The 72,089-nt window shown below is 35.8% G+C and overlaps 1 pseudogene; it reads right to left on the reverse strand.

Annotated features, from left to right (window-relative positions):
- Window positions 1–9,438: 9,438 nt before the first annotated feature.
- LOC122732189 lies at window positions 9,439–57,111 on the reverse strand (annotated as a pseudogene).
- Between the last annotated feature and the right edge of the window lie 14,978 nt (window positions 57,112–72,089).

The raw sequence follows: 72,089 nt of genomic DNA on the forward strand, positions 1-72,089 counted from the left end.
ATGGTCTGGGCCACAGCTGATATCTGGTTACTGTTACCTGGAAAAAATATTTAGCAAATTTATAAAGAATAGGAAACGGGGCATACATATTAATGCAATGTTTAACTCTGTTTCCTGCCACAGTAGGGTTTCTCCAACATTGTAATGTTTAATTCAAACATTTTGCATAATGTTAGGCCTATGATGCAAACTAGGTACAATAAGGAAAATATCTTTCCTTAATTGGGGTTACAAAATGAAAACCAAGAAAATGTCTAAATCCAACACAATGGACACATTGGCAAAAGTGTCAATCTCTTCTGTAATAAAGTACCTTAGCCCAAATGTTAAAAATCCAAATGGACATCAGATAATTCTGAAAAAGAAAGATCCTGAAACTTTATTTTACAATATAATTACAACCAAGGGGAAAACAATCATTATTATGTTGCATTTAAGTAATAATTACATATGTATATATACATATGTTAATCAAGTCTCTCTCCCACATATCTGTGATTTATAAATTTGTAGTTGATACATATATTTATTATTTTCTTATAAACTAGGATAATTTACTTAATTATTTTTACCAAGGGCCTTTTAGCACATCAAAAAAAATTGTTTTAAAAAAACTTCAGGATAATTAACCTTGGTAACTCTAAAGTACTGAAAAAAATGTATCATGCTTTTCAGGAATAAAAAAAGATTATTTTTATGTGCTTAATAAGAGGTAGTAAGCACTGGATCTTGAATGAAAATACCTGGATTCAAATTCCAGCCCTGCCATTTACTACCTATGTGATCTTGAACAAGTTAGTCTATTCCTGAAGCTCAGATGTTTTATATATTTTGAACACTTTGGACTGGATGACCTATACAATCTCTAAATATTAAAAGCTACAAACTTATAAATCTTTCAGCACAAACCCAAGTGAACATGCTGGCTGCTTATTATTGAGCTTTGGGCTTTAGTTATCCAGGGCATACTGGATACATATTGGACATCACCATACATATTGGACATTTTTTTAAACTTAGGGACTTTGGAAATATTTTTTTCTTCCACATGAGAGCACTTCATATACTTGAAAATAGTTATCATGTATCTCCTAAATCCCAGTCTTCTCTCATCCCTAGTTTCTACAACCCATCTTTGTAAAACATGGTCCCAGCTTCCTTCGCCATTTTCATACTTTTACTCTGGACATTCCCTAATCTGTAAATTCCCTACTGAAAGTATGGTTCTCACAAATTAACCAACCACAATATTCTTGATGTGTTCTGACTAGAGCAGAATATATACACAGACTATTTGCTTTTGTTCTTGCAGGTTTCCCATCTCTTCTGGGCTAACTTCCACTGTAAAATTTTATTCACTGGGATCCTTTCTATCCTTTCTTTGAAATCTTTATTGCTAAAAGCCGAGGTGTCTGTGAGACTTGCTCAGCTTTGAATTCAGTTCCTTCAACTGAGAATCAGATCCAGAACAGAATTATCCTGTTAGTTCCTCCACCTATTTTAGGATGACATTGTTATTAAGGCAGATCAAGAATGCATTAGTTTCCCTATTTACCAGAGGGAGAAGTCTTTAATTACTACTATATCTTGCCTCTGAGTCATACTGGTGATATTTTTTCCCTAACTCCTTATTTAATTTCTTTGTTCTGTTCAAAAGTGTTTTAGCCTAACATAAATAACAAAATCACTTCTATTTTGTCTCTCCAAAGATCTTCACCCATATACTTCCCACGCTCATTTTCCCCTCTTGTTGCTATATTCCCTTTTATGAGTTAGGAATGTATGGTTTTTACCCAACTTCCACTTGCCAAATATTTCTTTTGACTAAAAGCTACCCATTTAGGGCCATATTCTAATAATAATTTTCACCCCATAAAGTCCCAGCGACACTGATGAAGTCATCAAATGTATCTGTTTATGTTAGGCCCTTTAATTACAATTTCTTACTGCATAAAATTTGAGAATTTGCATGGATACCTTTGAGGCCAGGATTTTTATTCATGGCTCCTTTCTTGAATTTTGTTTTCTGTTCATTCATGAGAATGTCAACAGTTATTCTTTCTTCATTGTACTTACTTGACCTTGGTAGATATCTATAAACTGTTTTCTCCCTTATTTTTCCTCAGTTTAAAGTCATTTTGATTATACTTGTAGAACAGTGGTCAAATTTATCTTTTATTAGACATTGTTAGTTGTTCTCTACTCCTGGAGCCTGCAATCCTTACATTTTAAATCCTGGTCCAAAAGTACAATTCCAATTCTCATGTGTCACCTTGTTGGCCAGCTTTCCATTTCCATTTAAATTTCAGCCTTCTGCATACATTGCCTTCAAAGGGGCAATAGTAAGGAAACCCGTGAATCTAGTGGACCATTTTTTTATCAAGACCTCATATTTTTTGACAAGACTTTTACAATTATTTTTTGCAATGCAAATTATAACTATGTGAAGCACCCCAAAATGTGTATTTGTTATTTGTTTTGATAAACTTTGGGCATAATCTTTGTTATATCTTGAGTATGTGCCTTGGCAAGACAGCAGATATTTGTACTGTTGTCAGGTCAACAAATAGCTGCCTTAGGACCTCTAAGCAGGGAAATACCAACCCCTACTTCTCTCTGCTTCTGCTGGTCCTTAATGATTGATTGATTCTATGGCTCTTCTGGAAGATTTCTTGGAGCACTTCCTTCTTCCTCAGGCCACTGCTCCTCTCCACAAAGAGCTTCAAATGTCTCTGTTTTGTGCTGTGTCCTGTTTATTTTCTGCCTACTCTTTGAAGCATTCTTTTGCTTTGCAAAGTTCCATTTCTTTTCCTGTCCTAACTCTGCTAGAGTGTTATGGCAATCTTTGGAGGTAAAAAATAAAATATAATAAAATAAAATAAGCATTCCCAAGAGAGTCACACTATTTTTCAAGGAGAGAAATAATAAGAGATCATAATATATGGACTTGGATGTTTCATAGGATATTAATTTTGTACTGAAATGTGTCTAAATTTTAAGCCAAAATATGTCTAAATGCATTACTGTTGTCATGCTAAGTGGATCTCTTTGAAATGCCAAGAAAAAAAATTAAAAGTTTTTTCTTACATTTAGAAGATTTGGGTAATATAATTCTTTTTTTTCTCCTTTAAAAGAGATATCCAATAGAATTCAAGACTATGTAAAGAAAAATATGATCATAACTGAGACTATAACTCCTAGAGAGAATTAGGTATTACTAAATAGCCTCCAGGTATGCCTTTCTTTTATCAAATTCTTAACATGTCTTTTGGCTCTTCTGGTTCCTTTGAATCTAAAACATATCTTCCCTGGAGAATTTGTCTGATGTTTGATGTTATAAGCTAGAGAAATTTTTTTTAAGTTCTCCCTAAAATATGTCTTATTTTAGTCACTATTAGAATTTTTCTTATTAAATGTGTTTGTAAAGCATGTCCCAAAAGTCTTATTAAAGTTTTTAAACTTTGATAGATTAAAACTTCAGTCAGACTTTTATAACAACTTACAATTTTTACATGCACACTGTCTAAGCCTATGCCTTAAAAAATGCAGAATCATGAAAACCTTGGGGAAAAATAAAGTTTGAAGATAAGTTCATACCCACCAATCTAAAGCCATCAGGAAGACTGTAGGAAATTTTGCCAAGTGGCAGCATCATGTAATGTTACCTACTTTCCATTTCTTGCATATTGACTACTGGATTGAAGAGTAAGGGAGATGTGAGTTCAAATCCTGCATTGGGTAACTAACTGGCTGTGTGAATATAGGCAAGCCACTTAAACCTCCTTGGGCTTCAGGTTCATAATTTGTGAAGTGATGGGGTCAGACTTAATGGCCTCTGACACTTCATCTAGCTCTATTATCTATCTATCTATCTATCTATCTATCTATATCTATATCTATATCTATTTTTTTTTTGGTGAGGCAATTGGGGTTAAGTGACTTGCCCAGGGTCACACAGCTAGTAAGTGTTAAGTGTCTGAGGCTGGATGTGAACTCAGGTACTCCTGACTCCAGGGCCGGTGCTCTATCCAACTACGCCATCTAGCTGTCCCTCTATTATCTATATTAAAATTCCACTGACCAGGGAGGCAGCTAGGTGGCCCAGTGGATAAAGCACCAGCCTCGGATTCAGGATGACCTGAGTTCAAATTTGGCCTCAGACCCTTGACACTTACTAGCTGTGTTACCCTGGACAAGTGACTTAACCCTCAGTGCCCCACCCCACCCCACCCCAAAAAAGAAAAAGAAATATATATTTTTTAAAAATTCCACTGACCAGAACTAAAGATTCCTAATAGATTTTTCATTGTTGTCAGGGCAAAGCCGTACTCCCTGACATTGTAAGGGGCTTCAGTTCTTTCAAAATCCATTCTATACCCAGTCTTCAGGGTCTGTCTACACTGATTCCAGAAGCAATCTCTCTGAGCTTTACAAAATCCTAAAATGAAGAGTTGATTTTCTTGACATTTCATAAAGAAGTAGAAAACAAAGTAATAGTTGGCATGACTAACTGGAGGAAATCAGGGACCTTCCTTCTATATTTCTAGGATTTGAGGATCAGATCCCCACATGACTATGCCTACCATAGTTGGGTGATTTGAGCTCATTACTAAAAGCACATTATCAACAATTTATATGATTTTTGAAGTTGAGCAGTTAGGGAATACTTGATGACTCACAATAGAAAATCCAGTGTGTTACAAAAGGGCCTTAATATATATTAACTTAGTAAAAATTCAATGAAGACAAATAAGTGAAATGACATCATTGTGAAAGTTCTCAATTTTAAGTAATCTGTAATATTTTAAAATAAACATGCTATAGCAAAGTAGTCTTTTGTAATGAATGAAAGCAAAAAGAAAAAAAAATATGTAGAAATATGCATTTCCTTGGCTTCTCTAATAGTAAATTCCCCATCAACAACCCAAAGGTTTCTAGTTTTACATTAATCACCATGTGGGACCAAGTCCAACACTTCTTGCCTTGGCCTTGATGCTTGATGAGCATTGTGGAAATGGTTTCCCCTTCCCCTTTAAGGCATAAAAACAAAAAATTAAGGTAATGGGTCCTATTGTTATGGTAATACCCTGACATTCAAATTGAAAGGAGTCTAAGAACATGACTTTATGGCTGTTCTTAGAAACTACTCATTATTTATCCTGAACTTCTCAGAGCTCACTAACCATACAAAAACAGATGCCCCAGTAGTGGTGTCCTGGCAGCAACAAGCTCCTAAGGCAGCCCTCAGACTCAATGGTCCATTGTAAGATTTGAAATAATGTTAATTATCATAATATTAATAATGCCTCACATTCATATGTTGATTTAAGGTGTATAAAGTACTTCACATGTTATCTAGTTTTAGGCTGACATCAAATCTGGGAGAAGGTTGAATGACTATTATTTATATTTTCCTGATTAGGGACCTTAGGTACAGAGAGACTTGCCTATGGTCTCATAGCTTAGTAAATGTCAGAAGCCAATTTATACACAAATCTTTCTGACTTCAAGTCCATCATCATTTCTACTATAGTAGATTATGACTTTTGAAACTTTGCTCTGGTGCTGAACTGTCCTTATTGGTATGTGAGTGATTACAAACACACCTAACTCTACTATATGTAACCATCCCTACACCATACTTTATATGCCATAAATTAGCCAACTTCCAGGAAACTAAGGCCTAATCAGGCATCTCACCCTTAGCCCTACCATGTACAAACCCTTACTCTCTTTTTGTTCTAGGAGCAGTAATAAAACAGATTCCAACCCTGGTATTGGAAAGGGTTGACAACTGACTGCCCCATACTCCATTCACAATCCCTATGACTTCCCAGACCAAAACTCTTTTCTGTGGCCAAAACTATCACATGTGTGTGTATGTGTATATGTATATATGTATATGCATGTATGTATGTGTGTGTGTATATATGTATGTGTGTGTATATATATATATATATATATGTCTCCCCATTTAAGTTATAAACTCCTTGAGGAAAGAGACTTTCTCACTTTTATATGGCATCATTGACACCGACTACAGCCCTTATCACATAGTAGTCTCTTGATAAATGCTTTTTTCCATTTTATTTTCATTCACTCATTTCTCTCTGTGTTTCACTTTCCTCATATGTAAAATGAGGTGGTTGGATAAAATTAATTCTAAGGTTTCTTTCAGTTATAAGATAAAACAATTCCTATGATAGTTTTATCAGAGAGTTATGGAAACTTGAATATCTCAGGATGAATTTCTCTGTGTTTATACACACACCTACACACACACACACACACACACACACGCATCTCCAAATGATTCCCCAAGTGGATCACAGGCAATGAAAAAAGACCAGCAGGCTTATTCCCTGAGAAGTGAACTACCTTAGGATAAAAGAGGAAATCATGTATTTACAAGTTTGCCAGGAACCTGCTTTGAGCGGCTGGCATCGCCCGCAGGGAAGCATTGCTCCTGGCCCAATTACTATCTACCAGGTTTGAGCTTTAGAGAGCCAGTCTTCCTACCAACAGATTGCATGGCCCCCAGCTAACACCCAGTGTAATGACCTGTTGCATACTTATGGGAGCAAAGAAGGAAAGTGATTAGTGATAATCATCCAAAGTCATCAGTGTCATCTCTGCCCATGAACCAAGGTACTGCAGCTCTTCATTCAGGCCTTGCTTCTGCCCTCTCCTCTGAAAAGGGAAGCCAGCTAGCATCAGGAAAAGGCACATATATGACAAAAGGAGAGCACATGGGAAGGGCTTGCAGGAGGGAGACAAGAAGATTTTATATATCCTCACTTTACAGATGAAGAAATTGAGTCTAGGTTATGTAAGAGAAGGGAGAAGGGAAAGTAATAAGCATTTACATAAAAATCTACTTTATGTCAGGCATAGTACTAAGAACTTTACAATTATCTCATCATTTGATCCTCACAACACCCCTTTGAGCTAGGTGCTATTATAATTTCCATTGAAAGATTCTGTTAACGGGCTTTGGGTCAGAAAAACCCTGGGTTAATTGTTTTTTTTTTTTTTAATTCTTAATTCATGGGACAAAAGAAGCACTTCCATTACATAGCACAACAAAAAAGATGATTGCACATGAAACTACAAATCCATCATGTACAACTTGCTTCCCTTTTTAAAGGTTATATTATTTTATTAAACTAGGACAACAATGTATATATGCCTAAATATATGTATACAAGTATATTGGTATGTATGACTTCATCAGTGGCATAAGGATGATTTCTGGTAGTTGGGTAACATGTCATTAATATAAAGAGGAATAAACTATCTTTCCCTCTTCCTCCCAACCATTCAAAATTATATCCACATCCATAGATTTGGATCATGTCTCTCCCTTGCTATTTTCTTGTGGTGTGCTATTCTGTTCAAATATATAATAAAGGTCTCATGCAAATTTCTTTTTTTTCTTCCCTTTCTCTCCCTCCTTAGAAATGGCTACCATTAGATACAAATAGGTGTGTGTATGTAGAAATAAATAAATAATATATATGTGTATATATACATATGTATATACATACATAGATACATATATACATATTTGTGAACCTGCATACAATTATATATGTATATACAAATAGGTATACATACATATAGAAATATAATTATATATATTAGAATTTTTATATACACATACATACATATATGTATTGTGTGTATATATTTTTATAAGTATGTAAAGGTGACTTCACTTTTCCCCTACTTCAGGGGCTTGAGCTTTCCAGTTGTTCCTGGGTTTCATCCATTCTACCTGCATGGAAGAGGATACACATGGCATTGCTTGAAACTAGCCCACTGCAACAAGGGCAGCTAGACAAACCTCTCTTATTTAGGAGGAATAGTGCCAAGCTGATTATTTCATAGTTGTCAGGGGATTGCATATATGAAATCCTTTAAACTCTGGCTGGAGGCAGGTGCTGGGATAGCTAGTGAGGAGATAAGAGCTTAATAAGCATATTCAGCTTTCAAAGCCAGAGACCATAAATGACCCTAAATGGAGGGTTTTATAGGTACCCCCTACAGCCTGGCTGAGTGGCCCAGGGTGATATCCCATCAACCTATTTTGAAGTCTCAGCTGCTACCTAGCCATTCACCCATTTTTATTCCATTAAATAAGCTGATTCTCTCAGGTGTCAAAAATTTTCACATTAAGAAATGTTCATAGAGCTACTTTTTCTTGTCTGACCCCATAATTTGCCACTGGGGTCCTAGGCATCTTTTATAAGATAATAATCTTGTCCAGGGAAGACTTTATATAAGAGAATCATGATTTTCACAAATTCATCCATGGCTTCTGATTTTCCTCACCCCATAGCCCAGAAAGAAAGCTATTTTCATCCTATTTGTTATAATGGAGTTAAATCAAATTTCCACCTGCATACTTAGCAAGCCCCAAAACTTAATGTACTTGGAACCAGCAGAGACTGTGGGAAAGCATTGGATTCAAACTGGGATATCCTGACTTTGTCACTCGGCAGCTATAAAACTATGAGGATAAAAATAGCACCTACCTCATAGGGTTATAATGAGAAAATATTGGGGGCAGCTAGGTGGCGCAGTGGATAAATCACTGGCCCTGGATTCAGGAGAACCTGAGTTCAAATTCAGCCTCAGACACTTGACACTAGCTGTGTAACCCTAGGCAAGTCACTTAACCCTCATTGCCCACAAAAGAGGGAAAAAAAGTAATATTAAGCTTTAATAACTACTAAAGTATAGAAACTTCAAATGAGATAATATTTGTACAGCACTTAGCTCAGTGCCTGGCAAATAGTAGGCACTATATAAATATTAACTATAATATCTATTATCATATATCTAGAGCTTGAAAAAAAAACAACCTTTGAAACTATGTATTATAATACCCTTTCTTTACAGGTGAAGATACTAAGGCCTAAGGAGGGAAAAGAAGGGAATAAACATCTCTATATCATGTACCATGCGCTAGGAACTGTACTAAGTAATTTACAATTATTACCTCATTCGATCCTCACAACAACAACCCTTTGAGATGGTGTTATTATTATTATTCCCATTTTAACACTGAGGAAACTGAGGTAGACAGAGGTTAAGTTACTTCCTGGGGTCACATAGCTAGTAAGCATCTGGGGCTGGATTTGAACTCGGGTCTTCTGAACTCTGGTTTCAGTTCTTTATTCATTGAGCTACTTAAGCATGCTAATCACTATCTAAACAGAGGTCCTTTGTGTGGTAAAAAAATGGAAGTTTTAACTGAAATTTAAGAGTTGAACGCATACTACTGAAACGGTTTTTGAAGGACCGCCATTTTGGGGAGAAGACCATGAAGAACAGCCATGGACCTGCTGCTGCCCAGGAGAGCATGGCCAAGCACAAGATACTTCCGGGACGCCAGCTTAAAACTCAGTAGCAGAGGGGAAGTTCTGGGTCAGCTCACACACTCTGGCTTCTGAGTTTAGTGGTGATGGTGTGTTCTGGTGATCGGCTCTGGTTCTTGATGGCGGCACCCATTTGACTCTGGTTCTCAGCCTGAGAGGCAGTTTTGGGATTCTGTGAGTTTTATAAAAGAATATAGACTAAGCTTAGATCTAAGAGTATTCATTTATATTTCTACTTTCCTATTTCCCTAATTGGTATCACCTGTTTGTTGTCTAAACAATAAAGGCTAATCCCTCTCTAATTAAAGCTCAGAGGCTTCTTTCTCTTACTGGTCTGGGAGGTATATAAGGGAAAAGTTAAAGGGGGAGTTTAATGCTCTTATATCCAATTTAAAATTTTACATATGATTCCAAAGGCAGTGATATTTCCATGCTGCCCCATACATAAGTTGCTTTCAAAACTCAAATGCATTGAATAAAAACATGTATTCATTATTATTATCTTCTTGACTTTCCTGGGAGATATTGGCAATGCAGCCTGTGAATTACATGGACAAAGTCATTTCCCCAGATGCCCCAAATCTTCAAGCACAGCTATAGTCAGCAAATTCTTTAGTTCACTGTATCATGAACTCTAGAGAAGCCTTACACAACTTGAGTAATATTTAAAGCAGTAACAAGTCTGGAATCAAGCCTTAAATTCCAAGGCATAGATGGTCAGGGTTAAAATAATGATTTTTATGAAGCTGTAACAAAAGAACAAATGATTCTACTATCCTCTTCTTTCTCCCAAAGTCTATGTTAAAACAACAACAATAACAACAAAACAAGAGCAACAACTTCAGAATTAACAAAGTAATTGAACAATTATCAGGGTAGGTTGTAACAGTATTTTGTTAAACTTGATGTGAAGAGAATTACAGAAATGTTGTCTTTCATCTCTTATTCCTGGTGAGTGAATGGATGTGACCTCACCTAACTCACTATATTAAGCTAGCTTCACTTCCCATGTAGCCATATATCAGGAAACCAGTACCTACCTCAGCATCTCTACAGAATCCTGCTCCCACACACCAACAACCTCCACTTTCCACAATTCTTCCAGGGATAGTAATTGGAGTAGTACCTCCAAAAGAGCTGTACAGGACAAGACCATCAACTGCCCTAAGCCTGCATTCTCCATCTTGATGATTTTGCAAAACAAATCTCCTTTCCCTTTTATTACTAATCCTTTTAATATGCCAGCTCCCTGTTTAGATGTTTAACTCCTTGAGGTCAGGGACTATCTAGATTGTGTATTTTTATGCCTAGCACCTGGTACATGGTAGATATAGTGAGAAAATAATTATTAATGGATTTTGGGGGGTGACCCAGCGATCCAGTAATAGTAGGGTTTCTCTTCTCTCCCACTACCCCCTTCAGAGAGGCTTCAATTCCTAGGAGGGAGTGTTAATCCTGTGCAGGGCATACAATAGAAATGGAGATAGACTCTTTGTCACTAGCTCAGGGAACTGATAGGATTAAGCCTCACTACACCTAACTCGTCTTTGACTTTGCCCCTCAGGGGGTCTCTCCCATTAGGCCAAGAGGCCTCAGTACAGTTCATTTTCATATGGACCATCCTCAAGTCAGGTCAACCAATGGAATTGAAAGATACTAGCCAGTTAGCTTTCAGTGGTGTCTAGTGACAAGCCTCTATTAAAAGAGGATGAGTCAAGAACACAGGAGGCTCCTGGCCAGTGCCAACTTGGAACACCCTTGGTCTGGACCCAATGTTGGTTGGTGAGTGCTCCCCTGCTAGGATATGTGTTCTCTCTCTCTCTCTCTGTTAGAAATATGGCACTGGAGGTTTTTTGGCTTGTGTTAACTGCCACTGGGTCAATAGTACTCTAAGAGTTCATATACCTTAATAATAAATGATTACTGCCAAAATGGGTACAAGAGACATCATTATATAAATAGCAATTAATAAATAAGTAGCAATAACTTAGCAAACATAATTTAGAAGCAACAAAAAAACAGTTGGCAACCATGTACTTTAAATAACACAACATTTAATAAATGCTTTTTTTTTAAATTCCTTTCACTCCTTATAATACAAGGATATGTAGGTTTGAGAACAGTTAGTCATTCATTATTCTCATATGAGTACTAAAAGTAGGGAAAGGTGAGAGGAAAGTTAATAAGTCTACAGGGTTTCAGGGTTGCTAATATTGTTATCTTTCTGCCTCCCAGAGTTTGACTGTTCAGGTATGCAAGTCAGTGGTCATAATGATCACTTTATGCAGAGTTGATCAAGTCTTGGGAAAAAAGATAGAAAGGAAGAAAGGAAGAAAGAAAGGAAGGAAGGAAAGAAAAGAAAAGAAGGAAAGAAAAGAAAGAAAGAAAGGGCCCACACTTGTCACATGATGTGGAAGTGCATGAGAAAGAAAATTGAGTAATTTATGATTTGTATATCCATTGTCACATGATATGTTTTGCTGTGTCTCTAAATCAGACTGGACTTCACATTGCCATACTAAGTGAAAAAGAATTGCCTTTTTCTCACACATGCTAGTTCATAAATATCTTCAGAGTTTGGGTTAGTAAAACTGTGTATTTTCTTAATTCCTAAAGTTACACCCAATTACAAACTACATTGGTTTATAAAAATTGTCTCAACTGAAGTATCAACTAGGGCTCATTCATTCTTGAAAAATTCATTAGAGCTGGGAGTTACATGAGAATCCTTATTGATTTCTGGCAAAGCAACATTTTAGAGTCACGGACTAAAAATATTACTTTTCATTTAGTGTTCCTGACAATACACTTCTCCTTGGACCTATGGCAAGAATACCAAAACACAGGATGACTCCTTTTGAGTCAGTTGCTGGTCAGGAAGGATTCTAATGTGATCAAGACTCGTGTTCTGAGAACACTTTCCCAGAATGAAAGTTAGATAGTCCTGCTCCTGTCACAGCTCACATTCCCAAATGTGTCACATTTCATTTTAAGTGGCCCTGAAACTCTTTGAACAGCAAGCACAGGAAAGTTTTCAAAGAATTCTTTGATATTTAGCTACTCTGAAAGAAGCTTCAAGAAGTATTTATTGTGGAAAAACAAAAACTGATGATCTCAGAATTCAGTGAGGTCAGCCTAGATTTACTCTAGGGCCTGGACAATAGGCAGGATAAAAGTGAAGGGAAGTAATTATGATGATGATGTAGGGCCACTCAAGGATGCCACTGAGGAGAGGAGAAGAAAGTATTTTGTGTTCCCCTAAGAGAAACACAAAGAAAGCTGTAGTCAGGCAGATCCTGAGATCAGCCAATATAGCTGTTTCAAGTCAGATTATTATATTATCATTAAACTATGTTATAGAAATTCTTTTTTTATTTCATAAATTAAAAATTAAATAAATTGAAAGAAAAAAAAACAAGTCAAAGATGGAAGGCTTTCAGTGAACTTGTCACACTTTAGGTAGTGGCCTCGAATATTGCTGTTTAGTCATTTCAGTCATGTTTGACTATTGGTAACCCTATTTGGAATTTTCTTGGAAAAGATATTGGAGTAGTTTACCATTTCCTTTCACAGATCATCTTGCAGAAGAAGAAACTGAGGCAAACAGGGTTAAATGATTTGCCCTAGGTCACACAGATAGTAAGTGTCTGAAGCCAGATGTAAACTCAGGTCTCCTTTAGTCCAGGCCTTGTGTTCTATCCACTGTCCCATCTAAGTGTCCATGAGCTGGAATATTGTTAAGGAATAGTTGATCTACTTTTTAACTACAATATTTTTTACATAGACTTTCCATTAGAATGGAATTCTCATACTATAGAGAAGTGATTTCAGACTAGGTTTAGTTTCTACTTCTCCATGTTTTCTTTTGTGATTGTATGAAAACTCCAAATGTTAAGGTTTTCCAAGTACAGAACAGTGTATGGAATATAATACTATTAAAGCAAAGCAGGAAATCTTTTACAGATGGAAAGTTATTATTGAACAGATTAAGTGACTGTGGAAGTTCAGATTGTAAATTCTTCAGTTGTCTTTCTGGCAGAAAGACATGAGACTTCTGTCTCATGTGTTTGGGTAACAGAAGACAAGGATGAGAATCTATCTGGTATGTCTTTAAATAGAATGAAGGGGGGAAATATATATATATATATATATATATATATATATATATTTTAAAGTGAGCTGCTTTAAGTAGTGGTAGTGGTGGTATCAGGTCCAGAAATAATGATATGATCAGATGAAATCTTTAGAATAAATTGGAATTACCAGATTAGACTTTAGACTCTTAGCAATGCCATTGATACATTCAAAAAGCAGAAATATAGAGAGACAAATGGCTATTTAATTCAAGGCTGTGAATTATGTTGACCTGGTTAACTAGTTTTACCCTTCCTTGGCCTACCTGGCATACTCATTTGCTCTTTATTTTACTAAATATGTTGTGATGCAAAATAGAGAAAGGGTGTAGGTATCTTATTATAGTGAATGAATGAATGTGTATATCTCTAAGAGACAGAGAGATAGGGAGACAGAGGAACAAAGAGAGAGAAGCAATGAATCCGTAGTCATTTATTAATTCTAAACCATGTGCCAGCAACTCTGCCAAGCATGGATTTACAAATACAAAAATGTGACAGTCATTTCCCTTAAGGAGCTTATATTTTCTCTACAAGAGTATAAGCATCATGGGGGCAGCTAGGTGGCACAGTGGATAGAGCACCAGCCCTGGATTCAGGACGACCTGAGTTCAAATCCAGCCTAAAACCCTTGACACTTACTAGCTGTGTGACCCTGGGGGCAAGTCACAACCCTCATTGCCTCACCAAAAATAAAAAAAGAAAGAAAGAAAGAAAGAAAGAAAGAAAGAAAGAAAGAAAGAAAGAAAGAAAGAAAGAAAGAAAGAAAGAAAGAAAGAAAGAAAGAAAGAAAGAAAGAAAGAAAGAAAGAAAAGGAGTATTTGCATCAGGAGACTTTAAACTTGGATAAATATGTGGATATTTTGTATAGTTAATAGAATAAGAATATTCATAGAATGCTGGATGTGGAGTCAGGAATACCTGAGTTCAAATCCAGCATTAGGACTCCTAGGTGGCACAGTAGATAAAGTACCAGCCCTGGATTCAGGAGGACCTGAGTTCAAATCCAGTCTCAGACACTTGACACTTATTAGCTGTGTGACCCTGCACAAGTCACTTAACCCTTATTGCCCCATTCCCCCAAAAAAAATCCAGCATGAGATACTTTCTAGCTATATGACCCTGAGCAAGTCATTTAACACTTTCTAATCTCAATTTCCTCATCTATAAAATGGGGATAATAAAAGGCATTTAACTTCAAGAGCTATTGTGATGATAAATTGAAATAATATTAGTAAAGAGATTTGCAATCATTAAAGCTCTGTATAAATGCTGGCTATTATAATAATTATTATTGCTACTACTACCATATACTCTAATGGATGTATTGCATTTCTTCTTCTCCTATGTGTTTCTTATCCATAACTTTCTCATAAATCCTCAAAAGAAGATCTGCCTAATGTATTAAAGACCTTAATTGAGCTTGGAAAAAAGTATCATGGATGCCAACTCCACACAAATGTTTTCTACCTATTATAAACCTTGATCTTTCTACATTATGGGCTCCCCTTCTTTCCTGAGCATATATTTATATCCCGGGTGATTTTAAAAAAAAAATATGTCTTTTTATGAAAATCATCCTTTATAATATGCTTGAGCCTACTTACACTCAGCACGATTATCTCTCTTGCTTTTGGGTCACCTGCAAATTTGATTTTTCAGAATTGGCAGTCATATAATAATACCAAGAGAATAGTGGCATTAATTTTTTTTAAAAGATGGATTTTGCTTCAGGGAGCAGCTAGGGATCATTAAAACTGCCATTCAATTTCTCAAATGCCATCCAGGACATCCCCATAGGAGCATAATGGGAGTCTTTGGTAATAATAATAATAATAATAAGTTTGGGTACTAGCATAATAGAAAATAAAGGGTTCCCTTTACGTAAACTCTTTTTATTTATATATGGGGTGTTATGAAAATATAGTGCCATTGAACAGAGGGAATGGCAGCAGGAGATGCAGTACTTTAGCTATAGATAGTGGCTACCTATGGTAACTTTGGGCCTTTGGGCAGAAAAAGGTTGTTGTTGTTGTTGTTGTCCTTTTGTTTTGGGGTTTTTTGGTTGGGCGAGGCGGGGTTGGTAATAGATTTCCATCTTTTTGTCTCACAACTTATCTGCCCTTGTTTTCTTCCTTTTTATCTGTTCCTACAACCATTGAAAATGAAATCAGAACATGTGTACTATTTATAAAATACTTTGTGTCTCTGAAACACTTTAACATGAACTGTAAATATGAGTTGTTGTTCTTGCTATTATTATTATATCTAATGATTTTTCCTTTAGGAACCTAGACTGAGTATGCTTAATATTTTAGAATAAATACTAGCCCTAGGGAGAACCCTACTGTTCTCCCCACCAAAAATGTGAAAAAAAAAGAGATTTTTATTTGTTTGTTTGGTTTTTTAATGTCAATATTCTTCCCATAAAGTTATGTGGAGATGAATCATGGAATGCTTAGATCTTCAAAGAATCTAAATTGCAGATGATTCAGAGCACAATGGAAAGATGCATGGTGGGTATAATTTAACTATAAAACTGATACACGTTTTTGGCTATATACATATTGTCCACTGTTAAGGACTGTTGAGGGGTCCCTTGAAGTTGTCTTTTGGAATGGCCATATTTTCTAGAAACACTGGAACCAGAGCATACAGGAGACCCTGAATATGTCAAAGACAAACCCTTTCCCTGTCCCTTGAAGTGACCTAATATTTTATTTGCATCCCAAGCTGGACTCCCTGTGTATCTTTGAGAGTCAAGTACAATTTTTTCTTCTGTATCTGCTTATTTCATTCTGTTATGAAATCATACAAGTCTTTTCACATCTTTTTGAAAGCATCTATTTCCTCACTTCTTATAGCCAATAGTATTCCATCATATTCATATACTACAACTAATCCAGCCATTCCTCAATTGAGGAGTATCCCCTTGGTTTACAGTTTTTTGCCACCACAAAAAGAGCTGTTATCATATTTTTAATATGCATAGGATCTTTTCTTCTCTCTTGAATCTCTTTTGGATAAACACTTAGCCATGGTATATCTGGGTCAAAGGATATACATGCATTGTTTAGTAACTTTTTGTATATAATTTCAAATTGATTTCCAGAAGGTTTGTACCATTTGTAGGTCCACCAAAAATACAGCAATGGGTCTGTTCTCCTTGCCTCTCCCACATTTAATATTTCCTTTTTTCCCCTCTTTTTCATCTTCTTAGCTGAAGATGTCAAAACTAATCTCTGTGATTTCACAGACCATAACACTACAAAATGTTGTCCAAACCAGATTAAAATATAATTAGAAAATATTTAACAAAAATAAATAAAAATACAATAAAACATAGATACCATCACATTTTAAAATTTGGATATGAGGTTTGCAAGGATGTTTTTGTATGGATTAGTGGCCTCTGTTTCTTTTTGAGTCACACCACTGTTCTAACCTGACATTTATGATGATTACAAAGACCATTCATGATTCCAGAGGACAGATCACCAAATATGCTGTCCATGACAGAGAAATGATAGATTAAAGTACAGAAAGAAGCATATCTACTTTTTTATGCTGCCATTGAGGGGATTTATTCTTCTTGATTCTATATTTGTTCAGAAATTTATCTTTTCTGTCTCTCCCCACCCCAAAAGGTGCAATGGGTATGAAGGAAAAAATAAATTTTAGATTTTTTTAAACAGAGATTTGGGGAGAGGCTAGAGATATGGGATGCTGAATGCCCTTTTAGATAAGGTTACCATATTATTAATTTTACTCAATTATTTTATTTTGTTCCAAAGGACCTGTCTGCAAAGTATAACATCAGTTAAAAAAAAAGGGGGAGAGGAAGACAGTCCAAACTGTCAAGGAGCTTGTGTTCTACTTAGCATAGGCAATACATAAAGAAAAAAATGGGGACTAGGTTATTTTGGTTTGGGAAGCAACAGGAATAGTCAGTAGTAGAGCTATAACAGAGTAAATTTCCACACACTTTCCAGTAGCAATAGCAGTATTTGTTTGATTATGGATCCAGAGCTAGAAAATAGAGAGGGGACTAGAACGAGAAAGTGAAAATGAGAGAAGAATGTTAGGAGAGACACGTGTCGAGATAAGAAAAAAAGTTAAGCAGGGCACATTTCTGGAACTGGAGTTTGTAAATACTCTACCTCCTGCTCTGTGGTTCAGGTGGAAGGCAGCTAGTAAGAAGATGGCTATGGATTAAACGGTAATCTATATGTCATACTAGAACCTCAGAATGTTAATCAATCTAAAACATGAGTTCTACTGGGAGTTCCAGTCAAAATATTAAGTGATGAAAGCATAGATCCTTAAACCATGAGTTCAGTGCAGGAATCATATCAAAAATAGATTTCCATGGTGTCTTTCACAGAGTAGGCAGACCAATTACCACCTACTCAGTATTTCTTACTTCCACATTTTCATTAGTTACAATAGAAAGTGATCCTCCTTGGCATAGGAGAAAGGACATTTATATTTAATATTCTCCCAGATTATCCTAGTTTGGTCTCTGACTAAAGTAGCAAAAACAATTCCAGATACCAGTTGCCTGTCAGAGAAGTTACTGTACACCCTTCAGTGATACCTTAGTTAGATTCCTATGTGTGTAGAAGCTAATGTCAATATGAAACAGGAAAACATATGCCAGTCTATCTCTAAATCTTTTGAGAATGTATTCATTAAACTTATCACCACCACTACTGCTGGAGCAACTAGGTGTTACAATGGATGGACCTGAATTCAAATCTCACTTCAGACACTTACTAGTCGCTTAACCCCAATTGCCTTAAACATCTGGGGCCATCTCCAGTTGTCCTGATTTATATCTTGCCTTTGGACCCAGATGCCTCTAGAGAAGAGAGTAGGATTGGTGACTCTGCACAGCCCTCCCTCACTGAAATCCAATTCAGTGCAAGGCATGACATTATTCCAATGATATATAGTCCTCTTTAGAATTAAACAACCACTACCACCACCGTTATCATCATCTTTGTCAATGGTCATCATAGCAGTACTAGGAGCAGCAAACTTTAATATAGGGTTTTAAGATTTGCAGAGTACAGGAAAGATTTTTACAAATTATAGCTAGGTAGGTACATGGGGCTAGACACAAACTAATCAGCCCTTTTTCTCTAAAATTCAGAGAAAATACTATTAACGCATGATCCTAACTTTAATTCCTTCCTAGGTTCAACACTCTCATATAAAACTAAACAGAAAAAAAATAATTGCCAAGTAGTCAGTATATGAAAAAAAGAGTAAAACATTGTCCCTGCCTTCATGAAGTGAAGGGCAATCACATAGATAAAAAAAGGTCCTGGTCCCAGAATCAGAGAGCTTATATTTGCGTTCCATATTCAAAACCTATGATGTTCATGATGGTGGGAAAATCATGTAATCTCTCCAAGTCTCAGTTTCATCAGCAGTAAAGTGAGGGAAAACATCTCATAAGTCACTGGTTGCTGCATAAATGTGATTGTTTTGATGACCACAAATCAACAGAAGAGAATCATTTGTTGTGTGGCCATAAAAGAGGACTCAAGAGCACAGAAAATGAGTGTTTGCTCCATCTTAGGCTTCTTTGCTTTGCTACTGAGGGTAGCCAGAAGTCATGTTTTCTTCATATGTATATATATACTGGCATAAAAGAACCAAGAGGGAGTACATAGTTGGAGAGAGCCAGCAGCTGCTAAAAACTGAGACTAATCCATTGTACACAATGGCCAACACTTCATACTCTAACTGCAATTTCCTTTACATTTGGAAGCTTCTTTTCCAGCAGCTGAGTAGCATGATGGCAGTGGTGCAATTACGTATTTCTTTTTCTAGACAGAACTGTGGCTGAAGTTGTGAATTTGGAAGGAGATGGTAAATTTAATTTAATCCAACAAATATTTACTTTACACCATTTGACTGATATTCTCCGAGGTGCTGAGAAGAGACAAAGGGAAGGTTTCCTGACCTTTATCCCCAGGAGAAAATGTGGTCTTATCATAAATATTGATCATGCTGATCACCATAGGAGGGAGAGGAATTGGTTCTTCCCTTCCAAAGGCTCTTTTAGGGGCACAGGTGGTTGTGTTGATAAATATGGATTACTCTCCTATTGCTGTGGATTACAGGGAATATTTATCAAAGGAAAACTAATGGATGATGATGGTGGTGATGATGTGAGAATTAGAGCACTACCAATATGCTGAGAAAGATATTACAGGGAAGCTCTGCCATGAAAAGAAAGCATGTGACTTTGGCATCCAGAAGTGACTTTTCTGGGGTATTGAAGGTCAGATTGGCATCTGGAAGTTATGTCTAATGCCTGTGGGGCTTGTCTATCAAAGTTACCAGCCAATTAGCTTGGATCTGTGCATGTGAACGGCCCTGTTTCCTGTTTCACAGGGGGCTTCTGGGAGAAGCAGCAGGGAAGGGAGATCTTTCAGGTCCAGACTTTGGGGTGGTGGCAGAGAACTTCCCGTGGGCTGTTAGGGAAAGGGAAGTTTTTCTCTCTGGCTATACCGAATAGATCCAAACTAGGGTTTTCTTCTCTCTCTCTCTTCACTAACTTCTAATACACTTTAATAAATACAGAAAAGCTTAAACTCTTGCTAAAGCTTCTAATTTAAGGAAAACACTCATTAGATTTTAGACATCACAGCTATAATTTTAGATCTTACAATGATGATGATGACCATTTATATGAGGTACTTGGTGACAGTAGATTAGGGCACTGGGTCTGAAGTCAGCAAAACCTGAGTTCAAATCCAGCATTAGACACTTCATGGCAGTGGGATAGTAACAACAAGAACAACAGCAAACTATGTGCTAGTCATTGCTTTGTGTGCTTTTTTGATATTCACAACAGCCCTAGGATGTTGGTGCTATTAATATACCCATTTAATAGTTGCAAAAACTGAGTCAGAGATAGGTTAAGTGACTTGTCACAGTCACACAACTAGTAAATGTCTGAGGCCAGATCTGAACTCAGGTCATCCTGCCTGCAGTCCCCGTGCTCTATCTAACATACCCCCTACATGTAAGGGTACCTAACTGTCAGGAGAAAACTCACTATAGGAATTCCATTCCATTTCATTCCATCCAATATTTATTGATCATCCTCTGTTAGCTACTGAAAGATATAGAAAGTTTAAATTAGACAATATATCTACTTTTATGAAATTTGCAATCCAACACAGGGATAAAAAATTATACAGAGATTACTATAGTATAATTTAGGTTAAGTGGACCAGAGTAATTAAAAGAATTTGTCCTGAACTGTATTTGCATTGTTGGTGTGTTCTGTTTTTAATCTGTCAACCAATCAGAACACATAAAACATTCATCATGTAACAGATACTGTAGATACAAAGGCAGAAACAAAACAGTCTCTCACCTTAAGGAGTTTGCATTCTATTTGGCAGCAAAAACAACAAATGTACTTATTATAAATGAATGTAAAATATATGCAAAGAAATATAAAGCAACTAGGGAGAGGGAGCAGTAATTGGGGCAGGAGGGGATCCAGAATGAGAACATATGTACAACCCAACTGATGATCTGTAAGACTACTAAAGATGATCTCCAAACAACTCATCTGTTTCAGATGAATTAATTCTGTGTGTGGGACAACCTTCTGTACAAAGGCCTTCATGTCTGGCTGGCAAAGGATGTCTTTGCTTCCTAGTGATTTAAGGACCAGAAGTGAAATAAGCTGGAATTGACTACAAACCACTTGTCTGCTTTGTTTTCATCACAGATTCATACCTTTGAGGGCAGAGTTCATCTGCAAACTCTCCTCTGCACCCTCAAGCTGTCCTCTCGAATTCTAGGTCGGAGACAGATTTTCCAAAGAACTTGAAGAAACCAGAGATTATGGCTGTGAATGGCCATTTGGTCTCTAGACAATATTGGGAACCAGTCTAGAATGGGGTCTTCGTGTGTGTGTGTGTGTGTGTGTGTGTGTGTGTTTTGCTTTTCCTCTCTGTGTTTATCATGTTAAAACCCTACTTTAGCTCTCTTACACCTTGGGGATCCTAGCTAGGAAAATGTTAAATTAGATTAATGCATTCAACTTTCCTCTCCTAGGATGTGGGGTCATTATGAAATTTAGAAAACTAGCTCAAGGACAAAAATGTAAATGAGATTCTCTCCTGGAATAATCAGGTATTTTATGTAATTTGTCTTACTAGTATTGCTAAAATGTGATGTTTCTCTATAATGCAATTGATAATAACATGCTTATTTGTATTTTGTATTTTCAAACTTAGAACATGAAACATAATTCTTCCATAGGACATATATGTTCTAATCTTTAGTCATTATTTCATGGGTCTGTGTACAACCTCCTCTCCTCATCTTGTATAATCCCATTCTGTTTCTTCATATAAATACTCCATAGACAATACAGAAGATGTCAGTGGGAACCTCCTTCTTTTAGTATCTTGAGGGTTTCCTGAAGTTTGTCAATTTGCTGCTGCCCATTTGTGATGCACAATTGGCCTTTCTCCTTTCTATTTGCCCATTTCCTTGATATTACCATTTAATGTAATTTTTGTATTCAAGTTATTGTTAGTAACCTGCCTAAACTCACTGAATACTTTGCATTGCTATTTGAGTTATTAACTTTTTTTAAAAGAATCCTGAGACCCTGTTTTATGTTTCCATGGTTCATAATAATATAGTATCACCAGTATAATATTATTATTGTATGGATTGACATTTGCAGTAATAGGCATCTTGAGATCATTAGAAACTGTGCAATTTTGCAAACATAATCTAGTCTATTTTTTACAATTAAAAAAAATTCATTTATTCATTTATTTCTTTTTCTTTCTTTCTTTATTCCTTTCTTTCTTCCTTTCTTTCTTTCTTTTGCATGGCAATTTGGGTTAAGTGACTTGCCACGTGTCACAGAACTAGTAAGTATCAAGTGCCTGAGGCCAGATTTGAACTAAGGTCCTCCTGAATCCAGGGCCAGTGCTTTATGCACTATGCCACCTAGCTGCCTCCTAAATATAAACTCATCTAATTAAGTACAACTACTCAAATCATTTTCCACCCACTTTAATTTCCTGTTTGGTAGATTAAACAGTTCTTTTCAAGTTGATGTAGATTTCCTTGAAGAAGCATTGTAGAGTGCAAAAAGTTGAAAGAATTCCTTATGACATCATCTGAAAACAGAAGTTTTCAGAGAAACTTGGCACCAAAAGGAAACCCTTCCTTTGGCAGGGGAAGGTTTTGAAAGAGTATTCTCATGTTTGTTTGTTTGTTTGTTTGTTTTCATTTATACAGGTCTTATCCAACTAAATTACCATCTTATAGTTGGGGTCCAAACCTTAGAGCTTTAATCACTCACCCGACTAGCCACTCTTCATGGCATTTCTGGTTCTATCACTTTCAGCTGTGTCTGATTTTTCATGAACCCATTTGGGGTTTTCATGCTAAAGAAAATAGAGTTTTTTGACATTTTCTTCTCCAGATCATTTTACAAATGAGGAAACTGAGGCAAACAGGATTGAGTGAGTTGCCCAGGTTCATACAGCTACTAAGTATCTTAGGCCAGATTTGAGCTCAGGAAAAGGAATCGGATGGCAGGCCTGGCACTCTACTGTGCCACCTACTTGTCTTTGCATGGCATAGATCTTGCAAATACTTAATAATATGTTTTCATGGATCAATTGATATAACATATATCTATCGATATCTATATCTATATATCTCTATAGATATATTAGGGTTTTTTAAAAATAAAATTATTTTGAAATGTTAGAACCTTCTTTAATAAATTTCCATAATACCATCCCTAAAAAATAAACCAAACAAAAAGACACCCAGAAACATACAGCAAAACTGCCAAATATGGTACTTCTTATGATTAGAAAATTTTTTATAGACCCAGAAACTTAGACCTGGAAAGGAAATTTAGATATTGTTGGGTCTAACCTAGACATTATACAGATGAAGAAACTGAGGCTCAGAAAGATTAATTGATTGTTCAGGTTCATGCAGTCAGTAAGTTCCCAAAACATAATTTGAACCCAAATCTTCTTTGTGAGAATTAGAATGACACTCCCTGCTGGGTGGGACATTGTGAGCTCTGACCTGAAAAGAAACCATGTGACTTTAACATCTGGAAGTGACATTTGCTGCCCAAGGGTCCTGTCAATCAGTGCTACCAAACAATAGCTTGGAGCTTTGTGAGTGTGTGGACAGCCCTGTTTCCTGTTTCACAGGAGGCTTCTGGGAGTAGCAAAACTTTTAGTTGCTGGAGCAACGACAGACAGGATAGGGAGAGCAGGCAAATCACATACTTTATCCACATGTTTCTCTTTACTAATCCCTAATATACTTTAATAAATACTTAAAAGTCTAAACTCTTGCTAAAGCTTCTAATTTAAGGTGACCACTATTAGATTTTAGACATCATAGTTAGAATTTTAGGCCCTTACATCTTGATTCTTGGTCCAGCACCATATCCTCTATGCCAAACTATCCCCTTGTCATCAATGTAAATTTATTTGTTGAAAAAAAGGAAATATGTGTTTTAACTTTAACTGATATATTTTAATGTTATTTTATCAACATTAAGTTATCAAACATCTAGCAATCTCATTACACAGCATGACTTACCTCATTCTACTTAAATTACCATTTTAAAATTACCAGATATCGTTTCACTCATTCTGAAATCCCACTTGATTCTCTTCGGCAGATTTTCTTCTTTTGTACTATTCATTTCCATTTACATGGGGGTGGAGAGGAAGGAGTATCTCAAATACACTCTATTTCACTTTTTTTTTTAATCTCCCTTTCTCAATTTTCTTTTCTTTTCTTTTCTCTTCTTCTTCTTCTTCTTCTTCTTCTTCTTCTTCTTCTTCTTCTTCTTCTTCTTCTTCTTCTTCTTCCTCTCTCTCTCTCTCTCTCTCTCTCTCTCTCTCTCTCTCTCTCTCTCTCTCTTGGCAGTGCATTAAGGTTAAGTGACCTTAGCCCAGGGTCACACAGCTAGTATGTGTCAAGTGAGAGGTCGGATTTCAACTCAGGTCCTCCTGAATCCAGGGCTGGCGCTTTATCCTAGCTGCTGCCCTTTCTTGATTTTCAGTGTAGTTTGATTCTATGCTTCTATTTCTATTTACACGGCATTAGTTCAGTTCCACAAAGATTAAGCCTAAATACTATTCTCCACTCCTTCTCAAGATTCTATCTTGTCTGTATCTTATAACTTTGTCTTGAACTTTTTAGTCCTTATTTCTCTGAAGAAACAAGTATTATTTCTACAGCCAAAGTAACATATTTGAGTAAAAGCATTCATTAGTTAATATTTTGAATTAGCTTTGGGGATAGTACAATCTCTGTTAGTACAGATTTGTACTGTGCGTCCAAATAAATGTCAAAGTTACACCGAGGAAAGGCATAGATGTGGTACCATATGATAACATTATTCTTTCAATTACAACTCAGCTGTTTCAAAACTTTCAGATGTAATTTGATTTATGGCTCTGACAGTACAGCATTCTGGCCTTTGTCTGGATTAAAGCAATCTGTTCTTGCACTCCTAAGCAATTTCAATAATATAAGGAATCTGAAAAGTACTGGGAAATGGTGTCTGAGTCCAAAGCAGTTGTGCTCAGGTGCAAGCAACCATGAAGCTAACAACAGATATCCCACTGCTTCGAAATTCAAACCCTTTGTGAATTATTATCTTAATGACATATTGTAATTCTAACCAGAAGTATCAGAAGTTTGCTCAGCTCCATTTCATATGTGCACTTAATTCTCATGAATGTTAATGAGGGTTATTGGCTCACATCAAATGCAAAATAGAGTTCTTTGTTTCTAAAAAGGGGATTTATGGGGGGAGGGGAGGGCAAGCAGGAAAAATAGACTGAATGGAGTTCAATAGAACAACCATAAATGTACAATAAAATCAGCTGGATACTGGTTTTGCTGTTTCTAGAATGTGTTACTTCCCATAAAAGTCCTTATTGATTTTTTTTCAGCCATTATTATTTATGCTCTCTAGAATGGCATTAAAAGAATGTGTTTGGGGATGAGACATGTCTGCTCATGTGAAGGGGAAGTTGGCAGTTACCTGTACGATTATCATTCAATTGTCCATTTGGGTTCTAAATAAAAGAAGAAGTATTGATAAAGATAGGATTTGAACCTTGTTAAGAAACCTTAGATATCTTCTGTTCCAAGCCCTTCATTTATATAAGAAGAAATGTAGGCTTGCTATTTGGGCAATATTGTTTACTGTATATTTTCAGATAGTAGAATAATTCACCACATTAGTTAATGAATGACTCAAATTTAGATATGTCCTCTAAATTTTCCCCAAATATAGACACATGTATACATTCATGTTTCTTTTGAAATAGAAGACAAAGATTACAAGTTAAACTTGAATTTTTTTTTCTTTTTGGTGGTGGGGCAATGGGGGTTAAGTGACTTGACCAGGGTCATACAGCTAGTAAGTGTCAAATGTCTGAGACTGGATTTGAACTCGGGTCCTCCTGAATGCAGGATCAGTGCTTTATCCACTGCCACCTGGATGCCCCCCATGATTTCTTGTAAATTTGAATTCTTCAGAAGTTCAGATTGTACTAGTAGTTAGTAAAAGCCTACTATGTGCAGAAACTGTAGTACATGTTAATAATGATACAAACAGAAATAACCCTTGATTCCTAACCTCAAGGAGTTTATAATCTAGTAGGGACGTGAAACATAGAAAGGTAGAATACAAAACTGGCTATTTTAAATGCACTAAAGGGATATGCCCAAAGTACCAAGAGAGGAACTTGCCCCTTCAGCAACACTTTTTGCTATCCATTTTTACAAGGCTTATGGAGTGTCTTATTCCAATTGTATTTTTAAATGTTCATTAGGGAGAGGGATCTGACCCCATTTAAGAAGCTGTTAATGTCAGAGTAATATAAAGAAGCCAGGTTGTAAAATGCAGGAATTAAATAAATGGATGTATTTCAAGGTGAATATAACACTGAAAAAGAAGGATCAGCAGAGAGTGAGATGTTTCCTGACAGGAATAACAGTAATGGTGGGTAGTATCCCCAAGTGGAAAAGAGGGACAATTATTTGAGACCATTTTTGAAGGGCACTTACCTTTTTCCTCCTTCTCTTTGGATTATCACTGGGAAAGTGAACACAAGAAAGGAAGAGTTTCTAATCTGAAATTAATGCAAAGTCCCAACCAACTTTATTAATGTAAGTAGCCCAGTTCTAAGCAAAATAATTAAGTAATTAGGGAAATAAACTTTAATGGAGAGGAGGGGTAAGAGGAAAGTCTTCCCTTAGCTACTCATCTAAATCTTAAAACATTCCAAACAGTAGTATAGGGCATATGCTATGGATGACTTCTGAGACTAATCAAGATTTAGAGTAAATGTTCCTTAAACTTGGAAAGCATCAGAATTAATTAGGTGGTAATTGATAGTAATTGAATATAGGGAGAAAAAAGTGCTTAAACTCCACCTATCTAGAGGATTTTATTTATAACCTAATTATAAATAACAACAAATGTCATTTCTTTAAAATGTTATTTCTATAGTTGAACTTTATACACAGTCACATCTAGCAAGTAAATAATTATTCATACTCTCATTTTTAAAATCGATTTTTCCGATGAATGCAATTTGGACTTGATTACAAGGAGGGTACAGCAAAAAGAACCCTAGACTCAGATCCAAGAGTTCTGACTTAAAATGGCATTTATAAGTTATATGATCTTGTGCAAAACACTAAAATTTTCTGTATTTTAATTTCCTTGGGGAAGTCAGCTATTTGAGCTCTATGACTTCTTCTATATCCTACAATTCCAGTCTTTATTCTGTCCTTTATCTTATGACCCTCATTTATCCACTGGTAAGAGATAACCTAACTTCTGAACCTATGCTTTCATTTATAGGAATTCAGGCCTCCTGGGACACTGCCCCTTTAAGAAATACTTGCTAACCAGATGGTATGTGGACTAACAAAGCATTATGTGCATATAAGCCCTGTCTGAGGGAAAATAGTCAGTTTTGCCCCATCTGAATTTCATGTTGTTTTGTTTCCTTTTTTGTTTGTTTTTCACTCAGCTATGCTGATTATACCAGACAATCTCATGCTATCAATATTCAACTCTTAATCTGTTTTATCTTGACCTCTGGAACCTGGTATCTCACTTCCTACTCTCAAAGTCATATATGAATGATTTTGCAGTTTTTGCCTCATCATGACTACTATTATCTAGTGGCAGGCAATACTTTGTTGGGCAGACAGTTTTCCTATGGCTCCAGTTTAGCCCAATCTTTATTGTTTGTATTATAAAATGACAAGAACCAAAGAATCCACCCATAGCCTTATTATATTGGCAAATTTCTACTGTTCTGCTTTGGAGTTCATAAGGAACCACCATTCACCTGACAATGAACAGCCTTGAACATGGGCTATTATATCTGATCTTACATAAAAGTAATGGAGAAAATGTGTTTCTTACATTTTGCTGACCTTTTGGTAAGGGCGCTCTGCCTGTGCTCTGGACAGCAATTATTTTAAAAGCAATCTCTTTAAATTTTATGATATACAGTGATGTAGTAACTAGTTTGTTCTTATATTGCATGCACTAATATAAAATGTCAGAATGCTGAACCTTGGATTGTGAACTCTAGATGCAAAATAATACTGCAAAATGTCTTCTAATACATTTTGAAAATTTCAGATTTTTCATAAGGAATCAGCAAAATGGAGCAAGTATTACAGAACATATTATAGAAATTCCCTATGCTGTAGATTTCTTTTGTGAAACTTATGGGTTGTGAGAATTGTGCTTTCATTAATCACACAAGTACAGAAAATAGTTTAGTCTTAAGTGAAGGAGAATCTATGAGACACCTTACTGTATTTGAATTTATTTATATATTTATTCATATTTGGATTTCAGAGGTTAAGAATATAGCCTACTTTTTTGTTTAGACTGTCATTGTTTTCTTTAAGATAGAAGGAAAGTAATTCACCTTATGTGTCCTGAGCGTCAGGATTTTATGTTTGAGGGTCAAATAAAATAATAGATGTGAAGCTTTATATAAACCTTAAAGTTCTATATAAATTTTATTTTTTGTTCTGGTTGCTGTCATCATCATCATCACCATTCCCCAGATTTGATGACTTTATTCCCTGAATCATCTACAGCTGAGCTTAAGTTAAGCTTAAGCAATACACAGGTGTGCTGGTATATGTTTAATGATCAGATTCTTTGCAGGAAGAAATATATGTGCACACATTTTAAATTTTAATCTGTAAAACTGGGTTTTGTATGCAAACCTTTTGTTGCCAAACCATTCTTCCCCTCTCCAGTTCCACCCTTATCACAAAGATGACATTTTGTCAGTATAAGGAAAGTACTTTTATCATGATCATTGTTGTTGCAACTTTATTAACATCATTTTATTCATTGGAATTATTGGATGGTATTTATGGGCAAAAGGTGTTTTCAACATCATCAGACTTTGTTTTTGCAAAACAACTCTGGGCAAATCCTCTTCTTAGGAAGAAAAGTGTGTGTGTGGGAAAAAAAATAGCACGCGCTCACACACACACACACACACACACACACACACACACACACACACACACACCCGAAGCAAATACCTGCCAGAAATCCAGAGCAACAAAACTAGAAAGAATCAAAAGTAAAATGAACACTACTTTTTTATTGTTTTCAACTTTAATTGACTACATGTATATATATATATATATATATATATATATATATATATATATATACACACACACACACACACACAAAGATATGGCAAACCTTGTAGGAAAAAAGTAAATTTTTCACATGGAGTTTTAATAATACTTAATATTTTGGTTGCTTTGCCCATAAGTTCAAAAACACACATGTAGTATTTCATCTGCCTATGCCAATACCGGCGTATCAGAGTGTTTTGATGATACTTTAAGAGTAGTGTAACCAATTTTTATAAAAGACTTTATAAATTTTGTGAAATCATAATCCAGTACCTTCATTCATCTAATTTCCTAAGCAGGGTATGTACACTGATACACTTTTTTTGTGGGGCAATGAGGGTTAAGTGACTTGCTCAGGGTCACACAGCTAGTAAGTGTCAAGTGCCTGAGGCTGGATTTGAACTCAGGTCCTGCTGAATCCAAGACCAGTGCTTTATCCACTGCACCACCTAGCTGCAATATTAAACTTAAAGTCCATAATTAATTTTAAACCTTCTGTTAAGCCACACTACCAAAACCCAAGTTTCTTCTTTTAAATATGCTTGTTAAGGATGCTTCTATACCTTCCTACAGATGCTCATGACCATCTAGATGATGGTGGTTAGCTGAAATTCTCTTCAGTCGACTCAACATAAACCCCCTTCAGTTGATGACAAAGTTTTCCACTTACTTTCCCTTCTTTTGCTGGTGTTCTTTCCTGCATAGACCTGAGTAGGGTGTCACCTTTTTGTGACAAGGTTACTTCGCATGTGTCTTGGTTCTTCTTCCTTAATTCTTCATATGGAACAACTTTTCTCTTAGGACTTGCTTCCACAGTTGTATCTGGTCCTTGGGCAATATAATCAGTAATACCAGTAGGAGTTGATTCAATCATGGAAGCACTGAGGGGGTTGGTTCATAAGGAGGAAAAGGACCTTCTTTTCCACTGTTTTCAGATGGGGAAGATGTTCCAAAAGATGAATGTGGAGGCATTTTTGACTCAAATACTGGCTTTTGTGAAAAATATCCAGTTGTGCAAGTCAATGCCCCTGTTCTAGAGGCAGAGCTTCTCCAAGAGGAGAATTTTCAAGCTGTTTAAACTTCTCTGGGCAGGTTTTCACATAGGAAATTTCTCCAGCAAGATATCCCATTACACAGGCAAATACAAGTTTAGGGACAGAACCAAATTTGTGGTGACTGGAATAGAATACCTCTAGTAATTAATTCCTGAGTGACCAACATAATTGTTGCAGAAAAGGGAACAGATCTGTACCAGAAGATCTCTAAATTACATTTAGAGAAGATTCTTCTTTCTTCTTCCCTTGGAATATAATCCATTCCTATGTAAGGGAGTGGTCGTAAGACTTATGCATTCTGCTCTGTCCCAAAATCAGTCCTTCCATTGATCTTTCCTCCCCACCGCAGCTGAGGCAGCAAGAGGGTATGCAAAGCTCTCCCTCCCCCCTCCAAACTCCAGGAGGAAGGGAAAAAGAGAGGGAATGAGGGGATGGGGGGAGGGGGCTCATGAACAGTGTTTTCTACCACCCTCCCATCTTCTCTGTACAGGAAGAGGCATGTGTAATGAGATCCATGTTATTCAGTGGGGAGGCAGATATAGGGAATTGTAAGGGGCTAAAATTCTAGCTATACTGTCTAAAAATCTAATGAGTGGTCACCAATAAATTAGCAGCTTTAGCAAGAGTTTAGACTTTTAAGTATTTATTAAAGAGCATTAGCATCTAATGAGCAGAGAGAAAGGTAAAAATCTAATTATTTCTAAGAGACCCCATCATCTGACCTGCCATGGTGAGGTCAGGAACAAAAAGGACCCAATGCTTCCTTCTTCCTCCCAGAAACATCCTGTGAAACTGGGAACATCCCATCCACATGCACACACACAACTCCAAGCTCATTGTCTAGTAACTTTGATAGACAGTACCCACAAGCAAACGTCACTTCCTGATGCCAAGGAACTGACTCCAAGGCTTGCCCTCAGATGCCTTCTCCTCATAGCAGAGCTTTCCTACAGTATCTCTCCAGCAGGTGGCATCACTCTAATCCTTACAGAAGTAAACAAAAAGCTATTCCCCCCAACCACACCCCACCTCCCTGCAAAAACAAAAACGAAAACAAACAAAAAACCAAGAAACAAAAAAACCCAAAAACTACTGAAGTAGAGTCATAAGACTTTCTCTTGAATCTTTGATTTGCAAAGCAATTCCTGCATAGCATATCTGGCCAGGAAGCCCATCATTTGGAAAATGAGAGGATTGGAATGTTGATGTAGATATTGACAAACTAGAAAGTAGTCAGATCAGAGAGATCAGGATGTAGAAAGGTATATATATATATATATATATATATATATATGTGTGTGTGTGTGTGTGTGTGTGTGTGTGTGTGTGTGTGTGTGTTTTGTTCTAGAGAAGAGGGAACTTGATAGATAGCTTAAAGTATGTGAAGTGCTATCATGTGGAAAACTTATTCTTGAACCTAAAGGGTAGAACTTGGACTAATGATGGAAGTTTCAGGAAGAAAAAAATATTTTAACTTGATGTAATGGGAAGCATCATTATACTTAGAGTTATCCTAAAGGAAGAGCTTGCCATAGGAGCTTGTAGGTGCCTCCTTCCTAGAAATCAAGTACATGCTAAATGACAACTTATCATACATATCACAAAGAAGACTGATATTCAGTTATATATTTTTCTGGATGGTTTCTAAGTTACCTTCCATGTCTTAAAATTCCATGATTTTATAAATGAATATCTTTCAAGGTCCCTTCCAGCACTAACATTTTGTCACCTAATTCTCTATGTATAAGAAGGATCTAGCTGTTTAATAATATCCCTTAAATAAAATTCAGTAATTGACTTGATATAACAATAATGAATCTTTTAAACTATTTGAATATCACTAATTATTCAAATTTGAGAAGAAACAAAATGAATTTTTACAATGGATCATAAGTGTTATGTAAAATGTGAAATTTATTTTTTCCTTTTTCTATTTCATTTCATCTTGGGCACATTCCCTAAAGAAATAATTTAGATAAAATGTAAGGAAAAAGGTTGGCCTCCCTGACCAATGCTGCCTATCTAAGTTAATACCAACAAGGTTGAATTCAATATTTTATTTGACAAGAATTGCGATATACATTCTTACCTGTTGTGATTCAGTGACTGTGAAAACTGATATAATATTCACATAGACTACTTCTTATATCCAAAGAACAGAGCTGAAAATCTGAATTTTAGAACAGAATAGAATCATATCAGCAAGCAAGGTCACCTTGAATTGTAGTTGATATGTATCTAGCCCAAGTTTATCAGGACTTGGTAGATAGAAGTACTTTTCCCAGGTAACAGCCAGGGTTATCTCCATAAGAGTTCCATTGGGAGGAAAGCTTTCATTTGATATTGCACACTGGAATGATAATTTAATAACCTTGGCAAGCCACTTGAACTTTATGCCAGCTATATCATCCAGAGATGTTGGATAAGTGTAACTACATATAGATTCATTTTGGAATCTAATTTTTAATTTCCTTATATAGCACGAGACATGTTTACAGTGATGTAGCAACATGAATTTGTAAGGGAGATAATTATAAGACTATTTTCTAATAGCTTTTGCCTTCTAAAATGGTTGTTTGCTGTGAAAACAAAACAAAAAATAATCACAATCACAACTCAATATATATTTGCATCCTTCTCATGCATCATCTGAGTTCACTTTTACCATTGTTCCACTGGGTGCTATGGATGGAATCCAAATTATTATGTATTCACAGTCACCAGAAGGTGCTAGGAGTCTGGGACACTTAGACGAGGAAACCAAAATCATTCTCCATGAACTTGTAGAATTTTACCCTAAACCCATCATGAATACTTCAGTCCATGCTTTGGCCATGAGACCCAAAAAATGATATAGGACTTCTAACTAAACTATTCACCATTCTCCAAATTTGTTATTTTATTTTCCAACTTTCCCACCTTACATGACATTGTTCATGTTTAAAACACCTTCTCCTTTCCTGCTCCCCTTCATATATCAAAATAAGTTAAGACCAAAGTCTTCTCATACCCATCATAAAAGTTTCTCTCATTCACCAGCTGGAAATAATCTTGTCATCCTCTGATTTGGCATAATATTTTATTTTTGCAACCTGCATGTATTTAGTTAATTTATATCAGTCATTTGTTCTACCATTTATCTTTTCTCCTATCCATCTTTGTTTCTCTTCTGGTATCAATAAGAATTGCTTTTTTCACTGAAGGAATCTAATAAATGTCTGTTGAGCTGAATCAAATACACAAGGAAGGAATCTGCTCTCTGACTCTCCTATGATCTTCAGCATAGTGACTATGTCATATGTTTCTGGCTCTGGGAAGATCTAACTACAGCTGAAGAACAAAATGATTCCATACAAATTCCCAGAAAGAACTTCTAAGGTCTTTTCTAATAAGGTTTTTTTTTTTCTATTAATTAGTCCATTAGTGGAAAATGTTCTGTAAATTATCAAGTAGTAAACACAGGTTAGTAGATGCTATAAATTTGGTTAATTGATATATTTCTTATAGCAATTTTTGTCATAGTCTATATCTAGCCTGTTAAATGAACAGTCCGTGGGGTCTAACTCCTCTTATTTAATTTACTCTAAAACTCCCCCTGGAATTAAGTGGCTACAATATAAAATAGAAAGAATTTCTGACCCTGAAGTCAAAGATTCTACATTCAAATCCCACCTCTCTTGCTACTTAGTGTCTGTGCGAGCTTGAAAAAATCACATGACCTTCCTCAGCCTCAATTTCCTTGGGTAAAATGAAAGAATTGGTATATTATGGCCTCTGAGGTCTTGTCCAGTTCTAAAATTGTGATTCTACTTTACACGTGCATGGAATGTTTCCAATAACAATGAAGGACCTTGCCCTTCTCAAATAGGACCCAGAGACTCACTCTCTGGGTTGACTCATACATTCCAGACAGCACTCATGGAAGCAAGTCTAGGTTCCCAGGAAAGAATTTCCAACAGCCATTCAATAAACACCTGTTAGATGTCAGGCACTGTGCTAAGCACTGGGGATACAGAGAGGCAAAAGATGGTCCAGGTCCTATCTTTAATGGAGGAAACAACATGTTGTTGTTGTTGTTTGTTCTTCCTTCTCAAAGAGAACTGTGACATTGAGGTGATGTCATACGTTGCAGTGAATTGGATTTAAGTGAGGGAAGACTGTGCAAAGTCACCAACCTCACTCTCTCTCCTCCAGAGCTATCTGGGTCCAGTGGCAAGATATAAATCAAGCCAACTGGAGATGGCCCCAGATGTTTATGACAATTGGAGTTAAGTGATTTGCCCAGGGTCACACACCTAGTAAGGTTCTGATGTGAGATTTGAACTCAGATCTTCCAGTGATCTATCTGCTGTACCACCTACCTGCCCCAGGAAACAATGTACAAACTATATAAAGACAAGTTGTATTCAGAATCAGTTGGAGATAATTGACAGGAAAGGTACAAGAATTATGGAAGACCTAGAAAGGCTTTTGGTAAGAGGTGAGATTTAAGCTGGTATTTGAAGGATGCCAGGAGGTATAGATAAGGAGAGAGAAAACCCCAAGTACAAAGGACAGTCAGTGAAAATGTCAAGAATTAGGAGGAGTGTCTTGTTCAAGGATCAGTAAAGAGACCAGTATCATTGGATGACAGAGTTGTTATTACTTACACAAGACATTCCATTTCCTGACTTAGGACATTTCCTCCCTCCCTCCCATCCTTCCTTCCTTTTTTTTTTTTTTTTTTTTTTTTGAGATATTTTATTTTTTCCGTTACATGTAAAGATAGTTCTCAACTTTTGTTTATACATGCTTTACAATTTCAGATTTTTCTCCCTCCCTCCCTCCCCTCCCTCCCCCCTCCCCTAGACAGCAGGTAATCTGATATAGGTTATATCTATATATATCTATACATATAGATATATATATACACACACATATATATACACATAATAACATTAATCCTATTTCTGCATTAATCCTGTTACAAGAGAAAGAATCAGAGCAGTGATGCAAAACCTCAAAATAGAAAAAAAAAACAACAGCACCCAAAACAAAAGAAATAATATGGTTCAATCAGCATCTATACTCCACAGTTCTTTCTTTCTTTTTTTTCTTGGATTTGGAGATCCTCTTCTATCATGAGTTCCCTGGAACTCTTCTGTACCATTGCATTGGTGAGAAGAATATAGTCCATCACAGTAGGTCAACACTCAATGTTGATGATACTGTGTACAATGTTCTTCTGGTTCTGCTCATCTCACTCATCATCAGCTCACGTAAGACCCTCCAGGTTTCTCTGAACTCTTCCTGCTCATCATTTCTTACAGCACAATAGTATTCCATTGTATTCATATACCACAACTTGTCCAGCCATTCCCCAATTGATGGGCACCCCCTCAACTTCCAATTCCTTGCTACCACGTAAAGAGCAGCTATAAATATTTTTGTACATGTGGGTCCCTTTCCCCCTTCCATGATTTCTTTGGGCAAAAGACCTAAAAGTGGGATTGCTGGGTCAAAGGGTATGCACAGCTTTATCGCCCTTTGGGCATAATTCCAAATTGCTCTCCAGAATGGTTGGATCAGCTCACAGCTCCACCAACAATGCATTAGTGTACCAATTTTCCCACAGCCTCTCCAACATTTATTATCTTCCTTTTTTGTCATTTTAGCCAATCTGATAGGTGTCAGGTGGTACCTCAGAGTTGTTTTAATTTGCATCTCTCTAATCATTAGAGATTTAGAGCATTTTTTCATATGGGAATAGATAGCTTTGGTTTCTTCATCAGAAAACTGCCTGTTCATATCCTTTGACCATTTCTCAATTGGGGAATGACTTGGATTCTTATAAATTTGATTTAATTCCCTATATATTTTAGAGATGAGGCCTTTATCAGAAGCACTGGCCTCAAAAATTGTTTCCCAGCTTTCTGCCTCCCTTCTAATTTTGGATGCATTGCTTCTGTTTGTACAAAAATTTTTTAATTTAATATAATCAAAATCATCCACTTTGCATTTTATAATATACTCTATCTCATGTTTGGTCAAAAACTGTTCTCCTTTCCAAAGATCTGATAGGTACACTATTCCTTTCTCTCCTAATTTACCTATGGTATCACCTCTTATGTCTAAATCATGTATCCATTTTGACCTTATTTTAGTATAAGGTGTAAGATGTTGGTCTAAGCCTAATTTCTGCCATACTATTTTCCAGTTTTCCCAGCAGTTTTTGTCAAATACTGAGTTCCTATCCCAGAAGCTGGAGTCTTTGGGTTTATCAAACACTACATTACTAGTGTCATTTACTACTGCATTTCCTGAGCCTAGCCTATTCCATTGATCTACCACTCTATTTTTTAGCCAGTACCAGATAGTTTTGATGACTGCCGCTTTATAGTAAAGCTCCAGGTTTGGTACCGCTAACCCACCTTCCTGTGAATTTTTTTTCATTATTTCCCTGGATATTCTTGATTTTTTGTTTTTCCAGATGAATTTTGTTATTATTTTTTCTAGCTGTATAAAATAATTTTTAGGTAGCCTGATTGGTATGGCACTGAATAAGTAAATTAATTTAGGCAGTATTGTCATTTTTACTATATTAGCTCTGCCTATCCATGAGCAATTGATATCTTTCCAATTATTTAGATCTGATTTGATTTGTGTGAAGAGTGTTTGGTAGTTGTGTTCATAGAGTTCCTGGGTTTGTCTTGGCAAGTAGACTCCCAAGTATTTTATATTACCTACCGTTACTTTAAATGGAATTTCTCTTTCTATCTCTTGCTGCTGGACTTTGTTGGTCATGTATAGAAATGCTGATGATTTATGTGGATTTATTTTATATCCTGCTACTTTGCTAAAGTTGTTAATTGTTTCAAGTAATTTTTGAGTTGATTCTCTAGGATTCCTTAAGTATACCATCATATCATCTGCAAAGAGTGATAGTTTTGTTTCCTCCTTGCCTATTCTAATTCCTTTAATTCCTTTCTCTTCTCTGATTGCTAAAGCTAACATTTCTAGGACAATATTAAATAATAGGGGTGATAATGGACATCCCTGTTTCACCCCTGATCTTATTGGGAAGGCCTCTAATTTATCTCCATTGCATATAATACTTGCTGATGGCTTTAGGTAGATACTGTTTATTATTCTAAGGAAAGCTCCCCCTATTCCTAGACTCTCTAGTGTTTTTATTAGGAATGGGTGCTGTACTTTGTCAAAAGCTTTCTCTGCATCTATTGAGATAATCATATGATTTTGGTTGGTTTTCTTATTGATGTGGTTGATTATGTTAATAGTTTTCCTAATGTTGAACCAGCCCTGCATTCCTGGTATAAATCCCACCTGGTCATAGTGTATTATCCTGGTGATCACTTGCTGTAATCTCCTTGCTAATATCTTATTTAAGATTTTAGCATCAATATTCATTAGGGAGATTGGTCTATAATTTTCTTTCTCTGTTTTTGCTTTGCCTGGTTTTGGTATCACCACCATATTTGTGTCATAAAACGAATTTGGTAGAACTCCTTCTTCACCTATTTTTCCAAATAATTTGTATAATATTGGAATTAATTGTTCTTTAAATGTTTGGTAAAATTCACCCGTAAACCCATCTGGCCCTGGGGATTTTTTCTTAGGGAGTTCATTAATAGCTTGTTCAATTTCTTTTTCTAATATCGGTTTATTTAAGGATTTTATTTCCTCTTCAGTTAACCTGGGCAGTTTGTATTTTTGTAAATATTCATCCATTTCATTTAGATTGTCAAATTTATTGGCATACAGTTGGGCAAAATATTTCCTAATTATTGCTTTAATTTCCACTTCATTGGTGGTAACATCACCCTTTTCATTTTTGATACTGGTAATTTGGTTTTCTTCTTTCTTTTTTTTAATCAAATTAACCAGTATTTTATCTATTTTATTGGTTTTTTTCATAAAACCAGCTCTTAGTTTTATTGATTAGTTCTATAGTTTTTTTGCTTTCAATCTTATTGATTTCTCCTTTAATTTTCAGGATCTCTAATTTAGTGTCTAATTGGGGATTTCTAATTTGTTCTTTTTCTAGCTTTTTAAGTTGCATGCCCAATTCATTAATCTCCTCTTTCTCTTTTTATTCATGTAAGCATTTAGAGCTATAAATTTTCCCCTAAGCACTGCTTTGGCTGCATCCCATAGATTTTGGTATGTTGTCTCATTATTGTCATTCTCTTGGATAAAGTTATTGATTGTTTCTATGATTTCTTGTTTGGCCCATTCATTCTTTAGAATGAAATTATTTAGTTTCCAATTGATTTTCATTCTACTTTTCCCTGGCTCTTTCTTACATGTAATTTTTATTGCATCATGATCTGAGAAGGATGCATTTACTATTTCTGCCTTTCTACATTTGACTATGATGTTTTTGTGCCCTAATACATGGTCAATTTTTGAAAATGTGCCATGTACTGCTGAGAAAAAGGTATATTCCTTTCTATCCCCATTCAATTTTCTCCAGACATCTATCATGTCTAACTTTTCTAGTAATCTATTCACCTCTTTCACTTCTTTCTTATTTATTTTTTGGCTAGATTTATCTAATTCTGAGAGGGGGAGATTCAGATCCCCCACTAGTATAGTATTACTATCTAATTCCTCTTGTAACTCATTTAACTTCTCCTCTAAGAACTTGGATGCTATACCACTTGGCGCATACATATTCAATATTGATATTACTTCATTATCTATAGTACCTTTAAGTAAGATGTAATTTCCTTCCTTATCTCTTTTAATGAGATCTATTTTTGCCTGCACTTTGTCTGAGATAAGGATTGCTACCCCTGCCTTTTTTACTTTAGCTGAGGCATAATATATTCTGCTCCAGCCTTTTACCTTTACTCTGTGTGTATCTCTCTGCTTCAAATGTGTTTCTTGTAAACAGCATATTGTAGGGTTCTGGTTTTTAATCCACTCTGCAATTCGCTTCCGTTTTATAGCAGAGTTCATCCCATTCACATTCACAGTTATTATTACTGACTGTCTATTCCCCTCCATTCTATTTACCCCCTTTGTACTTTTCCCCCCTTCTTTCACCCTATTCCTCCTCACCGACGTTTTACTTCTTACCCCTGCCTCCCCCAATCTGCCCTCCCTTTTTATCACCCCCCTCTCTTTTCTTTACCCTTTTCTCCCTTGCTTTTGTCCTCCCTTCTCAGTCCCCCCCTTTCCCTTCCCCTTTTGTTTCCCTAAAGAGTGAGTTAAGTTTCTTTATCCCAATGAACGTATATGTTATTCCCTCTTTGAGTCAAATCTAATGAGAATAGGGTTGAAACCATGTTCCCCCCTCCTTTCTTTCCCTCTATTGTAATAGGTTTTTTTCCACCTCTTCATATGATATAATTCATCCCATTCCACCTCCCCTTTCCTCTCCTCCCCATAGACTCCCTTTTTATCTCCTTAATTCTTTTGTATCATCACATCAAAGACAATTTATATTTATACCCTCTATATAAAGTCCTTCTCTCTGCCCAAATACATTTACAGTTCTTAAGAGTTATGAGTATTATCTTCCTGTGTAGGGATATAAACAGTTTAACCTAATAGGGTAACTTTTTTTTTCCCCCTCTGTTTACCTTTTTAAACTTCTCTTGAGTCTTGTATGTTGAGATCAAATTTTCTATTCAGTTCTGGTCTTTTCACCAGGAAAGATTGAAAGTCCCCAATGTCATTAAATGTCCATCTTTTCCCCTGAAAGAAAATGCACATTTTTGCTGGGTAATAGATTCTCGGCTGCAATCCAATCTCCTTTGCCTTCCGGAATATCATATTCCAAGCCTTGCGGTCCTTTAATGTTGAAGCTGCCAGGTCCTGAGCAATCCTGACTGTGGCTCCATGATATTTAAATTGCTTCTTTCTGGCTGCTTGGAGTATTTTCTCCTTCACCTGATAATTCTGGAATTTGGCTACAATATTCCTTGGAGTTTTCCTTTTGGGGTCTCTTTCAGGAGGTGATCGATGGATTCTTTCAATGATGATTTTATCCTCTGATTCTATGATATCAGGGCAGTTCTCCTTAATAATTTCCTGGAATATGGTATCTAGATTCTTTTTCTGGTCATGGCTTTCAGGCAGTCCAATGATTCTCAAATTGTCTCTCCTCGATCTGTTTTCCAGATCAGTTGTCTTTCCAATGAGGTATTTCACATTTTCTTCTATTTTTTCATTTTTTTTATTCTGCTTGACTGATTCTTGGTGTCTCATGGATTCCTTTTCTTCCAACTGTCCCACTTTAATTTTTAAGGCATTGTTTTCTTCAGTGAGATTATGCACCTTTTTTTCCATTTGGCTAAGTGAATTTTTTAAGGTATTGTTTTCTTCAGTGAGATTATGCAGCTTTTTTTTCCATTTGGCCAAGTGAATTTTTTAAGGCTTTGTTTTCTTCAGCTTCCTTTTCTAAGCTGCTGATTCTTTTTTCATAGTTTTTTTGTGTTGCTTTCATTTCTCTCCCCATTTTTTCTTCTACCTCTTGCAATTGATTTTTAAAATCCTTTTTGAGCTCTTCCAGGAAGGCTTTTTGTTCTTGCGACCAATTCACCTTCCCTTGTGAGGCTTCAGATGTAGACAATTTGAGGCTATTGTCCTCATCTGAGTTTGTGTTGGCTTCTTCCCTATTGATACAGAAGCTCTCAATGGAGAGGGCTCTTTTTTGCTTCTTACTCATTATTGCAGCTTATTTATTTATTCTTTAAGTTGAGGTCTGCTCTGGGGGCACCAGGGTCCCTGTTTTGGGCTTCTTGTGCAGGTGTATAGGTGCTGTGTGACCGGGCTTTTACTCTGAGGCCTTTATGGTGTGTGGAAATCCCCTGTCCTGCACTTCCTGTCTGATTGTGCTCGGCCAGCCAGGCGCCAGACCCCGGCGTCTGATCCCGCCGTTCGTGGCCCTCTCGGCCGGTGCAGGTAAGTTTTTCCACTGTCCTTCTTGGCCACCAGATTTTTGAACCAGGTTCCGGGAGCCTCAGTTGTTCGGCTGTGACCCGCAGCTCCTGCTGATTTGCCCCGACCCCCTCGGCGCTGGGTTGCTGCCCTGCGCTGGGCCTCCCTTTTGCCCGAGTCAGACCGACCTTTTCCTGAAGTCTTCTAAATTATCTCTGGTTGGAGGACTGTGTCTCTCTGTCTCTTTGCAGGTTCTGTAGTTTCAGAATCCGTCCAGAGGCTTGATTTAATGTTCGTTTTGAGGGAACAGAAGGAGAGCTCAGGCAGCTTGCTGCTTCCTCTCCGCCATCTTGGCTCCGCCCCTCCCTTCCTTCCTTTTGAAGGCAGTCAGGACTAAGTGACTTCCCTAGGGTCATAGGTTTGTAAATGCCTACGGCCAGATTTGAAATCAGGTCCTCCTGACTCCAAGCCAGGTGCTCTATCCATTATGCTACCTAGCTTCCCCTTGGACATTTTCTTGGCTATCCCCCAATGCCTAAAATTCATTTCCCTTTCCTGCATTATTTTTTTCCTAATCCAAATAGACTGGTTTTGGATCCAGAAAAACCTGACTTCAAGCACTCCTTCTGACATGCATAGGTAATATGATTCATGCAAGTCACTTAAACTCTGTGTTCTAGTCAACTCTCTTGCAGAGAATTGAGCTTACATGCATGGGTAGAGAGAATTTACTCACCCAGGAGCTTATTATACCATTGAAAGGCAAAGAGGGTTAAGTGATTTGCCTGGGGTCACAAAGTTAGTAAGTGACTAAGGTTGGATTTGAACTCAGATCCTCCTGACTAGAAGGCTGGTGCTTTGGCTCCCCCTAATAATGATTCATTACACTTGAATAGTTCTTTGAATGCTAACTGATGCTATATCTAGAGGCCCAGTTCTTTCTAGGTTTGAAAGACCTCGGAAAGCTTGTCATAAATGCTTTCACTGTGTGATCATTTTAGTCAAGCAATTTCATGGCAGGGAGAAATCTTTCTCTTATAAAGAAATTTAATTTTGTTTTGTTTTTTAGCATCAGCCAGCAAGCAGACACTAAATGATAAGCGGCCATATGGAGACTACAATTCACATGTGACTACTCTTGTGGATGCATTTTCCTTTTGGAGCTTTCATGTTTAACAGATGTTGCTTCTGTAGAGTAAGGAATCAGGAGCTGGAAAGAAGATAGAACTGGAAGCTGAAAATTGACCGTGAAACTACTCAGCACAGGATTTGGAGTTTTTAAGTACAATGACCAGATGTAGGGGTTGGACATCACATAATCTATTAATATAAGCACCTTCTGGCTTCCTGACTTCACTCTCTATGAGAAGTGAGTTCATGTGATGAAATTCTGTGACTTCTGATAAGGTTAGAAATAAGGTCATTACCAAATGTTTGAATTAAATTGGTAAACATTTTTCTTATTTTGAAATTCCATGATTTAGATTTCTCCTAAAGCTGAATATTGTCCTCTATTGGTGGCTTTTTAGGGAAAAAGTTCATCTTAAACAGTTAGGATAGGGGATGAGTCTGCCTGATAAGGAGAAAATATACTCTACATAAAATCTAAGCTCACTTATTTTATGTGGTTATTGATGTCAATTCATCCCAATTCCATACATTTTTGCATGGAGATTCAAAATCAGAAAACTATTTCTTTTGCAAATCCCTCCAGGAAGGCTACACTTACCTTTAGAGATGACATTAACTTTGGACGGTGATATAGATATAAGAATGAATATTTGTGCATATATTCACTTATTATAAAATAGCATTATTCCCCAAGTATTTTTGTGTTTCTAAATAATTTTTAGGGAATATTATCAGTGTAAGTGGGGCATCTGGGTGGCACAGTGAATAGAGCATTGGGCCTGAAGTCAGGAAGATCTGAATTCAAATTCAGCCTCAGACACTTACAAGCTGTGTTGCTGGGCAAGTCACTCAAACCTCTTTGTCTTTGTTTCCTCATATATAAAATGAGTTGGAGAAGGAAATGGCAAACCATTGCATTTTCTTCGAGAAGAAAACACCAAAAGAGCTCACAGGGAAAGATAGCTATAAAATGACTAAACAACAACATCAATATAATTATTTCCATGTGGTAATTCCTTCACTCTGTTTTGAAGCATCACAATAAAAGAAGAGAATTGGGGCAGCTAGGTGGTGCAGTGGATAGAGCACTTGCCCCGAAGTCAGGAGTACCTGAGTTCAAATCCTGCCTCAGACACTTAACACTTACTAGCTATATGACCCTGGGCAAGTCACTTAACCCCAATTACCTCACTAAAAAAAATAAAATAGAAGAAGAGAATAATTACTGTTAATAGAAGCTAAACTCAAATTCAACAAGTATTCATTAAGTGTCTACTCTACTTGTGGAACTACCTCCAAATATCTAGGTGCTATTATAAAGGAAGACAAACAAATGAAATCATCCATGCCTTTAAGGAACTCACATCATTCTGACCTGTATAAGATTTTTCTTTAAACCATAGCTTGCATAATCAGATTTACAAATGAATGGCTCTTCGAAATTAATATTTTATAAGACACATAGAATAGTATTAAGGAGATAGTTGGTATTAATCTCTCTCTCTCTCTCTCTCTCTCTCTCTCTCTCTCTCTCTCTTTCTCCCCCCTCCTTTGTAACTCACCCCAAATAGTAGACATAGTTTTCATGTATCAGATAACTATGAATTAGAATTCCTGATCCACATAAAAATGTTTATTAATCATTAGCCATATTTATATTACATTACACTTACATTATACCCAATACTTAGATGGGAAAGAAATGACTAGTCAATTATCAAAAGTTTTGGAGTCTTACAGACCCAATATCTTGACAGCTGAATTTTCCACTGTCAATTAGATGTCATCTTACATGTATGTGTGTAGCCTTTGTAACTGGCAAAAGTTCATCGTATAAAACTGTTCTCATGAGTTTTAATGAAAACAACAAATACTCTAGATTCTGAATAGGAAACTAAGAAACAAGTTATTGTGACCAATATATTTTTGCCATGGAATTTGAATAATAACCTATCTATGTTTCCCTTGACCAAATGGAACATGGAAATATTTCTCATTTCCTCCACAAGTCTGTGACATATGAAGAAAAAAATCCTGAAAAAATTCCCAAACCCATAAAAATATATATTATCAATGTGGACATGTAAATACTCTAGGAATTAACCCATTCAAACAATAGAATCCCCTTCAAGGATATTGTTAAGTGTGCTGTGTGTAATGGAATTAGGGTGAAACAATAATAAGGGTTGGAGTAAAGAAGACAAGTTCAAATCCTTCTGTAGTCACTTAGTAGCTGTGATGCATTGGGGAATTTGCTTGACTATTCTGGACCACTGTTTCCTGTTTTGTAAAAGTGGGTTGAATAACATTACAGAGTTAGTGTAAGGACCAAATGAGATAGATGACATGTAAAGTGCTTTGCAACATTGAAAAACTTAAAGTATGATATAAACTTTAGCTATTGTTGCTGTTATTGTTCCTTTCTCTTTGTTTCTGTGTTTTATCTCTTTCAAAAAATGTGTTTAAAAAAAAAAAAGAAATGATGAGCAAGAAGAATTCAGAGAAACCTGGAGGGTCTTACGTGAGCTGATGATGAGTGAGATGAGCAGAACCAGAAGAACATTGTACACAGTATCATCAACATTGAGTGTTGACCTACTGTGATGGACTATATTCTTCTCACCAATGCAATGGTACAGAAGAGTTCCAGGGAACTCATGATAGAAGAGGATCTCCAAATCCAAGAAAAAAAAAGAAAGAAAGAACTGTGGAGTATAGATGCTGATTGAACCATATTATTTCTTTTGTTTTGGGTGCTGTTGTTTTTTTTTTTCTATTTTGAGGTTTTGCATCACTGCTCTGATTTTTTCTCTTGTAACAGGATTAATGCAGAAATAGGATTAATGTTATTATGTGTATATATATATATGTGTGTGTGTATATCTATATATGTATATGTATAGAGATATATAGATATAACCTATATCAGATTACCTGCTGTCTAGGGGAGGGGGGAGGGAGGGGAGGGTGGGAGAAAAATCTGAAATTGTAAAGCTTGTATAAACAAAAGTTGAGAACTATCTTTACATGTAACGGAAAAAATAAAATACCTTATACATTTAAAAAAAGTGTTTTTTTTAATTTTCTACTTGACATATATTATAATTTTTTTTACTGAATCTCTATGGTGAAAGATATATTTTTATTGATCACAGAATCATAAAATTTAAGTGTTGGAAGGAGCTTTAATGAACACCTAGTCTAACTCAAAAACCAGAAAAATACTATTAATCCACACTTCACCCCACAAGTATTTATCTAGCTTTTCCTTGAAAATATTTTGGTTTTAGAGGAAGAAAAGAATGCAAGAAAGATTAAGTGAACTCTACAAGGTCACAAAAATGTATATGTTCATTGTAATGGCTTGCTTTACACTCACTCATACACATAGAAAGAAAAATCCCTTTTACACCAATGATATATAAATCAATTTGCTCTATATTTTAGTTATTCTCTGAATCAACTAGGGGAAGACAAGGTCCCCTCAATTCCCCAGGCTTAGAAGAAATCTAGTGGTGGCCCTCTTTGGCTAAATATCTAGGACCTTCTCAAATTTTCAAGCATAGAAAAACATGGAAAATGGTGTGCACAATTTGATGACCCCTGATATGGGGAGTGGTCTTCCTTGATGGGGAAAAAAAATTACCAAATTTCTTTGAGGAGATTATAGCTTATCTTCCAAATCCTATTTGTGAACATCTTCCTATATGTATGAGTATAAAGCAAAGTACTTTTTTTTCCCCTCTTGGTCTAATCAACCTGGGGAATTTTGTAATAGAAATATGCTTGTTTTTGTTTTAGCTCCAGATTTCATCAGTGGGGCTTATTGACAACGCCTCTTTAATTCATTTAGGGAAAGAGATAGTCTCTAGTTAAAAACAAAAACAAACAAAAAACAAGAAAAATAGGTGCATTTTACCTAACAACAGAAAGTAAAATTCAGAAGGCTGCCACTGAAGCCACATACAGTAGGGGGACCTTATACTCACTGTATTACACCTCTATGTTTGTTTGGGTGGGCATGTCTTAATGATTTATCTTGGTCACATTCAAGATTTCTTTTTTGTTTGTTTTAAAGGAGCTATAATTAGCATCTATCTATCTATCTTTCTATCATCTATCTATCTATCTATCTATCTATCTATCTATCTATCTATCTATCTATCTATCTATCTATCTATCTATCTAACCAAAGGAAACTCCTTTTAGAAAAGCTACTTTAGACATGGAATAAAGGAGAACTCTCAACTGAGCCAATGCTAACAAAAATAAACAATGAGCAATTAATTAGATTTTGTGATATCTGGTCTAAAACAGGGAAGAAAATCAACTGATGAATTATTCTGGCCTCAGTTCAGAACTTTTGATTATCATAAGCTGAAAAATTTAAGATTGGTTTTAGATAAAGTGCAAAAACAGTTATACTTTGTATTTAAGGAATGAATTAACTGATCCTTTAAATAAGTTTATATCATTAGATGGCCTCTCCTCCCTTCAAGAAGTCATTGGTTATGATCAAATTTCTATTAAACAACAATAATATTTTAGTCCATTGGACCTCTCAACTTCGAGAAATAAAATTTCTAGATTTGATGAGGACTCTGAAGCAGATAAAGATTTCTTTCAAACCATATTTTATGGTTTTAATTCAATTTAGAAAGATGTAACTCATTTAATGACAACTACTCTCCACTCGAAAAAAGACAAGCCATTGCAGATGATTTAATCCAGTGGAGGTGTTAATCAATTTTTGCTTGAAAAATAAAGCATTTCTTTTTCTTTTTGTTGCTATTTATTTGTTGTTAATTTTATTTTTTAATTATATATAAACATTTTTACATCCTTTTTAAAAAATTTTTGAGTTCTGAATTCTCTCCTGCTCCTTCCACTTCCTTCAGAAGGCAAAATATTTGATCCATGTTATACTTGTACAGTAATGCAAAACATATTTCCATATCAATGCTGTTGTTAAAAAAACAGATTTTTAAAAAATGAAAAAATAAAGTGAAAAATTGTATGCTTTGATCTGCATTCAGATTCCATCAGCTCTCTCTCTGGAGGTACATAGCACTTCTGATCATTAATCCTTTGGATTTGTTTTGGATCACTGTATACCTGAGAATAGTTAAGTCAATCATGGTTGATCATCATACAATATTGCTGTTACTGTATACAGTTTTCTTCTGTTTCTACTCACTTTACTATGTATGAGTTCATGTAAATCTTTCCAGGTTTTTCTGAATTTACCCAGCTCAACTTTTCTTATATACAGTAGTATTCCATAACAATCATATACAACAACTTGTTCAAACATTTCTCAGTTGAGGACCATTCCCAAGTTTCCATTTTTTTTTTTTTGCCACCACAAAAAAGAGAAATAAATATTTTTGTATATATATGTCCTTTTTAAAAAAATCTCTTTGGGATACTGATATAGTAGTTGTATTAACCGAGCAAAAGATATGCATAGTTTGATAGCCCTTTGGGCATAATACAAATTGCTCTCCATAATGGTTAGACTACTTCACAACGCTACCAACAGTGCATTAGTTTTCCCATACTACAACATTTGACATTTTCATTTTCTGTCATATTATTCAATCTTATTGGTGGCAAGTGGTGCCTGTTCATATCCTTTGTATATCAATTGGAGAATGACTTGTATTCCTATAAATTTGATTTAGTTCCCTATATATTTTAGAAATGAGGCCTTTATTAGAAGTACTGGCTTTAAAAATTGTATCACAGTTTTCTGCCTCCCTTCTAATTTTGGAGGCATTGCTTCTTTTTGTACAAAAACGTTTTAATTTAATATAATCAAAATCTTACATTTTGCATTTCATAATATTCTCCATCTCTTCTGTGGTCATAAACTGTTTTATAGTAAAGCTCCAGGTTTGGCACCGCTAACCCACCTTCCTGTGCATTTTTTTTTTTGTTATTTCCCTGGATATTCTTGATTATTTGTTTTTCCAGATGAATTTTGTTATTTTTATTTCTAGCTCTATAAAATAATTTTTAGGCACTCTGATTGGTATGGCACTGAATAAGTAAATTAATTTAGGTAGTATTGTCATTTTTACTATATTAGCTCTGCCTATCCATGAGCAATTGATATCTTTCCAATTATTTAGATCTGATTTGATTTGTGTGAAGAGTGTTTGGTAGTTGTGTTCATAGAGTTCCTGGGTTTGTCTCGGCAAGTAGACTCCCAAGTATTTTATATTATCTACCATTACTTTAAATGGAATTTCTCCTTCTATCTCTTGCTGCTGGACTTTGTTGGTCCTGTATAGAGATGCTGATGATTTATGTGGATTTATTTTATATCCTGCTACTTTGCTAAAGTTGTTAATTGTTTCAAGTAATTTTTGAGTTGATTCTCTAGGATTCTTTAAGTATACCATCATGTCATCTGCAAAGAGTGATAGTTTTGTTTCCTCCTTGCCTATTCTAAGTCCTTTAATTCCTTTTTCTTCTCTGATTGTTAAAGCTAACATTTCTAGTACAATATTAAATAATGGGGTGATAATGGCATCCCTGTTTCACCCCTGATCTTATTGGGAAGGCCTCTAATTTATCTCCATTGCATACAATGCTTGCTGATGGTTTTAGGTAGATACTGTTTATTTTTTTAAGGAAAGCTCCACCTATTCCTAAGCTCTCTAGTGTTTTTATTAGGAATGGGTGCTGTATTGTGTCAAAAGCTTTCTCTGCATCTATTGAGATAATCATATGATTTTGGTTAGTTTTCTTATTGATGTGGTTGATAATGTTGATAGTTTTCCTAATGTTGAACTGGCCCTGCATTCCTGTTATAAATCCCACCTGGTCATAGAGTATTATCCTGGTGATCACTTGATGTATTCTCCTTGCTAATATCTTATTTAAGATTTTAGTATCAATATTCATTAGGGAAATTGGTCTATAATTTTCTTTCTCTGTTTTTTCTTTGTCTGGTTTTGGCATCACCATCATATTTGTATCATAAAACGAATTTGGTAGAACTCCTTCTTCCCCTATTTTTCCAAATAATTTGTATAATATTGGAATTAATTGTTCTTCAAATGTTTGGTAAAATTCACCTGCAAACCCATCTGGCCCTGGGGATTTTTTCTTAGGAAATTCATTAATGGCTTTTTCAATTTATTTTTCTAATATGGGTTTATTTAAGGATTGTATTTCCTCTTCATTTAACCTGGGCAGTTTGTATTTTTGTAAATCTTCATCCATTTCATTTAGATTGTCAAATTTATTGGCATACAGTTGGGCAAAATAATTCCTAATTATTGATTTAATTTCCACTTCATTGTTGGTGGCATCACCCTTTTCATTTTTGATACTGGTAATTTGATTTTCTTCTTTCTTTTTTAAATCAAATTAACCAATATTTTATCTATTTTATTTTTTTTTCATAAAACCAGCTCTTAGTTTTATTGATTAAGTCTATAGTTTTCTTGCTTTCAATCTTATTAATTTCTCCTTTTATTTTCAGGATCTCTAGTTTAGTATCTAATTGGGGATTTCTAGTTTCTTCTTTTTCTAGCTTTTTAAGCTGCATGCCCAATTAATTAATCTCCTCTTTCTTTTTTTTATTCATGTAAGTATTTAGAGCTATAAATTTTCCCCTAAGCACTGCTTTGGCTGTAACCCCTAGATTTTGGTATGCTGTCTCATTATTGTCATTCTCTTGGATATAGGTATTGATTGTTTCTATGATTTGTTGTTTGACCCATTTCATTCTTTAGAATGAAATTATTTAGTTTCCAATTGATTTTCATTCTACTTTTCCCTGGTTCTTTCTTACATGTAATTTTTATTGCATCATGATCTGAGAAGGATGCATTTACTATTTCTGCCTTTCTACATTTGACTATGATGTTTTTGTGCCCTAATATATGGTCAGTTTTTGAAAATGTGCCATGTACTGCTGAGAAAAAGGTACATTCCTTTCTATCCCCATTCACTTTTCTCCAGACATCTATCATGTCTAACTTTTCTAGTAATTTATTCACCTCTTTCACTTCTTTCTTATTTATTTTTTGGCTAGATTTATCTAATTCTGAGAGGGGGAGATTCAGATCCCCCACTAGTATAGTATTACTGTCTAATTCCTTTTGTAACTCATTTAACTTCTCCTCTGAGAATTTGGATGCTATACCACTTGGTATAATGATTTCTATCTTTGTCTGTGCTTTGTCTGAGATAAGGATCACTACCCCTGAATTTTTTTTACTTTAGCTGAAGCATAATATATTCTGCTCCAGCCTTTTACCTTTACTTTATGTGTATCTCTCTGCTTCAAATGAGGTTCAAGTAAACAGCATATTGTAGGATTCTGGTTTTTAATCCACTCTACAATTCACTTCTGTTTTATAGCAGAGTTCATCCCATTCACATTCACAGTTATTATTACTAACTGTGTATTCCCCTCCATTCTATTTTCCCCCCTTTGTACTTTTTCCCCCTTCTTTCAACCTATTCTTCCTCACTGATGTTTTGCTTCTTAGCCCTGGCTCCCTCAATCTGAGCTCCCTTTTTATCACCCCCTTCCCTTTTCTTTACCTTTTTCTCCCTTGCTTTTGTCCTCCCTTCTATCAGTACCTCCCCCTTTCCCTTCCCCTTTTACTTCCCTAAAGAATGAGCTAAGTTTCTTTATCCCAATGAACGTATATGTTATTCCCTCTTTGAATCAGATCTAATGAGAGTAGGGTTGAAAAAATGTTCATCCCTCCTTTCTTTCCCTCTATTGTGATAGGTTTTTTTCACCTCTTCATATGATATAGTTCACCCCATTCCACCTCCGCTTTCCTCTCCTCCCCATAGACTCCCTTTTTAACCCCTTAATTTTGCTTGTATCATCACATCAAAGACAATTTATATGTATACCCTCTGTGTAAAGTCCTTCTTTCTGCCCAAATACATTTACAGTTCTTAAGAGTTATGAGTATTACCTTCCTGTGTAGGGATGTAAACAGTTTAACCTAATTAAGTAACTTTTTTTTCCCTCTGTTTACCTTTGTAAATTTCTCTTGATTCTTGTATGTTAAGATTGAATTTTCTATTCAGTTCTCGTCTTTTGATCAGGAAACATTGAAAGTCCCCAATGTCATTGAATGTCCATCTTTTACCCTGGAAGGGAATACTCAGTTTTCCTGGGTAATAGGTTCTTGGCTGCAATCCAAACTCCTTTGCCTTCTGGGAATAACATATTCCAAGCCTTGTGGTCCTGTATTTTGAAGCTGCCAGGTCCTGAGCAATCCTGACTGTGGCTCCATGATATTTAAATTGCTTCTTTCTTGCTGCTTGGCATATTTTCTCCTTCACCTGTTAATTCCAGAATTTGGCTACAATATTCCTTTTAGTTTTCCTTTTGGGGTCTCTTTCAGGAGGTGATTGGTGGATTCTTTCAATGATAATTTTATCCTCTGATTCTATGATATCAGGGCAGTTCTCCTTAATAATTTCCTGGAATATGGTTTCTAGATTCTTTTTCTGATCATGGCTTTCTGGCGGTCCAATGATTCTCAAATTGTCTCTCCTGGATCTGTTTTCCAGATCAGTTGTCTTTCCAATGAGGTATTTCACATTTTCTTCTTATTTTTCATTCTTTTGATTTTGCTTGACTGATTCCTGGTGTCTCATGGATTCCTTATCTTCCAACTGTCCAATTTTAATTTTTAAGGCAATATTTTCTTCAATGAGATTATGCACCTTTTTTTCCATTTGGCCAAATGAATTTTTTAAGGCATTGTTTTCTTCAATGAGATTCTACACCTTTGTTTTCCATTTGGCCAGATGAATTTTTTAAGGAATTGTTTTCTGCAGTCAATCTTTGTGCTTCCTTTTCCAAGCTGCTGATTCTTTTTTCATAGTTTTCTTGTTTTGCTTTCATTTCTCTCCCAATTTTTTTCTACCTCTCTCAATTGATTTTTCTTCTTTTCTTTCTTTTTTTTTTGAAGGGCAATGAGGGTTAAGTGACTTGCCCAGGGTCACACAGCTAGTAAGTGTCAAGTGTCTGAGGGCGGATTTGAACTCAGGTCCTGCTGAATCCAGGGCCTTTGCTTTATCCACTGAGCTATGTAGATGCCCCTCTCAATTGATTTTTAAAGATGTTTTTGAGCTCTTCCAGGAAGGCTTTTTGTTCTTGAGATCAATTCACCTTCCCTTGTGAGGCTTCACATGTAGGCAATTTGAGGGTATTGTCCTCATCTGAGTTTTTGTTAGCTTCTTCCCTGTTGATACAGAAGCTTTTAATGGAGAGGGCTCTTTTTTGCTTCTAAGTTATTATTGCAGCTTATTTATATATTTTTTAAGTTGAGGTTTGCTTTGGAGGCACCAGGGTCCCTGTTTTGGGCTTCTTGTGCAGGGATATAGGTGCTGTGTCACCAGCCTTTGACACACTGAGGTCTTTATGGTGTGTACAGTTCTCTTGATCTGTGCTTCCTATCTGAGCATGCTAGGATCAGTGGGCCTAGTTGAGTCTATTCTGTTCATGGCCCTGCAGCTGGAAATTTGCCCTCTCAGCTGGTACAGGTAGGTTTTTCCACTGTCCTGCTGGGCCACCAGATTTTTGAGCCAGGTTCCAGGGGCCTCAGTTGTTCGGCTGTGGCCCGCAGCTCCTGCTGACTTGCCCCGACCCCCTCGGGCTGGGCTGCTGCCCTGCGCTGTGTCTCCCTTTTGCCCGAGACAGAACAACCTTTCCTGAAGTCTTCTAAATTATCTCTGGTTGGAAGACTGTATCTCTCTGTCTCTTTGAAGGTTCTGTAGTTTCAGAATCCCTCCAGAGGCTTGATTTCATATTCTTTTTGAGGGAACAGTGGGAGAGCTCAGGCAGCTCACTGATTCCTCTCTGCCATCTTGACTCCGCCCCTGCCCCAGTTATCGATACTGCTTATTATTTTAAGGAAAGCACTACCTATTCATAAGCTTTCTACTGTTTTTATTAGGAATGGGTGCTTTATTTTGTCAAAAGCTGTCTCTGCATATATTGAGATAATGATATGATTTTGATTAGTTTTCTTATTGATGTGGTTGATTTTGTTAATAGTTTTCCTAATGTTGAACCAGCCCTGCATTCCTGGTATAAATCCCTTCTGGTCATAGTGTATTATGCTGGTGATCACTTGCTGTAATCTCCTTGTTAATATCTTATTTAAGATTTTTGCATCAATATTCATTAGGGAAATTTGTCTATAATTTTCTCTGTTTTTGCTCTGTCCAGTTTTGGTATCACCACCATATTTGTGTCATAAAAGGAATTTGGTAGAACTCATTCTTCAACTATTTTTAAAATAATTTGCATAACATTGTAATTTAGTGTTCTTTAAATGTTTGGTAGAATTCACTTGAAAACCCATCTGGCCCTGGAGATTTTTTCTTAGGGAGTTCATTAATGTCTTGTTCAATTTCATTTTCTGATATGGGCTTATTTCCTCTTCAGTTGACCTGCCACTTTTGATTTTTCTAAATATTTATCCATTTCATTTAGACTGTCAAATTTATTGGCATACAGTTGGACAAAATAGTGCCTAATTATTGCTTTAATTTCCACTTCATTGGTGGTGCCCTTTCACTTTTTTTTTTTTCCGCAGGGCAATGGGAGTTAAGTGACTTGCCCAGGGTCACACAACTAGTAAGTGTCAAGGGTCTGAGGCCAGATTTGAACTCAGGTACTCCTCAATCCAGGGCCAGTGCTTTATCCACTGTGCCACATAGCCGCACCCTTTCACTTTTGATACTGATAATTTGGTTTTCTTCTTCCTTTCTTTTTTTTTTGTATCTTTTTTTGTTTGTTTTTTGTTTGTTTGGTTGGTTTTTTTTGTGAGGCAATTGGGGTGAAGTGACTTGCCTAGGGTCACACAGCTAGTAAGTGTCAAGTATCTGAGACTGGATTTGAACTCAGGTCCTCCTGACCCAAAGGCCAGTGCTCTATCCACTGTGCCACCGGCTTCCCCGCTTCTTTCTTTTTTTAATCAGATTAACCAATGGTTTATGTATTTTATTGTGTTTTTTTTTCATAAAACCAGCTCTTAGTTTTATTGATTAAGTCTATAGTTTTCTTGCTTTCAATCTTATTAATTTCTCCTTTAATTTTCAGGATCTCTAGTTTAGTATCTAATTGGGGATTTCTAGTTTCTTCTTTTTCTAGCTTTTTAAGCTGCATGCCCAATTAATTAATCTCCTCTTTCTTTTTTTTATTCATGTAAATATTTAGAGCTATACATTTTCCCCTAAGCACTGCTTTGGCTGTAACCCCTAGATTTTGGTATGCTGTCTCATTATTGTCATTCTCTTGGATATAGTTATTGATTGTTTCTATGGTTTGTTGTTTGACCCATTTCATTCTTTAGAATGAAATTATTTAGTTTCCAATTGATTTTCATTCTACTTTTCCCTGGTTCTTTCTTACATGTAATTTTTATTGCATCATGATCTGAGAAGGATGCATTTACTATTTCTGTCTTTCTACATTTGACTATGATGTTTTTGTGCCCTAATACATGGTCAGTTTTTGAAAATGTGCCATGTACTGCTGAGAAAAAGGTACATTCCTTTCTATCCCCATTCACTTTTCTCCAGATATCTATCATGTCTAACTTTTCCAGTAATTTATTCACCTCTTTCACTTCTTTCTTATTTATTTTTTGGCTAGATTTATCTAATTCTGAGAGGGGGAGATTCAGATCCCCCACTAGTATAGTATTACTGTCTAATTCCTCTTATAACTCATTTAACTTCTCCTCTGAGAATTTCAATGCTATACCACTTGGTGCATACAGGTTTAATAATGATATTTCTTCATTTTCTATAGTACCTTTTAGCAAGATGTAGTTTCCTTCCTTATTTCTTTTAATTAGTTCTATTTTTGCCTGCACTTTGTCTGAGATAAGGATTGCTACCCTTGCTTTTTTGAGTTCAGCTGAAGCATAATATTCTGTTCCAACATTTTACCTTTACTCTGTGTGTATCTCTCTGTTTCAAATGTGTTTCTTGTAAACAACATATTGTAGGATTCTGTTTTTTAATCCACTCTGCTATTCACTTCCATTTTATAGCAGAGTTAATCCCATTTACGTTCATAGTTATTATTACTAGCTGTCTATTTCCCTCCATTCTATTTACCCCCTTTGTACTTTATCCCCTTCTTTCACCCTAATCCTCCTCACTTCTTATCTCTGCCTCCCCCATTGTGCCATCCCTTTTACCAGCCCAACTCCCTTTTCTTTACCCGTTTCTCCCTTGCTTCTGCCCTCCCTTCTATTAGCCCCACCTTTTCCCCTTTCCCTTTTACTTCCTTCAAGAATATGCTAAATTTCTTTATCCAAATGAATGTATATGTTATTCCCTCTTTGAAACAAATCTAGTAAGAGTAAGGTTGAAACATTGTCCCCCCCCTTTATTTCCCTCTATTATAATAGGTCTTTTGTACCTCTTCACATGATGTAATTCACCCCATTCCATCTGTGCTTTTGTCTTCTACCCATAAATACTTTTAACCCTTTAATTTTCTTTATATAATCACATCAAAGACAATTTATATTTATACCTTCAGTGTATAATCCTTCTGTCTGCCTATATATATATATATATATATATATATATATATATATATATATATATATATATATATATATATATATATATATATATATATACACACACACACACACACACACACACAGAGTTCTCAAGAGTTATAGGTATTGGGGCAGCTAGGTGATGCAGTGTTTTATTGGTTTTTTTTTATTTTTAATTTATGAAATAAAAAGAATTTCCACAACAAAGTAGATTTTGAAAAAAAGATGATTGTATATAAAAGACAGTATAAAATACTTGGTAACACACCTACCAAAACAAACTCAGAATCTATATGAACAAAATTATTTAAATAATCCTTTTATACAAATAAACTCATTTAAATAATTGGAGAAATATTAATTGGTCATTGATAGACAGGGCCAATATAATAAAAAATAACAATTTTTACCTAGACTAATTTATATATTCAATGCTATCCCAATTAAATTAGCAAAAAATACAGAATTAGAAATAATATTTAAAAATATTTGAAAGAATAAAAAGTCAAGAATATCAAAGGAGCTAATAGAAAGAATGGAAAGGATGGAAGTTTAGCAATACCAGATCTAAAACAACATTATAAGAAAGTAATTATCTAAACTATGTTGTTATGGATAAGAAGTAAGAAGGTAGATCAGTGAAAAAGAGTAGATATACAATATATAAGCAGCAAATTTTGACAAGAACTTGAACTCTGCTCACCTTGGAGTGGGAATGTACTTTCAGAAGCTTCAGACTGTGCTGCTGTTTTCAGAGCTAGTTTTAGGGCTCTACAATTTTTTAATGTTTCCAAGGTGTTATTATGTGGAGAATGGTGTTATCATTGCTCTCCTGGTATTTGTTCTGGTTTTTACCAAGGTTGGGTACTTACTCTGCTGCAGCCACAAACACTAGCACTCCCCTTGACCATACCCCTGCTAACTTGTGATCAACCATAAGTGCTTCTCTCTGCACTGTAACTGTGACCCAGAACTGCTTATGGACTGTAGAATTGCCAGTCATCACCAGATGTAGCCAGTGCCAGCAAATTATGTCATGCCTTTCTTACCAGTAGTCTGAGCCCCTTACTCTTTCTGGGTGGAGAGTTTCCAAAGCTGCTCCTGGTGCTATTGTTGCCACCACAACCTTCAAGAACTGTGCTGGTGCTTCTGCTGTCATATGTTTGTGCTGCAGAGAGGCCTCCATTCCAGTATCACAGACCTACTGACTTAAGTAGCTTTAGGCTGGATAAATGTCTCATTTCAACATTTTGCTGGCTCTGCCACTCCAGAATTCAACTTGGGGCAATATTTTAGAGCTATTTGAAGATGAATGTTGTAAGAATTCAGCTGGATTGCTGCCTATACTCTGCCCTTTTGCCTCTGCCCTTCAATGAATCTTAAAGGAGCCAACATCATATCATAGAAAGTTGCTTCAAGGTTTCTCAAGACCATGGATAATTTCATCCATTTTATTCCAATCCATAGTACCTTGAATAGTTTCTGGTGCACAGTAGGTGCTTAATAAATACATGTTCATTAATTTTATTTAATTTCCAAGTCTACACTTGTTAATTGCTTTGTCATGGTTAAACCATTACCTTAGTTTCCTGAGCATTAAAATTAAATAAATAATACCTGGCCTGCTTGTCTCATGGGGTTCTTGTTAGCATTAAATGTATGTGTATGTGTGTAAAAAGCACTATGCAAAGTGTTAGATAAATACCTGTTATTATTCACTAGAGCAATAGGGACATTTTATGGAATCATAAATATGAATTGTTTCTGCCACTTTGTAAGTGTGGAAAATGAGACCTAGAATATTCAAGAAAGTTACTGAAGGATGCATTGTTATTTGGCAATACTGGAGCAAGAATACACTTTTTCCTGTACCCATTGCCTGTTTTTCTTTCTTTTTAAAAATATTTTCTGGGGCAGCTAGGTGGCATAGTGGATAGAGCACCAGCCCTGGAGTCAGGAGGACCTGAGTTCAAATCCAGCCTCGGGCACTTGACACTTACTAGCTGTGTGACCCTGGGCAAGTCACTTAACCCCAATTGCCTCACCAAAAACAAAAATAAAGTTATCAATATTTTTTCTCTTATCTTCCCACCTCCTGAAAAAGAAAGAAGGAAGGAAGGAAGGAAGGAAGGAAGGAAGGAAGGAAGGAAGGAAGGAAGGAAGGAAGGAAGGAAGGAAGGAAGGAAGGAAGGAAGAAAAGAAAAATGGAAGGAAGAAATACAGACTCCTCCTATCATATAAGCATAATAACACAAAATAAATTAAAACATTGGCCACATCAAAAAATTAATTTCCACATTCTGCATAATAGTCTATCATATTTATGGCATGAGCTGATCAGTGTTCTCTTTCACTGAGCCTTTAAAATCATAGCTGTCTATTTCATTGATTAGAGTTCTTAAGTATTCCATTGTTTTTTCCACTGTTCTGCCTCTCCTCCTCCCCTACAGTCTAACCACTAAATAAAATTTCCCCCAGTGACTGTCCACTGCTAAAACTTCTAGAATGTTCTTTCTCCAAAGAACAACCATATCACCTTTGAAATTATAAAATGTGTAGCCTTCAGTGCCATTGGACCAATGCTGGGTGGTCAATTGATTTTATTAAATCAATCCTTCAAATTTAGCATTGCAATTTAAATTGGCCACAAGCCATTTGTTTTTCTGATATTACATAGTAACTCAGTTTACCTCACTATATATTTTTTCCTGAGGATGAATTATTGTTTATAATCATCACAGATAAATCCATTCAGAAGAAATGTGAATATAAATCTCAGTAAATATTGATTAATGAACACACATTTCATTGGGCCTTTAATGCTAAGTCAATATTCCCCATCAGGTATGCTTTTATCTTACTCATTAATTTACTTATTTGAAACTTTCCTTATGAAGGTTATCCTCCTTATTTCTAGTGAATTGTTAGACTTGTCAGTCAAACGCAAACTATATTGATTTACAAAGATTGCTTCCCCCCTCCCAATGATAGATTTCCTTATATTCCCTTCCTATTATTCCCATGGGCCAGGTACTTTCTGGTAAAAGTAGAATTATGGAAAAAAGTGAGTCATTATGCTTAAATAACTAGTAACTTTCTGCTTTTTGAAAGCTCTTTGTAGAGAGCTTGAACGGTGATGGCAGTTAAAGATAATTCTGTTTTACTATTTCAAGGAAGATTATAGTTTGCTAAATAACTCGATTTGAATTGGCAGAAAGCCTAAGGGATTTGGAGAAGGGGGTAGAAAAGGCAAGTTTGCATTGAAGCTTTGGATGATCTTCCTGACAGTTATAAAAATCTATAATAATCTTGCCAATATGAAGAGAGTCTTAATAAGAGGGAGAGAAATTAATCCTTTTCCCATTTTTGGTCCCTATTGAAGGACAGCAAGGGTTATCTTTAATCTCCTTCAGGAGGAAAGTTTTCCAAAGCTTATTAATATTTAAATGAACCAAAAACATTGCTAGGATCTCACAATCCTAATTTAAAATGTTTTATTGACTTGATTGAATGGAACAAATCACAGAGAGGATTATCCCTTTTGATCTATTTTCACATGAGACTTACAGTTAGCATTTTGTTTTTACAAAAAAAAAAAAATCACTAAGCCAGCCAAGGTGCTCCTGCCCCCTGTTCCTGTACAGTGAATTTTCATTCCCACACTGGGCCATTGATGATTGGTGAGAATTTACTACCTCAGACCAGTTCTAGCTCCAGAAATACTATGCCCTTCCTTCCCTATCTGTCCCTAACCTAAAGATACCACACATAAAACCCTCTTCCTGCCATACCCCAGTCATGTCTCATCCCTTTCCTCCCATTTCTCTATTTTTGTCCAGGGGACATCACCAGTCATCCTGAGCTATGTCTTGCCACTGAATCCCCAGATGACTCTAGAGGAGAGAATGAGATTGATGGTTTTTCACAACTCTGCCTCACTTAAATCCAATTCACTTGCAAGTCAAGATATCCCCTTCTTGATTCACTGGTCCTCTTCAAGAAAAAAGGACAAACAACAATAACAACATTTTGCTCTGGGTAGTGAAACCCAAGACATTGGGCAATAATAATGATAATAGCAAGCATTTATATTTCTCTTTAAGATTTGTAAAGCATTTAACTTATACTATCTAATTTGTTCCTTACAACCACCCTGGGAGGTAGGAGCTATTATCCCCAATTTACAGATGAAGAAATTAAAGTTTGAGGAAGTTAAATGACTTGCCCAGGGCCACACAGCTAGAAAGTAACTGAGGCAGGATTCAGATTCAGGGATTCCTCACTTTAAGTTCTACATCATATCAAGGTGCCACCTTGAATTACTTTAAATATTTTTGTACGTATATGTTGTGTATATATATCAATATGTGTTTTCTGTCTATATAAGGTATGTATATATACATATACATGCATACACATAAGTTTTATATATATATACATTTATGTATGTGTATAAGTTTGTATATATGTGTATTTTTGTATTACACACACACACATATACAGGAGCAGCTGGTAGCTCAGCTGATAGAGCACTAGGAGTCAGGAAGATCCTAGTTCATATTTGGCCTCAGCAGCTAACTAGCTATGTGATCTGGGCAAGTCATTTAACTGCTATTTGCCTTAGTTTACTCATCTGCAAAATGAGTAAACCTCCCCCAAGGATGTTGTGAGGAACAAATCCCCATACAGCATAGGTAAAATGCTTAGCACATATCTGGCACATAGGAAGAGCTATATGTGCTAGTTATGAATTATTATTGTTGTTATTGCATGTATCATCTATATGCTATTGATATAATATAGGTAATATAGCTGCTAAACTAACTGTGCCTTAGTTTTCTTATCTATAAAATGTGATAGTCTCTGAGGTCCATTTCAGCTCTAGATCTAATGATGCTGATCCAAATGAATACCATGATTCCTTCTGGGAAAGGTCACTGGATTCAGTTGCCCTCTTACCAGTCCTGTGAATTCACCCTTCCCTGGTCAACATTTCCACCTATTTGTTGCCTCCACTTTGTGTCTTTCTTTCTCATTTCCTGCAACTGCTGGTAACTTGTGCTTTGAGATTTTCTTCCATTTATTCCAGACATATCTTCTATGTGCCTAGTTACTTACATATTATCTCTCCTACTACAATGCCAACTCTTTGCATGCAGGGATTTTCTTCTATATCTTTAGCTTTTAGCACATTGTAGTATATATTATAAGTGCTTAATCAATACTTTTTGACTAACTTTTAGGATCTAAGTTTTTTGAGGGCAAGGAATGTTGTGGGGGGAGGGGATTTCTAGCATTTAGTTCACCATGTGCCACTTAAGATTTAATAAATGCAGATTCATCCTCTTAATATGAGGCAAGATTTCAACAAATCAGAATTAAAAATATTTACTCAAACCCAACACTGTTACTGTCACTCAAGTTACTGTCCTTGGTTAAGTCACTAAATCTTCCTTAGCCTTGGTTCCTTCAAATGTAAAATATGAGGATGTGAGATAATAAGAAATAAAAGAAAATGAAGGGTATTTGGAGCATTATAATTTTTTTCTTTGTAGTAATTTTAAAAATCAACAGAAAAGAACAGAAAAAAAGGCTTAAGGAGACAAAAAAATATATAGGACAGCTTGGAAACTGGGAAATTTGAAAGAAATTCAAGCTATATGTAATGGAGATGCAGGATTTCATATTAAGTCCTCTTTTTATGTTCTTTACATGTAGAAATGTTGATTTGTTGATGTATACCAAATAAAAAATAGCAATAGGGATTTGATCTGTGATTTGCTGGTATAAGGGTGAATAAACTCCTGCTATCAATTCAAGCTGGAAAATTCACTGAAACTTAAAGTTTTAAAGAGTTGTCTGTGGCACCAAGGGTCACCTAGCTAGAGTTTGTCAGAGGTAATAAATTGAATCTCGGTTATCCTGGCTCTAAGATCAGTTCTCTATCAATTATACCATGCTTCTTCATATGTTTTGAATTTTAAAAAGAGATAATTTTTTTAAATGAGACTTTACAGATAAGTCTTTACTTTGTTTATATCTAGAACTGCCCTAGCTGCCTCTTTCCTACTCACTTCTAATATCCCTTTAAATGTGAAGAGATCCCCAACAGAGTAGTTGGGCAGTAATGTATCAATGGCCAAAGTAAAAATGCCTTGATTTCCAACATCTCAGAAATGGAGTATTCTCCTAGTAACATAAATTGTATCACATATTATGACACCCAAAATTATTGCAAGAAAACACCTCAAAATCTCTTTCTAGTATATCATTTTTGGGGGGTGGGGCAATGAGGGTTAAGTGACTTGCCCAGGGTCACACGGCTAGTAAGTGTCAAGTGGCTGAGACTGGATTTGAACTCAGGTGCTCCTGAATCCAGGGCCTGTGCTTTATCCACAGCGCCACCTAGCTGCCTCTCTTGTATGTCATATGGGGAGGGATTTAAATCTCAGTATGTGGCTTCTATCAAGTACTTTATTTTTTCTTGATAATATATCTGAATATTGAATTGAGCTCAAGGTTTTGAGACATAGATTCTGGGTCCAACTTTACTTCTAGGCACTCTGTGCATGTGCCCTAATTTCTCTGAAATTAGAGGGCAATATGGTCTTTATTTCTCTCATGGGAATAATTAGCCTGAATTATCCATGTTGGAAGTACACTATATTCACAAGATGAATTTTAAATATCATAGCATCACAGACTCACAGAGATAAAAGTGACCTCAGAGAATATCTTGTCTTATCTATATGTGAATAGGAATCCTATCTAAAACATTCCTAATGTATGCCCGAAGACCTCCCTTATTGGGGAAACTACTATCTCCCAAGGCAGCCTTTACCCTTTTGAAATGGTAAAAATCATTAGGTATTATTCATTTATTTTTGTGTGGAACCTAAATCTACTTAACTGATGCCCATTTCTTATCGTTCTGCCCTCTGAAGATGAGCAGAATAAATTGAATTTCTCTTCCATATGACATCCCTTCAAATAATTGAAAATCTCTATCTTGCTCTCTTTAAATCTTTTCTCAAAACTGAACATAAATCAATTAATAAGCATTTATTAAGTACTTACTATGTGCCAGGAAACCATGGTGAATGCTTGGGATACAAAAAGAGGTAAAAGATAATCTTTGCCCTCAAGAAGCTTACATGCTAACAGGGGTGACAATAGACAAACCAATAGATACAGAGCAATCTATATGGACAAAATAAATTTGTTTTTCAGCCATTTTGTAGTCATGTCTGACTCTTCATGACCCCATTTGAGGATTTCTTTTTTTTTTTTTTTCGGGGCAACTGGGGTTAAGTGACTTGCCCAGGGTCACACAGCTAGTAAGTGTAAGTGTCTGAGGCCAGATTTGAACTCAGGTCCTTCTGAATCCATGGCCAGTGCTCTATCCACTGTGCCACCTAACTGCCCCCAATTTAGGGATTTCTTGGCAATGATATGGGAGTTGTTTGCCATATCCATCTCTATTTTATTTTACAGATGAGGAAACTAAGGTAAACAGGGTTAAGTGATTTGCCCAGGGTTATATAGCTGATAAGTGTGTGAAGCCAGATATGAACTCAGCAAGTGGAGTCTTCCTGAATCCAGGCCCAGAATTCTATCCACTGTGCCACCTAGCTGCCCAGAGAATAAATAGGAAATAGTCAATGTATTAGAATTAAGAGGGGCCAGGTAAAGCTTCCTTTACTACATGGAAATTTATTTGGATATAAAGGAAGCCAGGGAGGTCAGTAATCAGATTGGAGAAGGGAGAATTTTCCAGGAATGGGAGACATCCAGAGAATGTCCAGAACTGAGTGATATAGTATCTTGTTTGAGGAACAGCCAGGAGGCTAATATCACTGGATAAAAGAGAATATGTTGAGGAATAAGATATAAACACACTGGATGGTTTGAAGGGGGCTAGTCTAATGAAGTACTTTGAATGGCAAATCAAAAATTTTGTATTTGATCTTGGAAGCAACAGGGTAACAAAGGAGTTTACTGAGTAGGAGCTAACATTCATTGGTCAGACCTGCATTTTGGCAAAATCTCTTTAGGAACTAAATGGAGGATAGATTATAGTGGACAGAGTCTTAAGGCAGGCAGATCAACCAGCAGGCATATACATTGCCCATTTCTTTAATTTAACATAATTTGGCATAATTTTTAAGTTATTCAATATCTTGTTCACTCTTCCTTGGATTATCTCTGCCCTTTTTTTCAATTGACTGTGTAGTTTGAACTGTTACTATCTTCAAAAATACTGAAGTCAGCTTTAGCCACCTCTCTTTACTCCATTTCAGTCTGGGGGTGGCTCAGGGTGTCTTTCTCTCTCTAATTGTCTGTATAATAAGGGAAATTCTTACCATATTACCTCATTTCCATGAGACCATATAGCTTCTGAGAAAAAGGCCTCTATCCTTGATCCTGTCATTTATTCTATTCTACTTTAAAGAGTGGAATCTCTTACCTTGGTTTGGAGAATGAGCTTTGGGAGTCAGGAGTTGGAATTCAGGCCAAGTTTTAAACAAAGCAGCATGGGTGATGCCCCAAGTAGCAATGAGCAATCTTGGAGAGTGATGTAAGTATAACAGATCATTGGAAAGATGCTTTTGACATTCATGACACATCAACACTTGAATTTGGTGGGAACAATGCTATATAGGAACCAAGTTACGTTTTGAACTTATTCTCCAAAAGAATAATTATAAATAGATATTTGTATTTGTTCAAACACTATAATCTATATGTGTATATAACTATCTATCCAAACATATTTAACACCCACACATATATGTGTGTATATATATATACATTTCAGCATCAAAAATTATATTTTAATATATGCATGTGTATTTAAATAAGTGTGTGTATGTGAATCCAACCCCAAAAGATTTTTTTCATATAATCATTTATCCATTATTTTAGCTATCTCTACCAATTTTGGATCAAGCCTATATTTCTGTATGTAAACAAAGTACAAGCTTGGTAAATAGATGCTTTGCTATGGATGGGGAGAAAAATACATTAAAATGGGAGAAAATGTAAGAAAATATATTGCCCTGAGTTCTAGATCTGTATTCTGTTGCAGAAATACATTTACATTCCTTCCCCCTCTAATATGCAGTTTATAACTTCCTCTATTCCCTATAGTTCTGTACAGAAAATTTGCTTATGGAAAAAGCATTTTTCCCCTAGCCAAATGGACATTCTTTTCGGAGGCAGCTACTCTCTCTCTCTCTCTCTCTCTCGCTCTCTCTCTCTCTCTCTCTCTCTCTTTATATATGTAATTGGAGAGAAGTTTTAACCCATTAAGTACATCTCATAAAGAGTCTATCCACAATACCTTCTTATTTTTGCAGAGAGACAATAGCTTCCTTCTAAAATGTGCTTTACAGCTAGCCTTTACCAGAGAACCTCTTTGGTATTATGTGCTAAGTCTTAGCTATGGATATTTGCCAAGTATTTTGGAAATAAAGTTGCTAAGGCAGTGCCTCATTGATGAAGAATCCATCTTTAGACTACAGATGATAGATCCACCACTCTATATCACCCGGACTGCTAAATGGGCCAAAAACAATTCTTAGAAATGAAAGCAAATTACATCCATATATTATGACAAGTATTCAGGAAAGTGACTCCATCTATTGATCTGGAACAGAAACAAACTCCATTTATCTGACTGTTCTGGCCATGAGCTATGAACTTGGATGACTTTAATAAAAAGTGTATCAGTTCATAAATATTGTAGATGTTGCTCCTCTAAATAGGAATGCAAACTTAGAAATAGGATATAGTCATTTTGAACACGGGTCAGTGAATGGAGACAGTACAAATGAAAAAAGGAAGACAGAAAAGTTTCTAACAAAGACTTCCCCTTACATAGATAAATTTGATCTTAATATATTAAGCCTTTCTGGATCATTTTGTACAACTAAAATAAGTTGAGACACATTCACCACCATTTTCTCTTCTCTGAACAAAGAGCCTGTTAGAAGAAACATTACTATGAGGTAACAAGACATAGGGGTAGAGCTCTGGACTTGGAGTCAGGAAGACGGATTCATATCCAAAATCATGTTATAGGATGCTACTTAAGATCAACTTAGACACCTTCAAGCTGTGTGGCCCTGAAAGAGCCATTTATTCTGTCTAGGCCTAAGTTTTCTAAACTGTAAAATGAGGCAGTTAGACACGATGACCATCAAGGGTCCTTTTTAGCTTTAAGTTTATGACCCTACACATTCCTCTTCATAGAGTTTTGGAAAGAAGTCTGTCTCTACAGAATGTCAAGCATCTTATCAAAACAAAAATCATTTTTTTTTCTAAATATTTCAGACACTGGTTGGAAACAGTCACATTAATAGAAATTACAGATTTCTACTTAACCATTTGGTTACCAGTAAGTAGAGATGTGATTTTCAGGTGGGGATGATGAGATACCAATCAATCATAACAATAATCATTCAATCACTTTGTGAGCTATGTTATGTTTTATTCTCCCCTTTTTATAGATAAGGGAACCAAGCCTTTAGAAAAGCTAAATAAAACTCAGATTTATGCAGCCAGGAAATGTCACAGTTGACAGTCAAAGCCAGGTTCCTCAAATCTAGTGCTCTTTTGACTACAACAATCAGAGTAATTTATTGGTTCATACACCAAGATCAAAACACTAAACTAAAATGATAGCTGCTATATAACCTGTTAGCACTATGTAGTTCCAAAATACTATTGTGATTTAATAATTCTTCAAAAGGATGGTTTCTTGATGAGCAAGAGGAGTTCAGGGAAACCTGGAAGGACTTATATGAACTGATGCTGACTGAGAGGAGCAGAACCAGGAAAACATTGTACACAGTAACAGCAACATTGTGTGATGAACAATGGCGATAGAATTGGCTCTTCTCAACAGTCCAACAATCCAAAACAGTTTCAAAGAACTTAGGATAGAAAATATTCTCAACATCTAGAAAAAATAACTGTGTATTATGAATGCAGATTGAATCATACTGTTTCTACTATTGGAATTTTTTTATGTTTGAGGTTTTTCCTTTGTGTTCTGATTCTTCTTTCACAAGATAACTAATGTTCGATGTGATGGTATACATACAACCTATATCAGACTGCTTTCTGTCTTGGGGAGGAGGGAGGGAAGGGCAGGGGGAGAGAAAAGAAAATTTTGGAACTAAAATCCAGTGGAAAATAATAAAATTAAATTAAAAAAGAAAGGGATGGTTTCTATTTTTTCCTCTTTTTGAATTTATTTAGTGTTTTATTTTTACCCAATTACATGTAAAGAAAATGTTTAATTTTCATTTTTAAAACTTTGAGCTCTAAATTCTCTCCCTTCCTCCTTCCTCCCCACCCCCAATGAAAAAGTAACCAATTCAATATAGGTTATGCATGTGTAGTAATGAAAAACATTCCTATATTAGTCATGTAGTAAAAGAAAACATGTATCAAAACAAAGAAAAAATACCTCAAGAAAATAATAAGGAAAGTTAAAAAAAATAAGTGTGCTCTAGTCTGTATTCAGACAAAGATGAGTTCTTTCTCTGGGGATGGATAGTATTTTTTCATCTTAAGTCCCTCAGGCCTGTCCTGAATCATTGTATTGCTGAGAATACCTAAGTCATTCACAGCTGATCATCTTACAATATTGCTATTACTTTGTACAAAGTATATTTCACTTCGCATTAGCTTATGTAAGTCCAGATTTTTCTGATAACATCCTCCTCATCACTTCTCATAGCACAATATCATTCCATGATAATAACATACCATGATTTGTTCAGCCATTCCCCAATTGATGGGTAGCCTCTCAATTTCCAATTCTTTGCCACCAGAAAAGAGCTGCTATAAATATTTTTGTACCTATAAGTCCTATTTTTCTTTTGTATCTCCTTTTGGATGCAGAACTAGTAGTGGTATTACATGGCCAAAGAATATATGCATGGTGTTATAGACCTTTAGGCATAGTTCCAAATTGCTCTACAGAATGGATGAATCAGTTTACAACTCCACTAATGTGCAACAGTGCAATAATGTCACATTTTCCCCAATTCCCCTCCAATATTAGTCATTTTCCTCTTCTAAACTATTAGCTAGTTTAATTCTAGAATGCCTCTAAGTATGAGGTAGTATCCCAGAATTGTTTTGATTTGCATCACTCTGATCAAAAGTGAGTTAGATCATTTTATCCCATATGGCTACAGATAGTTTTGAGTTCTTCATCTGATAACTGTTCATATTGGGTGATCATTTATCCATTGGGGAATGGCTATTATGTTTTATAAAGCTGACTCAGTTCACTATATATTTGAGAAATGAGGCCTTTATCAGAGAAACTTAGTTCACATTTTTTTCAGTTACTAGCTAACTTTATTTCCTTCCATTCTATCTTTCCCCATTTATCCTATTCTCTCTCCTTTCACCCTGTTCCTCTTCAAAAGCGTTTTGCTTCTGACTACTTCTTCCCCCAATCTATCCTCCCTTCTATCACCACCCCTTCTCATCCCTGGCCCTCCTACTTTCCTACAGAGTAAGATAGATTTCTATTCCTAATTGAGTGCATATGTTATTCTCTCTTTGAGCCAATTCTGATGAGAGTAAGATTCACTCATTCTCACTCACCTCCCCCATCTTCCCCTCCATTGGAAAAGCTTTTTCTTACCACTTTTATGTGAGATAATAACCCCATTTCACCTCTCCCTTGTCCTTTCTCCCAGTGCATTCCTCTCTCACCCCTTAGTCTTATGTTTTTAGATAGCATCCCTTCATATTCAACTCACACCTGTGTTTTTTGTTTATGTATACTCCTATATTTTTTAACATGTGAGTCCTTTAACCTTTTTTATGATCTCTTTGGGATATAGACCTAATAGTGGTATTTCTGGGTCAAAGGTTATTTATTTTTATAGCCTTTTGGGATTTGTTCCAAACTGCTCTACAGAATGATTGGATCAGTGCACAGATCCACCAACAGTGCATTAGTATTCCATTTTCCCCACATCTTCTCCAACATTTGTCATTTTCCTTTTTGTCATATTAGCCAATTGGATAGGTTGAGATGATACCTCAAAGTAGCTTTTATCTGCATGTCTCTAATCAATATTGATTTTGAGAATTTTTTTTCATATGACTGTAGATAGCTTTAACTTTTTCATCTGAAAACTTCATATCCTTTGACCATTTCTCATTTGGGGAATGACTTATATTCTTATATATTTGATTTAGTTCTCCATATATTTTAGTAATGAGGCTTTTATCAGAAACCTGGCTGTAAAAATATTTCCTAGCTTTCTGCTTTACTTCTAATTGTAGGTGCATCACTTTTGTTTGTGAGAAAACTTTTTAATTTAATGTAATCAAAATGATACATTTTGTATTTCATAATGTACTCTATTTTATCTTTGGTCATAAATTATTCCCCTCTCCAAATATCTGACAAGTAAACTATTCCATCCTTTTACTAATTTGCCTATGGATCAATCCTTATGTCAATATCATGTACCCATTTTGACTTTATATTGGTATATGGTGTAAGATTTTGGTCTATACCTAATTCCTACCATACTATTTTCCAGTTTTCTTTGCAGTTTTTACCAAATAGAAAGTTCTTATCCCAGAAGTGAGAGTCTTTGGGTTTATCAAACAGGAGCTTGCTATTTTCATTTCTTGAATTTTATGCTTTTTATGCTTCTTACCATCTATGTATTTATTTATTCATTTATCATTTATTTTTATAAAATATTATTTGTAATATAATATAATTATAACATATCTATAATATGTTATTATTATAAATATATTATTTATTATTATGCATTTTAGGTACCTATCCTGTTAGACTGATCTACCACTCTCTTTCTTAGACAGTACCAAATAGTTTTCATGGTTGCCATTTTATAATGTAGTTTTGGATCTGGTATAGCTAGGTCACCTTCTCTGCATTTTTAAAAATTAATTCCCTTAAATTCTTGACCTTTTATTCTTCCAGATGAATTTTATTATTTTTTAAGCTCTATGAAATATTTTTTGGTACTTTGTATTCACTTTTAACTCTTTGTCAAAGTAGGGCTCTGCTTCCAGGTTGGAGGACACACCGTCCAAGATTTAGGGATTTTGTGCAGCTGTTTTCAGAGATACTTTGTAGGGACCTGTAGGTTTTCAGTTCTTCCAAGGTAGTGTGATCTAAGGAGAAGTGTGTTTACTACTTTCCTGGCCTGTGCTCTGGTTTGTGAGTGACCACAAGCCTGCTTTTCTGCCCTGGAATTGTGGCAAGGCTCCCCAATCCACTGTGGTTGCAAGCTCTGGTGTGCTAGTGCTCCTCCTCAACCTGGGACTGCCTCCTAGTCCTGCCACATGGATCTGAGAAAAGGAAAAGCAACAGAGTAATGCCTAGTGCTAGCAAAGAAAGCCCTATCTATGATCTCCTTCTCAGCAGTTGTTCTACTCTCTTGTCTTCTGTGGGCTGAGTCCCAGAAACCACCAATTCCATTGCAGGTTCAGTAGCTCCCAAGGCCTGCTCCTGGTTTGTTGGGGCCTGATCTTTGCTGGTGTAGTCTGTGTTGGACTGAATTCCACTTTTACCCTGGTGTAACAGACCTTTCCTTCAGACATTCTAAGTTGTCCTTGGCTGGAAAATTATTTCACTCTGTCTTTTTGTGGGTTCTACTTCTCTAAGAATTATGGCATTATTTAAAGGTACCTGAAGAGGTTTGGGGGAGAGTTCAAGTGAATAGCTGCCTTTCCTCTGCTCTCTTGGCTCCACATCTGAGCAGGATGGTTTCAGAAAAAAACTGGAAAGACCCAAATGAACTGATAAAGGGTGAAGTGAGCAGGACCAGGAAAATATTATATATAGTAACAGCAATAGTATAACAATAATAAATTGTAAAAAGATTTGGCTACTCTGATTAATACAGTGATCCAAGACCATTCCAAAGGCTTCACAATGAAAAATGCTATGTACTACCAGAGAGAAAATTGAAGTACTCTGGGGGCAAATTGAAGTATTTCTTTAAACTTCCTTTAATTTTTTTTTGTAATAGGACTAATATAGAAATATGTTTTGCATTATTTCACAGTGTTTGCCCTCTCAAAGGATGGGGGAGGAGTTGGAGGGAAGGAAATAATTTGGAACCGAATTTAAAATTTTTTTAAATTAAAAAAGTAAACTTTTGAGAATTGGGCTATTTGACAAAGAATTCTGTTCCTTCTTCAGTGTGTTAAATGAAGACATTGATCATCGAAGCTTTAGTAATTTTAATTTTTTTTCCTTTCAATGGTCCAATGCACTACATACCATCAAAAGTGAAAGGCTGGAGAGACTCTAGCACATATACAAACAGGTTAGAAGCTGCTGTTGACAGCAGTCTACTATAGATAACGGTTTATCTTAAAGCTTTAGGTACCATATGGTGATTGCTTCATTTAATTTAAATTTAAAACATGCTTACTGGTATGAAATTTGATGACTTTAAGATTATACTTAGATGTTTGGCACCTGGGGTATGCTATAAATTTGTTGATAGCATTTCGAAATGTCTATTTTAGTTTTAGTTGTTTTCCTCCAGCATATTAGGATATTTTCTTTGTGGAGTTGTTAAAACTGCTCATATGTATACAGCTATATAGTTTATATATCCATTTCCCTCCACTGGGAAGAGCTAAGTAGAACAAAATGTTCTATATACTTATCCAATCCAAAGACATATAAATTAAAGAAGTTATTTGTCATTTTGGAGATTTCCACATAGGATTCAATTTTCTGCCTAAAGATTTTCTAGTGGCCATAAAAATACTGGTTAAATTCTGGGTGATTATTTGCCTACTGCATGAGAATTCATGAATATGCCTATCCTTCCAAATAGTATTCTATAGTATGATATCTGGACTTAGTGTCTGTTAACTAATATTTATGTAGGTACAAAAATCAATTAAAAGACAAATAATAAGAACACTTTAATGCATAAGGATGTAAGCTCTACTTTTTTTTAGCAAACCAATAATCTCGCTAAATACTTTTTTTTTTTTTTAGTGAGGCAATTGGGGTTAAGTGACTTGCCCAGGGTCACACAGCTAGTTAAGTGTTAAGTGTCTGAGGCCGGATTTGAACTCAGGTACTCCTGATTCCAGGGCCGGTGTTCTATCCACTGTGCCATC

Source organism: Dromiciops gliroides, chromosome 6 (genome assembly GCF_019393635.1).
Source record: "Dromiciops gliroides isolate mDroGli1 chromosome 6, mDroGli1.pri, whole genome shotgun sequence".
NCBI lineage: Eukaryota > Metazoa > Chordata > Mammalia > Microbiotheria > Microbiotheriidae > Dromiciops > Dromiciops gliroides.